Source organism: Littorina saxatilis, linkage group LG11, assembly GCF_037325665.1.
Source record: "Littorina saxatilis isolate snail1 linkage group LG11, US_GU_Lsax_2.0, whole genome shotgun sequence".
Lineage (NCBI taxonomy): Eukaryota > Metazoa > Mollusca > Gastropoda > Littorinimorpha > Littorinidae > Littorina > Littorina saxatilis.
The window spans coordinates 39,805,174-39,860,173 of record NC_090255.1 but is presented as its reverse complement, the minus strand read 5'-3'; the positions used below and the strand labels follow the sequence as shown (position 1 = coordinate 39,860,173).

At 44.3% G+C, this 55,000-nt stretch overlaps 2 protein-coding genes across 4 annotated transcripts in view; one reads left to right on the top strand and one right to left on the bottom strand.

The window, feature by feature from the left end:
• Positions 1-2,549: 2,549 nt before the first annotated feature.
• On the top strand, positions 2,550-34,874 carry LOC138980440 (phosphatidate phosphatase LPIN2-like). Its single transcript, XM_070353321.1, has 17 exons — positions 2,550-2,880; positions 11,208-11,276; positions 13,453-13,671; positions 14,556-14,657; positions 17,057-17,646; positions 18,878-19,074; positions 20,238-20,439; positions 20,801-21,091; positions 22,074-22,143; positions 22,701-22,913; positions 26,052-26,140; positions 26,474-26,999; positions 28,299-28,447; positions 29,050-29,289; positions 30,646-30,754; positions 32,783-32,886; positions 33,561-34,874. The coding sequence occupies exons 3-17, from the start codon at positions 13,486-13,488 to the stop codon at positions 33,853-33,855; spliced, it is 3,363 nt and encodes a 1,120-aa protein (XP_070209422.1). The 5' UTR covers positions 2,550-2,880; positions 11,208-11,276; positions 13,453-13,485; the 3' UTR covers positions 33,856-34,874.
• A 15,491-nt stretch (positions 34,875-50,365) lies between these two features.
• The window catches only part of LOC138980437 (ras-related GTP-binding protein C-like), a 14,775-nt gene continuing 10,140 nt past the window's right edge, over positions 50,366-55,000 (bottom strand). For 2 of the 3 annotated variants that reach the window (XM_070353317.1, XM_070353318.1), the window contains 2 exons: positions 52,299-52,438; positions 50,366-50,600 (listed from right to left, as the gene is read on the bottom strand). In XM_070353317.1, coding sequence (XP_070209418.1) covers positions 50,437-50,600; positions 52,299-52,438 — 304 coding nt within the window. In that variant the 3' untranslated portion in view covers positions 50,366-50,436. Of the gene's footprint in view, positions 50,601-51,351; positions 51,743-52,298; positions 52,439-55,000 lie in introns of those variants that run through there. The other variant, XM_070353319.1, reaches the window with a different exon arrangement.

Here is a 55,000-nt window from a genome sequence, read left to right as displayed (position 1 = left end):
TTTAGTAAATGTTCGGAGATAGGTATGATATAGTACTTTTTTTTGTTTAATTGGTTTTGACACATGGCGCCGATTTGACCGACGGGATATGAACCCTAGGTCACTAACTCGCCGCCTGTGTTTTTGCACGTGCCGCCAGCGAAACGGCCGAGCATTGTTTTTCGACATCCAACTCTCACCTTTCTCCCTCCCCCCCAACCCTCCTTTCCTGCTTGATCTGATTCTTTACTTCTATGTTGAATAATACTTGGTACACACAGACGAACACACATACATACACACACTCTCATACACACTCTCTCTCTCTCTCTCTCTCTCTTTATCTCTCTCTCTCTCTCTCTTTTCTTTTATGTAGCTTTTATATCATTCTTTCTTTTACCCATGTATTCAATATAAACATGTATTCTGTATTCATTTGTTTAGTAGAATGTAGATTTTATGTTTATCATCTACATATGAGAAGCCTGTTCAATATACACTGTGTTTGATTGTGGTTAACTTGTAACTGCATACGGTTTTTGGTGTGACATGACTATTTTGCGAGGTAATAGTCAGAGGTTTTGCACTTTGTTCACAGTGTTGATAACCAATGAATGTTTGGTATCAAATGATGCGTCGAAGAATTTCCATTTTAGTGATGTATTTCTTTATAGCGTGTTTGATGTAGTTTTCTTTGTACAGGAGTTTGTGTGTATTTTTGAGGGATTTTAACTGTAGCTTCTATGGAGGCTGACAGCAGACTCGACACTCTACCCCCCCCCCCTCCCTCCCCATTTTGTTCTATGACGTTGACACGATCGCGCCGACTAAACTGGCGGGGTTGTGAACCCTAAGTCACGCTCCTGTTACTTGCCACGAATTTGTTTTTGCACGTGGACTGACAGGGACAGTCACAAAAGGTATAAGCTGTTAGTTTTCAAGGTTCGGCGGGAGTCTTGGCAACCAACCTGGCTTAAGTGTCTAAATGGTATACCGGACTCCCCACCACCACTTAGGGTTACAGCATTGCTTCGGTGGGAATGGTTGTGGATGAGTCCAAACCTGAGTACTGAGAAGTATTTATTGTTATCTCTAAATTGTCCTCCGGAGTTTTGGCAACCAACCTGGCTTAAGTGTCTAAATGGTATACCGGACTCCGCCCTGTGGACTGAACTGACAGGGTTAAAAACAAACGTTCCGCAGTCCCAGGTTACCACACGGCGAGTAAAGTGGCGTCGCTTTACTCTTTTACTTTATTTTTACTCAGGCCCCGAACCCCTGCCCAAATTTTCGGCCATTTTAGGACATAGGATATTGCTTTCAGTAGCGTATTTTGCTGAGGGTACCTACGGGTCATGCCCAATTTTTCAGCCATTTTAGGACTTAAAATATTTTTCGAGTAGTAGGAAAATTACAGGAATAGAGTGAACCAATGTACAGATATATTTTCTGAAAAGAACTACGCCTTGTATTGAGTTGTTTTTATGATTTGTTTTGATTCAATACAATTTTGAACTTCACCTGCCTCTTCTTGAGTTTATATTCTGTGTGTCTGTTTGTCCTGTCGTGTGATTGCCATCCTGACAAATGACCTTCAAACACGTATAACATCTAAGACACAGACACAGACAGTTAGAGTTAATGTGAAGCTCGTCTCACTTTCGGCTTTACAAATGGTGTCAGAAATGTGAAGCTAAGACCGCTCGGCTTTACATTAGTGCAAATCACGCTCACATTTTTCTATGAGTGTTTGGTGTCTATGTAAACTGTGTTCACTAGACTATGCGACGAGATCAAGAGCGTTGCAACTGGGAATATTATTTTATCTATGAAAACAAAGGCAGTGTGTTTCCCCGCCCCCGCAGACTGAAAAAGAGCAGAGTAGTATCAGCCCGCTGACGTGGGGGTATCGCGTAATAACAGCGTGTGCTCGCCGCTCTAAGAATCGTTCCTGCTTTTTCCCTTACCTTTCTTTTCATATCAACTAAACATGCTTGGGATGCGAGAGAGAGAGAAAACATTCGTCTAAATCGTAGCCTAGTAGGGGTCAACTTCTCTTGTTTAGTGCACATTGCTCAGAGAAAGAGAATGAGAAAGAGAGAAAGAGAATGAGAGAGAGAGAGAGAGAATGAGATAGAGAGAGAGAATGAGAAAGAGAGAGAGAGAATGAGAGAGAGAGAGAATGAGAGAGACGGAATGAGAGATGAGAGAGAGAGAGAGAGAGAGAGAGAGAGAGAGAGAGAGAGAGAGAGAGAGAGAGAGAGAGAGAGAGAGAGAGAGAGAGAGAGAGAATGAGAGAGACGGAATGAGAGAGACAGCTCCTACGACTCAACTTTTGCATGTCCCAACACTGCTCTTTATGGCAGTCTACTACATGGGGTGTCTGGTGTCGAGTAGCGTTGAACCATTTTGCTCACCGAGTTTTCTCGGTTGTTTGCGGGCACGGCACACCCCCTAAATGCAGCTCTCCTATTGGTTCTCCTGCGTTGTCCCACTAAAGGTCCTGAGTTCAAGGACACGACCCTACCCTTGGGGTTACATATATATGTACTCAATCATACGAGGCGGCTTATGTTCCCACAATATAAAATATATAATACGATTGCGTCGTCGCGAGTGCAGAAGTTCCTATAGTGTGCGATTGTTTACTGTTGGACAACTGAGGCTACTGACAGAAAGTCTGTAACTCCGTGTTTTGAATCCACTTCGTGTCAACAGACCTACATTATTATTATTGTATTTCTGGCCTTCTAGTAGGCTGCGCTTCACACAACAGATGCAGGTTTAAAACATCAGCAATAATTCTGAGAACTGCCGTGGAAAACTTGAGGTGAAAAATTGAACACTGACATTTTGTGACTGACAGTTTTTATCATGTCTTGACCACTTCCAACCACGCATGTAAGTCAGTTTATGTTTACTACCTTGGTTTGTCTGCTTATGGTTGATTGATTGATTGGTTTATTAATTGATTGATTAATTGTTTGATTTATTCATAACTTTTTTAATTGGTTGATTGTTTGACAGATTGATTGATTGACTCGATCGGTGATTGATCTGGGAACGACTGATGTTTAGAAAATAAGAATGGCCGGTGACAGATTACAGTGTGTGTGTGTGTGTGTGTGTGTGTGTGTCTGTGTGTCTGTGTGTGTCTGTGTATGTGTGTGTGTGTTCAAGTGTGTGTGTGTGTGTGTGTGTGTGTTCATTCAACTGATGCAACTTCTGAAATGGCGATGGTGGTATTGGCAATGACCATGCTAGTGTAAACAGTCGTTTCGGTTGTAATTGTTGTGCTGGTGTTGGCGGGCGCGGGGTTAGGCTGGGGTAGAAGGAACTAACAAGTAGCGGTGATGGCCGTGCTGACAGAAGCTAGAGAGACGGTGATGCAACTTAACTTCAACTTGATTGTCATACCGAACCGGCGTCAGGTCGAGATCTGTGCCCCGAGTTTGACAATAAAGCGTGGAACTAAAAACAATAACCGCAACAATTGCCTGAACTGACTAATAACCTAAAGGCAAAGTATCATGTTTTGCAATATTAAGAAAAAAAAAAGTATTTGTATATTTTTCTTGTTACTTCGTGATGAAGTCGTCATTACCATCATCATCAGTCGGCAGCGGCGTAACGCGTTATCATCCACCACTACCACCACCACCTCCAACAACAACAACAACAACACTGAACAACAACAACACTATTGATGTAAATCAAGTTGTTCACCAAAGACAGGCTGGCAACAGCTGCAGAACGCGCGGTCGTATTACAGTCGACTCCGGATATTACGTCACCCCTCGGGGGATGTTTTTGAGCGACGTTATACGCGGTGACGCTGTATCCGGTTCATCGGTTATAACGTCACTTTTACGCGCGGGTGATGTTATATCCAGAGTCCAAGAGTTATGTCCCTTTCTAAAGTACTGACTGTTTTTAATAAAACTGTGCAGAAATGGAACGTGCAACATTAGTGTTGTTTAAAAATCACAACAACATATTGTTGTAAGTTTTAAACTAACTTATTACAATAATCTTTAATTCACTTCCTCATATATAGAATTGTGGACTATTCTCTTCTTTGAGTATTTCCAAAACCTGGCTAGATCATGAATGCAAAATTGTATACACAAAATTTTCCCCGAATTTCGGCCATCGTATCAACGTACAGTATAATGAGTATTGTAGGCTACATGCTGATTCTGAGACAGGTTGCTAGTGTTGGAGTGTCAAGCTCCGTCTGGTTCCATCGACAATCTCAGTCTTTAATTATAGTGTCCGACGTTATTAGCTTTAAGGACACACACACACACACACACACACACATGGCTGTCGTTCATTCATATTCTGCTAGATCTTAACCTATCCTTGATGTCCGAAGAAATAAAAATGACGAGAACTACATGGGTCCCTATACGTAATTACTGTCTATTTGACTTATATTATTATTATTAACGAAGAAGTTTCTCGTCAACAGCAAAGTGGCTGCCCACCTTTACGCACAATCGTTCTGGTAGTAACAACTTTGGGTTCATAGTTACCCCCTTTCCCCCATCCACCGTCTCCACCACATCTAGTGAGCGGGACGTTATGCTCGTTAGACTACTACTGTACTAATTATTATCATTATAACGTCACTTGGCTTTCCAAGAAGAGTCATAAGAGTGCAGTATCACTTTTCTCAATTTGTCGGTTCACTGCACTTAGTGTTTACCTTTACAATTTAGCCTGAGCGACCTACTCAGCCTGTCGACAACGCCCAGTTGAAAGTGAAGCTCAGCCTCCTCGTCGTGGGCAGTTGTAGTCAGTATTCTACGGACCAAAAAACAAACAAACGTCGTAGTCTGTTCTCATCCTCTCGACCTTCTCATACCGTCATTTCAATAATCGAGTTTTTTTTTATATGCGTGATTGAAGGACAGAAGTAGACAGATCCATTTGCACGCGCTCGCGCAGGAGTAACCATGTATGCTCGATATGAAACTTTAAAAAAAAAAAAAATTTCAATTAAAAACCAAGACAGGAACTCACAAAATGAATGATATGCAACATTTTTCTTTTAATTAAAAACCTAGAACACTGAGGAACCTAAGTAAGGAACTCACAAAGCGAAATGAAATGAAACATTTTTCATTACTGACTAAAAACATAGAACAGGAACTCACAAAACGAAATGAAATGAAATAAAACATTTTTCTTTTGATTAAAAACCTCGAACAGGAACTCACAAAACGCATGCAGCAAAAATAATTATGCCTTGAACCTAGTTTCCTTGGGCCTCTAACAACGGGAAAACGGAACAACTTGAATACCGTTAATACACAAAACTTGTGACACGTGTAGGGGAAATGAACATGCCTTGACAGTCGTTCACTATGCAAACTGCTGCATATGGGGATTGATATGACGTTATAACCGACATGGATGAGTGACGTTATAACTGGGTGACGTTATATCCGGTGACGTTATATCCGAGGTTAAAATAGTCTTGGAAAGAAGGAATTGAGCCGGGACCGGTGTTTGGGTGACGATATAACGGGGTGACGTTATATCCAGCGACGTTATAAACGAAGTAGACTGTACCTATCACACCTAGATAACTCCACGCACAGGCGCAGAAAAAGCTTCAGCATTGCGAGTCGCGTACACATTTGGCAGTACATGTAGCTTGTATAGAACGCGGGAAACAAAACGCACTAGTTACACCCCCGGTATAGGGGTGTGTATAGGTTTCGCTCGATGTGTTTGTGTGTTTGTGTTCGCATATAGATCTCAAGAATGAACGGACCGATCGTCACCAAACTTGGTGAACAGGTTCTATACATTCCTGAGACGGTCCTTACAAAAATTGGGACCAGTCAAACACACGGTCAGGGAGTTATTGGTGGATTAAGATTCTACAAGGACTTATAGAGGCACATATGAATGGTCAAAGGGAAATAGCCTTCTCAGTTGGTGGCAGTGAGAATGGTTATTTCCCTTTGACCAACGGGGGTCTTTTTCCTACCTCGGAGGAATTTCTTGTTTGTCATGTGCCGGTCAGTGGACGTTCTTCTTGAACTCAGACTTTTGAGGACAGTCTCTGTTGCACTAATCTCAAGATCAATGTTTTGAGTACAGTCTCTGTTGCACTAATCTCAAGATCAATGTTTTGAGTACAGTCTCTGTTGCACTAATCTCAAGATCAATGTTTTGAGTACAGTCTCTGTTGCACTAATCTCAAGATCAATGTTTTGAGTACAGTCTCTGTTGCACTAATCTCAAGATCAATGTTTTGAGTACAGTCTCTGTTGCACTAATCTCAAGATCAATGTTTTGAGTACAGTCTCTGTTGCACTAATCTCAAGATCAATGTTTTGAGATGAGTGTCATCTTGTTGCGGACAGAGCCTGCCCCCCACGCTGCGCCCCCCTCCCCCCTCCCCCCCCCCCCCCCGGCTGCGGACACATGGAATGTTAGGTTTTCCGTCAGTTGTATCCGGACCACTCACCTGTACAGCATTGTTGGTTGAAGCGTTTCAATCAGTGTCTATCTCTTGTGGCTGCGGCCACTACGGCCTCCCACCCTTCTCCCATCACCCCCATGATGTATGTCAGTGCCACCGCACTTATTTATTTGTTCTTTATTTCACCAGCTTGTTGATATCGTATAAACTCTACACTGACCACCCCCCCACCCCCTTCCCTTCCAAAGTAGTGATATTTTAACTTATAGGAATTTGCTTCATCCTAAAAACCTCATTCAAGGGACGTAACCACTTGGTGCACTGGTGAAATTCAATTTCACCACTAATTTCAGTCCTTCACTAGAAGAAACTGACATGTTTCTCCCTCAAATAAGTGTAGATCTACCTCTTTAATTTGACCGGAAAACAACACTTCAGTCTCAGGTATATATCGAATGCGAAAGCTGGTCAGGTTGAGTCGAAAACTGATAATTATGGGTTGCACCGGCCAGGGACTGCTTTGCGGACTGACACAAGCTCCTGTGGTGCCAGACCAGCACACGTAACCATAGACATGGCTATTTGGTCTATGACGTAACTAAGAAAATCAGTGGGTGCCACGGACTTTGGAACACCGAGAAATGTGGATCCAGCGATCCTGTCTGTGTAGAGTTCATGCAACACATGCCTTGGGTCAGTGCCAGACACTGACTGGAGCACGTGCCGCGCGTATCCTCTCACTCTGTCTGGGGCTTCATTCACCTCTGCTGTGTCGGAGGACACAATCATCTAGCTACAATATTCACAAGAAAATTGGTTGATTAAAATCAACATGGCCGAAGCAATGTTTTCATAAAAGAAGCGGTATTGTACGGGCACATGTTGTATTTGGGTTACATGTGTTGCAGAGTATTTGAAAATCCGTAGGCATAAAAACATGCAAAGAAGAGTGATAGGTCCCTGTTGTGAATATAATCAAGTGGATAAATTGATTACTTATCAGTGTTTCATGAGAACGGCAAACAACGACACATGTTCACCGCCCTCAGCTAATTGAAGAAAGAGGGCGGCCATCAATAAATAGTAGAGCATTGTGCAATTTCATGTTGGCATCTTCTCCACTGAAAGCTATAACCCAAAGACTGAAGACCAAATTAGTGCTTTACCCCACTTCTGACCCGAATCACCCCCCTCCTGCTAGGTACACGTGCACTCAAGTTAACCTCTGCTTTGACCTGTGTGCCAGGAGTCGGATGGGAGAGAGAGACAGAGAGCGAGAGCGAGACGGAGCGAGAGAGAGACACACACACACATAAACAGAGACAGACATAGAAAGACAGTATTGGAGAGACTAAGAGGGAGACACAGACAAAGACATACATACACTGATACAGAGAGAGAGCGGAGAGAGAGAGAGAGAGAGAGAGAGAGAGAGAGAGAGAGAGAGAGAGAGAGAGAGAGAGAGAGAGAGAGAGAGAGACCTGTAACTGATCTCGTGAGAACGGTAACAAAACGAGACATGTTAGATCTCCGAATCCATTGCAATAGATGACCGCTCCTGCGGCCATCAACAATCAACGGTTTACAGAACCGGTGAGCAAAATTTAATGTGCTTTCTGTTTTGATGTCTGTTGTTTACCCGATATAGTCACAGTGTCCACGTGCGGGTGATGAATATTACGTGCAGGGGGGGGGGGGAGGGGGGTGGGTGTCAGTGTTACAGGGTGTGACGCAATACCGGCCATGCCGTAGTGTACAGCAGAGGAAGGTACAATAAAACCCGATTAAAGACCCCCCCCCCCCGCCTCCCTCCCCCAATTAAGGCTCTTTTTATTTTTAACATACTTTGTTGTTCACAAAATCTGTCAATAACGCTGATGGGGTCTACTATGTCGATCAAAAGAGCGGGATTCCCTGTAGGTGGAGTTCCTGTAGTTGGATTCCCTGTAGGCCTATACAGGAAACACCACAGAGTGTAGCCTAGTTCCTGTAGCGTTTCGCTGATATCGCTTAAAGTCACGTGATGCTTAGCGACATCGGTAGAATTTGATGTTTTTCGATCTTTTTTGATATTTCTTAGAAATTCGAGTAAAGTTTGCAAGTTTTATTGAAAAACTCCACCCTGTGGGATTTCCCCCTACAGGAACTCCACCTACAGGGAATCCCACTCTTTTGGTCGACATAGACCCCATCAGCGTCAGTAACAGAACGGCTTGAATTTACCGTCACCCCCGTTTAAAGACTCTGTTCTTTTTTTAAGACCGATTTTCTCAAATTTCAAGGGGTGGGTCGGGAGGGGGGGAAGATATGATTCAACGGTTTTTTCAACTACAGCGCAGTACACCGTCTCTTTTCTCATCAGCCCTATGTGTATGTAACTGCGCAACATGCACGTGATAGCAAGTGAGACAGGCGGATGTGACACTATTACTTGAAAAACAACAACAACATAAAAACTAAACTGCTGACTGAATAACTCTTCTGCGCGGCAATCTGCTCCGACGTGGTTTCTGAACCCGCAACATTTCAGTCTCGGCCCGCATTTCTGCCTGCACGTAGGCGGCGTGTGTGTGGCAACTAGGTCATGCAATGCAGACAAGTAACTTTAGTAAAACATAATACGAGACTCGTGTTGCACTCATTCACACACATACATGCAGTGGAACCTCTTTTTTAAGACCCATCGATTTAAGACTCCTTCCTTTTTAAAGACCTTGCCTTTTCAGATTGTCTGTTCATCACCTGTGTAAGTTTACCTCCATTCAGGCTAAGACTCTCATAAGACCTGATTTTCTCAAATTTGTTGAGGTCCTAAAAGGGGGGTTCCACTGTATGATTTGCCTTACTGGAAAACGTGTTTGGGACTAAGATAGTCCAGCTATTAATAAGCTTATGACTGTGCAAATCAGTCACCGACTTGACATTTACCAGAAACAAGTAGAGACTATACGTATACTGTATTCGGCAGAGGTTGATAAAGATGAAAACAAGGGCGGCGATATGCTCCCCTCGGACCAACACAAAATGGTGGTCTGACAACTAGCCACCAAACATCTTATAGCCTGTCAAACAGAATTCAAACTGAAACTCCTCTTCCTCCGCACCACTCCACACAATGAGGGCTGGACAACTTTTAAAGCTTAATAAGGGTAAGAAAGCTTCTTCGTGAAACACTGTAACCAGGTTCGAGTTAATTTGTTGTTATGATGGGAATGTGTTAGGGCCGGACTCACTGGACTTTCACTCACGGACCGATACAACCGCAACAACAACAACAACAACAACAACAACATAAAAGCACCGATATACGTGAGAGAGAGAGAGAGAGAGAGAGAGAGAGAGAGAGAGAGACGATACTCGAGAGAGAAAGAGAGAGAGAGAGACTCCATACTCGAGAGAGACGCGCGTTCGTTCGCCGACGGGAGCTGTGCAACAAGTAATGAAGCTTTTGTCATCGATTTCCGTGTAGGAGGGATATATTTAGCTTGTCACGCCACTTTTACCTCTCCGCCACGCTCCATGTGACACCGCACAAAAGTCGCACCATATAACTGATTCATCTGTGTTGACAAACAGTGTCATGAAAGAGCGAATGTACTTACTTGTTGTCCTCCGACTCGTACGACGAAGCTAGCAGCCTCTGACCCTGTAAGCCGGTTCGTTCTACCAAACTGAACAGCACATACAACGTATTCTGCGAAAGCAATCAAGACGACTCTGTGACTAAATAATAACCTATCAGGTTGGAAAGTGGGGACCATATGAACGTTTGGTGTATCAAGGCTTTACAGAATGGACTCTTCAGGACAGTCTCACTGACACATCAGTCAAAGTGAATATCAGAGCTAGGCTCAGATCACAGACTAGTAGCTCTTTCTATGTCTGTGGGCTCAGATAGGCAACAGCTGGCAGTGGTTAAACTTGCATGGTGTGTCGCATGCAACTGACTAAAAGTTAACATTAAAAACTTAAATGTTTTATTTTAAGACATCCAAAAGACTTCATCATGGACAACTAGGTTTAACAAAGAAACGGGAGAAGATATTCATTCGAACAGTTTCAGTGTTTGCTAAAAAAAAAAAAAAAAAAGCCTCACAAGCTTTGAAATTCCAAATTCAAAAACAAAGAGACTGCCAACGTTCCAAAATTCAGAATAAAAAAACAAGAAAGGTAGGTTGTTGGAACGTTTGTTATTGACAAAACAATACATTCACAGATATTTCGATCCAACGGTCTTTTAAGTGAACAGACAAACAAATATTCACACAAAACTTATCTTGATAGTTCTATCAGTTTACGTCCACTCGTCTGGAAGCCGAGCGAATGAATGATAAGTTTTGTGTGAATATTTGTTTGTCAGTTCACTTAAAAGACCGTTGGGTCGAAATATCTGTGAATGTATTGTTTTGTCAATAACACACGTTCCAACAACCTACCTTTCTTGTTTTTTGATAATGAAATTCCAAGCATCAACAGTCGGTCATTTTTCAGTAATGTAAGTTTAAGATGTGGGCGGCTGGGACGCACGCACTCGTGATTTTGTGGTCTTTATCACTATACCACATCAATCCCTTTTGCTAACGGGGTCGCAAAAATAGACCGCATTATCATCACTGCCTCGCACACCCCGTTTTCAACCAATCAAAACGCGTGTTTCTGGGAACTCCGCCTTGACCTCACTCTCGGAATGATCGGACGATTGGCTGAATTTCAATGGCAGCCGACAATCGTCTGAGACCCGAGACGATGGGATTTTGAGTGATTATCTCCTTATCACATGTTACAGGCGAGCAACATCAAGCAGGAAGGATAGCTATGGTGTGCAGTAGACGGCTGCCAAAAAATTGAAGAGTAGGTAAGTGTACTTTTTGTTTTATTCGTGTGTGCGAACCTCGGTAATGAAGTGTTACAAACGTTCTCAGTTTTCGTCTGGTTACAAAGTCCAACTTTATCTCCAAAGTGATTTGAGGCAAGGAGTCTGCTTGTGGATTTCAAGTGAGCCGGTTACAATGTATTCACGAGCAGTGATTACGTGACTCGATGTCTGTATTACTTGTGCGTAAAGTTTCCTCGAAAGTAGCCAATTTTGGAGACCACAGGCGATGGAAGAAGGTTTTGGTCACTGCAGAAACAAAGAAACACGGCTGACCCACTGGTCACTGATCGAGGTAAGGGTTCTGATTTGTCACTGTCACCTGTGGTTCACTGCTGGGGCTGAGACGCTTTACGAGGCTGCTTTGATGTGGCTTTGATACTTGACGGTAGTTGACTTGAAAGTTGAGTAATATTAGTAACAAGACAGGGTTAGTCAACTGTTCCTGCATGGATGATGGACACATCATCTGCTTTGTTTACATTGACACTAGCAGTGTTTACTTACCACCATAGTATGGTACGATAATTGACTTTTTCACCAAGCTACTAAGTGGCTATAAATGCTTTATGTCTGGCTTTCTTTCTTTCTTTATTTGGTGTTTAACGTCGTTTTCAACCATTCAAGGTTATATCGCGACGGGTTTATGTCTGGCTGTGGAATATTGAAATATGAAGCGTGACATATAATGGACGCTGTTTACCCAAGAATTTGTGTGAAAGGAATCTATCTGTCTGGGATGTACAGTCTTTGACTCCAGGGCTGAGGTGCACGAGAAAGTTACCAACCGGTCGGAAGTCAGCTGCTGTGTTGGATTGGTTGAAAGTTACCAACCGGTCGGAAGTCAGCTGCTGTGTTGGATTGGTTGAAAGTTACCAACCGGTCGGAAGTCAGCTGCTGTGTTGGATTGGTTGAAAGTTACCAACCGGTCGGAAGTCAGCTGCTGTGTTGGATTGGTTGAAAGTTACCAACCGGTCGGAAGTCAGCTGCTGTGTTGGATTGGTTGAAAGTTACCAACCGGTCGGAAGTCAGCTGCTGTGTTGGATTGGTTGAAAGTTACCAACCGGTCGGAAGTCAGCTGCTGTGTTGGATTGGTTGAAAGTTACCAACCGGTCGGAAGTCAGCTGCTGTGTTGGATTGGTTGAAAGTTACCAACCGGTCGGAAGTCAGCTGCTGTGTTGGATTGGTTGAAAGTGAGATTTGTTGTGATTTCAAGGAATCGGACCCCACAGTTTAATTGTTGTCTCCTCTTTGGGTGGCACCCACTTTCTGTTTGTGGTCCTCAGTCCAGGGCTCCATGCTGTATTTTACGCTTGCACCAGCGTTACCTTCGTAGGCATGTCCACTTTTGCATTAAACACTAGAACTAGGAGGAGTTTTGTTAACCTGAGCATGTCTTATGTCCTACTCAAAGTAAAAGGCAAAAACTTCAAAAAAAATTAATTCCACGAAAACTGGTCACGTTGGTCACGGGCAACCAGTCAAACTATTAGGTGTAGTAAGGTAGCAGTGGCTGCAATTTTACATGAGAAACCGTCAAACAAACGTAATCAAAATTTGTGGGAAGAGATATTTCTGGTAATTGAGACACGGTCATGAAATGTCGGGTTAACACTAGTCCTGGTTTATCCCAGTATTTTTCATCTAACACCCAGCTAGATGCACTGTCTTGAAAGGTTTGAGCTGTGTATCAACTACAGTCGAACCTACCCTAGGGACCACCTCTTGAGAATGACCACCTGTCCAAAACGACCAGCCCTAAGGGGTCCCTGGTCGGCTTTTTCTCTATAACTGAGTGTAAGTATAATTCGCCTTTCCATAAAGACCACTATTGGTCAGTCCCTTGGTTGGTCTTTAGGCCCAAAAAAAAAAAGGTCTGTTTACGGTAACCCGACCGACCCTATTTTTTTCGCGCGACCCTAGACTTTTTTTTGGCATTTGGGGGGGGAAAAAAATCTTTTTTTTTTTTGTGTGCAAAATAACGTAAAAATATGGTTTTGGGGAGAAAAAAAAAATCCGACCTACCGACCCTATTTTTTTGGCCTATCTTACCGTAAACAGACCTCTTTTTTTTTTGGCCTTATACACAGGTTCCACTGTATCATGATCATCATGCAGCATGGCTTTCTCATCACACACGCACACCATTCTGTTGCAGGCCGAGTGTGAGAGCAACAGAAAGAGGACAACGATGAGTTTGGGGTTTGTGGGTCGCATGTACTCCAGCATCAAGGGGTTCTACAACGAGATCAACTCGGCCACGCTGACCGGTGCTATCGATGTGGTCATCGTCAAACAGGAGGATGGGTCCTACCACTCCTCGCCCTTCCACGTTCGCTTCGGGAAGCTGGGGGTGCTACGAGCCAGGGAGAAAATTGTGAGTCACGTTTCTTGTCTTGTGCTTCAATGTACCTCTTGTACGCGTGGGGTAGTTGGAGGTTTTGTTAAATTGCATTCAGTGCAAGCTGTGCCCATGCAAGCAATACTATTGAGTTGGTGATTGGCTTTTGGATTTGAAGTATTATGTTACATTGAGGTGTGTGAGTTGTTGCAACATGTTAGTTTTATTGTACAGTATGTGAAGTTGATGAACTTTTTTTAGTTTCTGAAATGTTGCATTAACAAAAAAATCGTACTCTTTGCAATGCATTAATGTCAAATCTGTGAATGGCTAAGCGCCTCCTCTCTTAATTAGATACAAATACATGTACTGATCAGTGTAGTGAGTCACTGAGTGTTCCACAAAGGCAGTAAACTTAATTAATTGTTATGCCTTGACTGAACAAGATGAGCCATCCTGTTGATTGAAGTTGTTTTCTGAAGTGGGAGATACACAACACTTCATGTTAGTGGACGATGCAGCAGTGTTGTTTTCAAGATTCAAAAGGACAGTATGTCAGCGTATTGAAACTATCTATTGGTCCAAATGTCTTTTCATTGTGTGTTTAGTAGAAAAATTAATTGTCAGAAGACCTGGTAACTGTCAAAACTATTGAACGGTTGACTGGTCAGGGGTCAGAGCAATGCATCAGATAAAAAAAAGTATGTGGCAGTGACCGAAGATCGAGGCCTGAGAACAACACATCTTCTTCTCGTTTACTTCTTCAGACGTCCACTCTCATAATATGACTGCCACCGTCTTCTTCAGGGTGGCCAAACAGCTTCTCCTACAAGGGGTTCTGTCTCATCCTGCTATGCTATGCGCCTTTCAACAACACGGATTCAGTACACATGCATCATCTTTGATTTGTGTGTCTCCAGGTGGACATTGAGATCAACGGTCAGCCTGTGGACCTGCACATGAAGCTGGGGGAGGCGGGGGAGGCCTTCTTCGTGCAGGAGGTCACCGACGCTGAGGTGGAGGTATGTACGCTGCTCATTGTAACATGTTGAGTCCACTCTGCCATGCACAGCGTGTGTGTAGCTTTGCAAGTACGGTGTATCCCCCCATTCGCGCGGCAGAAAGCAGGGTGTCTCTGAACTGTTTGCACGTATTTTCATAGTCACTCGGAGTCAAAGGCTAACTTATAACATGTTCTGTATATGGCTTTGTACATTTAGTGCACAGCTTGTGTAGCTTTGCAAGAACACAGGCAGTCTGAGTTAAAAGAAAACAGGTTTGTGCAAGAATCACTGAAGGGGGAGAGGAGTTATGCTGCAGATTGTAACATGTTTGGAAAGCACTAACATTCACAGGTAGGTACACAGTCACAGACAGTCGCTGATACTGAGTGACTTACTTTTGACTTATGGCTTCCTGACGAGTGGACGAAAACTGATTCTGTCAAGATAAGTTTTGTGTGAATATTTGTTTGCCTGTTCACTTAAAAGACCGTTGGGTCGAAACATCTGTGAATGTATTGTTTTGTCAATAACAAACGTTCCAACAACCTACCTTTCTTGTTTTTTATATTTAGTCAAGTTTTGACTAAATATTTTAACATCGAGGGGGAATCGAAACGAGGGTCGTGGTGTATGTGCGTGTGTGCGTGCGTGTGTGTGTGTGTGTGTGTAGAGCGATTCAGACTAAACTACTGGACCGATCTTTATGAAATTTGACATGAGAGTTCCTGGGTATGAAATCCCCGAACGTTTTTTTCATTTTTTGGATAAATGTCTTTGATGACGTCATATCCGGCTTTTCGTGAAAGTTGAGGCGGCACTGTCACGCCCTCATTTTTCAACCAAATTGGTTGAAATTTTGGTCAAGTAATCTTCGACGAAGCCCGGGGTTCGGTATTGCATTTGAGCTTGGTGGCTTAAAAATTAATTAATGACTTTGGTCATTAAAAATCTGAAAATTGTAAAAAAAAATAAAAATTTATAAAACGATCCAAATTTACGTTTATCTTATTCTCCATCATTTGCTAATTCCAAAAACATATAAATATGTTATATTTGGATTAAAAACAAGCTCTGAAAATTAAATATATAAAAATTATTATCAAAATTAAATTGTCCAAATCAATTTAAAAACACTTTCATCTTATTCCTTGTCGGTTCCTGATTCCAAAAACATATAGATATGATATGTTTGGATTAAAAACACGCTCAGAAAGTTAAAACAAAGAGAGGTACAGAAAAGCGTGCTATCCTTCTTAGCGCAACTACTACCCCGCTCTTCTTGTCAATTTCACTGCCTTTGCCATGAGCGGTGGACTGACGATGCTACGAGTATACGGTCTTGCTGAAAAATGGCAGCTACTTGACTAAATATTGTATTTTCGCCTTACGCGACTTGTTGATTATGTCTCTTGAGTTCCCTGGGTGACATAGGGTTGCTGATGCTGTGTGCTGCTTTTCTTGTTTTTTGATTATGTCTCTTGAGTTCCCTGGGTGACATAGGGTTGCTGATGCTGTGTGCTGCTTTTCTTGTGTTTTGATTATGTCTCTTGAGTTCCCTGGGTGACATAGGGTTGCTGATGCTGTGTGCTGCTTTTCTTGTGTTTTGATTATGTCTCTTGAGTTCCCTGGGTGACATAGGGTTGCTGATGCTGTGTGCTGCTTTTCTGGTTTAGACAATGACTTGAGTTAGTCTGACCTTGAGATAGACAACTTCAGTCAATGAACACTTTATCTCCAGGCACCTTTTTTTTAACGCTGTAATCAGCGTTTTAGTTTTGTGGGTTTTTTCCAACCAGAAGTGTGCATAGACACAAAGTGCAAGTTACACAAAGCATAAATTATACAATGAAAAGCCCCCTGTCAAGACCCCCTGTCAAGACCCCCCGTCAAGACCCCCTGTCAAGACCCCCTGTCAAGACCCCCAGTCAAGACCCCCAGTCAAGACCCAAGACCCCCTGTCAAGACCCCCTGTTTTAAGACTTACTCCTCTTTTAAGACCTTTTAGGCACCAAAAAAAAGTCTGTTTACGGTAACATAGGCAAAAAAAATAGTCGGTAGGTCGGGATTTTTTTAAATTTTTTTTTTAATTTCCCTCCCAAAAACCATATTTTTAAGTTATTTTGCAAAAAAAACCGGACTTTTTTTTAATTTTTAATTTTTTTTATTTTTATTTTTTCCCAAATGCCCCAAAAAAAGTCTAGGGTCGCGCGTAAAAATAGGGTCGGTCGGGATACCGTAAACAGACTTTTTTTTGGGGGCCTTAAGAGATTTTCTGTTCTCGACCTCTATGAATTTTCCTCCCTTTTACGACAACCATATTTATAAGACCTGATTTTTGCAGAAATTTGTTTGTACCATACAGCATTTATTTTAGCGCATTGTGCAATGTTGTTTATGCTTATCGTGTGTGTGTGCAGCATGACTTCCCCGCCTACCTGGCCACCTCCCCCATCCACTCCAGTGACGAGCTCATGTTGGAGGGGCTAGCCCAGCTGCGAGCAGAGAGCGAGCGTCAGGAACAACTGCGACAACAACAGCTACTGCCGCCACACATAGAGGAAGGGGGGTCGCTGGCCATCAATCTGGCCTCAGTGGTCACAAAGGACGGCAAGTCAGACAGCTCGCGGGAAGAGGAGAAAGTGCGTCACAAGGGCAAACCGCGGCGCAAGGTGCTCAAGAAAAAGAAACAGAAATACGGGGCAACAAGGTCGTCGCCGAGGTCACAGTCCATGCCGGAGAACTTAGCGTCGTTGGATCAGGATCACATCTTTGAGATGGAGGTGAGCGGCTCCACGTCGGAGGACGAGGAGGTAGCTGCATTCAGTCTTGGGGCCAGCCGTAGCACCTCGCTGGACATGAAGCACGCTGACCTTGACCCCAGCACCGTGGACAGGGAGCTGCTGTTGCTGAGTGAGGAGTTGGAACTGCCGCTGAGAGAACACAGGATCAACTCCTTGGAGAGCTTCCTCACGCCCCTCAGCGAGCCAGAAATGACACCGTTACAGAGGTGGGACAAGTTAGAGTGTGTGTGAGTGTGTGTGTGTGTGTGCATGCGTTGGTACCTTTGCAAACGCTATACTCTGATGTTAAATGTGCATGGGGTTGCGCTTGTGTCTCGATGCGCCCTTTGACTTGCTGCAGACAATTCTTTTGGGTCATATTCAGATTGTATGTGCCAGTGGTGCATGGCATGTTAGTAAACTGAACCCTGTAGTCCTGTACACAAAAATGAAGATAGAAATAAGTGCTTAAAGCAATTTAGCTGTAGCGCTTGTTGCTACAGGACAAGATTTTCCAGTGTAAACTTACCCAAATCCTCTGCATCCCACAGCCCGCTACCAAGTTGGCTGGTGTAAATCGAACCCTGTAATCCTGTAAAGAAAAATGATAACAGAAATAAGTGGTTAAAGCAATTTAGCTGTGGCGCTTGTTGCTAGAAGACAAGATTCTCCCAATGTAAACTTACAGTGGAGTCCGGGTACAACGAATCTCAAGGTAGATACATTTTAGTTCGTTATATCAGTAATTCGCTGTAGAGTTTTCAACCCTAAATGGCCTCAAGACAAGTTTTCCCACTCACCTTCAAATGATCGTCCCATCGATCTTTCCTTGGAGAGTACAATCTCTGCATGTTTTCAACAGCTTCATAATATAATCCATAGAGGCATAGCTCAAATGTTCACTTTACTGTCACAATTTTAGAAGTGCAGATTGTTGTAGCCTTGTGACTTTTTAGAGCACAGTCATAGCTTAGCAGCTGATTGGAATAGTGAAAACACAGCGGCGGTGGCTGTTCCGTGCACCTCCCGCTGTTTGTTCAGAGTTCGCTCATCACGCGATGTGCACTTGTGTTTGTGTATTTTTGTCTTTGGAGACAATTATTGACATCAGTTCGTTGTAGTCTTGTGACTTTTAGAGACAAAACGGCTCTGGGGCGATGAAAACTTGTTTGTTATAAGAGGGGTTCGTTATGCAAATGAGTTCAAAAGGTTCGTTGTAGCCGGAAAGTAACAAATAAGAAATAGAAGGCTGTCTGCCGGGAAATCAATGGCAGTTCGTTAAAAGTGGGATTTCGTTATACCCAGGTTCGTTATAGCTGGACTCCACTGTATCAGTTTGATGACTGCTCTCCTCTCAGTCAGACAGATTGAAGTCTTGTTGGTGTATATATATTAGATATATATAGATCAGTGCTGTCAGAGACTTTTTGTTGTACACATCCTCTCTGTGTTCCTCAGCCCGCTTCCCAGCCGACCGGAGACACCCAAGAGTGACACAGAGGTTGATCGGCAGCACACGGAGGAAGTGCAGCAGCAGCTGTTACAGGAGACCAGCGCCACCTGGGACTGGGGCGAGTTTCCCAAACAACCCGCCATGAGCACGCCTGACAGACAGCCAAGCAAGGAGCGTATCGACACCTTTCTGGAGCGGCAAGGTGAGCGCTGTTTGATGTTACGCTGCCTTTCTTTGGATTGAGTGTTGCTGGTAAGGCAAGGTGAGCGCTGTTTGATGTTACGCTGCCTTTCTTTGGATTGAGTGTTGCTGGTAAGGCAAGGTGAGCGCTGTTTGATGGTACGCTGCCTTTCTTTGGATTGAGTGTTGCTGGTAAGGCAAGGTAGGCCTAGAGATACTGTAAAAGAAAGATCACTTACTCTCTTATCTCTCTTTGACTGTACTACCTGACTGTGACATCCACCCATGGGACTGACCCAAAGTGGTCGTTATAGACATGGGGTCACCACAGAAAGGCACGGGTGGGATTCTTCCGGTATATTCCGGAAATCCGGATTCGTAATGTCTGTGGTGATGGTTTTTTGGTTGTTAATTATACAAATCCTTCAGCATCTGGGGGACCCCAGACCCCCAGACCCCCCCTTTAAATTCTTCAGGATTCATGACATATTTTAGTCCCACCCATGGAAAGGTGAATTATGTAGAAAAACAACTTGTCGGGGACCCTTTGTGATGGTTGTGATGGGCAGGTGGTGATTACGGAGAGGTTGTCGGCCGGGCAGGTTTTGACTGTATTGTGAGGGGCAGGTGGTGATTACGGAGAGGTTGTCGGCAGGGCAGGTTTTGACTGTATTGTGATGGGCAGGTGGTGGTTACGGAGAGGTTGTCGGCAGGGCAGGTTTTGACTGTATTGTGATGGGCAGGTGGTGGTTACGGAGAGGTTGTCGGCAGGGTAGGATTTGACTGTATTGTGATGGGCAGGTGGTGATTACGGAGAGGTTGTCGGCCGGGCATGTTTGACGGTATTGTGATGGGCAGGTGGTGATTACGGAGAGGTTGTCGGCCGGGCATGTTTGACGGTATTGTGATGGGCAGGTGGTGGTTACAGAGAGGTTGTCGGCCGGGCATGTTTGACGGTATTGTGCAGAAATCCATAAACAATAGACTGCCAGCGTTCTGTAATTCACAATCAAGAAACAAGAAAGGTCTGTTATCGGAACGTTGCCTTTATACCAAGACATCGTAACGTGAACTAAACGTTTTGTTTTGTTATAAATATAACGTTCCAATAACATACCTTTCTTGTTTTTTGACTGCATTTTGCAGTGTACATTTCTCAGTAAACACTTGCTGTGTGCGTTTCAGACTCAGAGAAGGTGACGTCTGGTGGTTTGCTGTCGCTGTGGAGCAAGCAGAAGAAGAAAGCCGTGAAGACGACGACCACAGCAGCACCGCCTGTGGAGAAGAAGGAGACGGTGACGGTGGCGGAGCAGAAGGGAATGTACCTGGACGACCTGGCCACACTGGAGGATCCCGAGCTTGCCAAGCTCTACCTGGGCAGTCCCAGGTGAGAACGCTCACCTGTACATCTTTCTACTTTTTTGCTTCTTCCTCCCTCACCTTTTTCTCTAGTTGGGAGGTACACAGTCACAGCGTCGGATTAGTTGAAATTGAGATGAGTTGTGCTTTCAACCAATCAGACTCTGCAGTTGGTCCCTACCCAGTATGTGGGGGGGGGGGGGGAGGGGGGACCCATTGCATCGTGGTCCTCGGCCCAGAGCCCGACTTGTTGTGAAAGCTGAAATCATATCAGATCGAGGCGATAAAAGATTTTACAATGTCATGTGTGGCAGCTTTCCCCTGCCATTTTGGCATTCATACTCTGTCATCGTGTCGAAACAGTGACTGACATCCTGAGTGTGTTACAGGTTCCAGTCTATCCGTGAGGGAGACCGAGAAGACGACAACGAGTCGGGCCGCGGAGCCTCACTCCCACAATCCCCCCATTCCGTGGATGGCGCTATCGGCGGCCCGGTCAGCTTCCTGCAGTCGGAGGTGCGTCACCTGGGCATCGTGTCGCTGTCACTGTGCGGGGGGCTGAGCGAGTGTGAGCCGCTGACGCTGGACAAGTTCATGAAGAAGGTGATCACGTACGACGACCTTGCCGAGCAGCCCTCCATCCTCCTCAACCCTGACCTGGTCATCAAGATTCGCGACGGGTCAGTTTTCTTCATTTGTCTTCACCTTCTGTTCGAGGATGAGTGGGTGTTTAGGCATGAGACGATGCGTAGACTGTTACTAGTGATAGAATGGGAAGGAGAGGGGATGTGTGGAATTGGATGATGAGCGGGCATTTAGGCATTGGATGATGTTGGTAGTAATAGGATGGGAAGCCCCCGAAGGAGAGGGGTTTTTGATTTCCGGGGACGTGATCTCTAGTTCTTCTTCAATGATTCCTTGATGATGTGCGTGCGTAGGCATGGAATGCAGGTGTTGATGGTGATTTGGGGGGGGGGGGGGGGGGCTCTTTTAATTCCTTGATGTAAATGGGTGAATGTGTACTAGTGTTGTTCCCAGACTCATAGGACAGTCGGTCATTTGGACCTGGATTGAACAACATGCTTCAAATATCCTGGCCACAACAAACTTGTTGTCAGCTGACATCTAGGAAAAAAAAGCAAGACAGACAGAGAACTGTGATGGCTGTCTGATGGCTGTCTGATGGCTGATGGCTGTCTGATGGCTGTCTGATGGCTGTCTGATGGCTGTCTGATGGCTGTCTGATGGCTGTCTGATGGCTGTCTGATGGCTGATGGCTGTCTGATGGCTGTCTGATGGCTGTCTGATGGCTGTCTGATGGCTGATGGCTGTCTGATGGCTGTCTGATGGCTGTCTGATGGCTGTCTGATGGCTGTCTGATGGCTGTCTGATGGCTGGCTGATGGCTGTCTGATGGCTGTCTGATGGCTGTCTGATGGCTGTCTGATGGCTGTCTGATGGCTGTCTGATGGCTGATGGCTGTCTGATGGCTGTCTGATGGCTGTCTGATGGCTGTCTGATGGCTGTCTGATTTACTTTGTTTACTGTTCTTATTCTTATACGTTCATGGTGTTTTTACGTGTTTGACAGTTTTTACCCTGCCATACTGTTTACTGTTCAGTTGGAATGAAGAAAGTGTGAGCATAGTGTGTGTGTGTTTCAGGTACTTTAACTGGGCCACAGCGGCCCCCATGGTGCTGTGTGAGATGGCCTTCAACAAACAGCTGCCAGACGTGAGTGTTACTCTGTCAGTAATTCCACGTCTTTTCTCTTGAGTGCATGTTCTCATCATAAAGCATGTAAACTGGCCCCAATTTGAAGAGCCTCTTTCATCTAAAACCTGATGAGTTTCAGGATTTTGCAAGATCTTTAAATGCAGGGTGTAATTGGTTGTTTGTTACATGAATTGAGATTTAAAGTTGAGAATTAAAATAAGAGTATCACATGAGGTCACCCTTTGTCGCGGTCATGTCAAATAAAACTATCACAGGAAAGATCATCCTTTGTTGCGGTCATGTCAATGAAAGTATCACAGGAAAGATCATTCTTTGTTGCGGTCATGTCAATGAAAGTATCACAGGAAAGATCATCCTTTGTTGCGGTCATGTTGTGCTGTGTTATAAAGATGTTTGGGAAAAATTCTTGTTTCTGGCCTGATCTGATATACAGTGTTGTTTGTAAAAACGATCCTGTATGTTTTTTGAAAACAGATACATTTGTGAAAACAATCCTGTGTGTTATTTAAAAACAGCCCTGTGTCATGAGTGAAAACAATCCTGTGTTTTTTCAGTCGACAATGAAGAGCCTAGTGAAGAAGAACATGCCGACGAAGAAAGTGCTGAAGAAGAAAGGGTCGTGGTGGCTGTGGAGGAGCTCGACCAATCAGAACGCAGAGGACGGCACGGAGGATGTCCAACACCCAGCGTCCACTCACATGAGTCCGGCCATCAACGTGACAGCGGTCAGCCTCAGCAGTGACAACGAGGCCGCCTCCAGCAGAGTGGTCAGTGTTTTGTCACAGTCGCTAGGTGTAGTGACCGTTATAGTGTTGTTCCCAGACAGTGACAACGAGGCCACGTCCAGCAGAGTGGTCAGTGTTTTGTCACAGTCGCTAGGTGTAGTGACCGTTATAGTGTTGTTCACAGACAGTGACAACGAGGCCACGTCCAGCAGAGTGGTCAGTGTTTTGTCACAGTCGCTAGGTGTAGTGACCGTTATAGTGTTGTTCCCAGACAGTGACAACGAGGCCACGTCCAGCAGAGTGGTCAGTGTTTTGTCACAGTCGCTAGGTGTAGTGACCGTTATAGTGTTGTTCTCAGACAGTGACAACGAGGCCACGTCCAGCAGAGTGGTCAGTGTTTTGTCACAGTCGCTAGGTGTAGTGACCGTTATAGTGTTGTTCACAGACAGTGACAACGAGGCCACGTCCAGCAGAGTGGTCAGTGTTTTGTCACAGTCGCTAGGTGTAGTGACCGTTATAGTGTTGTTCCCAGACAATGACAACGAGGCCACGTCCAGCAGAGTGGTCAGTGTTTTGTCACAGTCGCTAGGTGTAGTGACCGTTATAGTGTTGTTCCCAGACAGTGACAACGAGGCCGCCTCCAGCAGAGTGGTCAGTGTTTTGTCACAGTCGCTAGGTGTAGTGACCGTTATAGTGTTGTTCCCAGACAGTGATGAGGCCACGTCCAGCAGAGTGGTCAGTGTTTTGTCACAGTCGCTAGGTGTAGTGACCGTTATAGTGTTGTTCACAGACAGTGACAACGAGGCCACGTCCAGCAGAGTGGTCAGTGTTTTGTCACAGTCGCTAGGTGTAGTGACCGTTATAGTGTTGTTCCCAGACAATGACAACGAGGCCACGTCCAGCAGAGTGGTCAGTGTTTTGTCACAGTCGCTAGGTGTAGTGACCGTTATAGTGTTGTTCCCAGACAGTGACAACGAGGCCACGTCCAGCAGAGTGGTCAGTGTTTTGTCACAGTCGCTAGGTGTAGTGACCGTTATAGTGTTGTTCCCAGACAGTGACAACGAGGCCACGTCCAGCAGAGTGGTCAGTGTTTTGTCACAGTCGCTAGGTGTAGTGACCGTTATAGTGTTGTTCACAGACAGTGACAACGAGGCCACGTCCAGCAGAGTGGTCAGTGTTTTGTCACAGTCGCTAGGTGTAGTGACCGTTATAGTGTTGTTCCCAGACAATGACAACGAGGCCACGTCCAGCAGAGTGGTCAGTGTTTTGTCACAGTCGCTAGGTGTAGTGACCGTTATAGTGTTGTTCCCAGACAGTGACAACGAGGCCACGTCCAGCAGAGTGGTCAGTGTTTTGTCACAGTCGCTAGGTGTAGTGACCGTTATAGTGTTGTTCCCAGACAGTGACAACGAGGCCACGTCCAGCAGAGTGGTCAGTGTTTTGTCACAGTCGCTAGGTGTAGTGACCGTTATAGTGTTGTTCACAGACAGTGACAACGAGGCCACGTCCAGCAGAGTGGTCAGTGTTTTGTCACAGTCGCTAGGTGTAGTGACCGTTATAGTGTTGTTCCCAGACAATGACAACGAGGCCACGTCCAGCAGAGTGGTCAGTGTTTTGTCACAGTCGCTAGGTGTAGTGACCGTTATAGTGTTGTTCCCAGACAGTGATGAGGCCACGTCCAGCAGAGTGGTCAGTGTTTTGTCACAGTCGCTAGGTGTAGTGACCGTTATAGTGTTGTTCCCAGACAGTGATGAGGCCACGTCCAGCAGAGTGGTCAGTGTTTTGTCACAGTCGCTAGGTGTAGTGACCGTTATAGTGTTGTTCCCAGACAGTGATGAGGCCACGTCCAGCAGAGTGGTCAGTGTTTTGTCACAGTCGCTAGGTGTAGTGACCGTTATAGTGTTGTTCCCAGACAGTGACAACGAGGCCACGTCCAGCAGAGTGGTCAGTGTTTTGTCACAGTCGCTAGGTGTAGTGACCGTTATAGTGTTGTTCACAGACAGTGACAACGAGGCCACGTCCAGCAGAGTGGTCAGTGTTTTGTCACAGTCGCTAGGTGTAGTGACCGTTATAGTGTTGTTCCCAGACAATGACAACGAGGCCACGTCCAGCAGAGTGGTCAGTGTTTTGTCACAGTCGCTAGGTGTAGTGACCGTTATAGTGTTGTTCCCAGACAGTGACAACGAGGCCACGTCCAGCAGAGTGGTCAGTGTTTTGTCACAGTCGCTAGGTGTAGTGACCGTTATAGTGTTGTTCCCAGACAGTGACAACGAGGCCACGTCCAGCAGAGTGGTCAGTGTTTTGTCACAGTCGCTAGGTGTAGTGACCGTTATAGTGTTGTTCCCAGACAGTGATGAGGCCACGTCCAGCAGAGTGGTCAGTGTTTTGTCACAGTCGCTAGGTGTAGTGACCGTTATAGTGTTGTTCCCAGACAATGACAACGAGGCCGCCTCCAGCAGAGTGGTCAGTGTTTTGTCACAGTCGCTAGGTGTAGTGACCGTTATAGTGTTGTTCCCAGACAGTGACAACGAGGCCGCCTCCAGCAGAGTGGTCAGTGTTTTGTCACAGTCGCTAGGTGTAGTGACCGTTATAGTGTTGTTCCCAGACAGTGACAACGAGGCCACGTCCAGCAGAGTGGTCAGTGTTTTGTCACAGTCGCTAGGTGTAGTGACCGTTATAGTGTTGTTCACAGACAGTGACAACGAGGCCACGTCCAGCAGAGTGGTCAGTGTTTTGTCACAGTCGCTAGGTGTAGTGACCGTTATAGTGTTGTTCCCAGACAATGACAACGAGGCCACGTCCAGCAGAGTGGTCAGTGTTTTGTCACAGTCGCTAGGTGTAGTGACCGTTATAGTGTTGTTCCCAGACAGTGACAACGAGGCCACGTCCAGCAGAGTGGTCAGTGTTTTGTCACAGTCGCTAGGTGTAGTGACCGTTATAGTGTTGTTCCCAGACAATGACAACGAGGCCACGTCCAGCAGAGTGGTCAGTGTTTTGTCACAGTCGCTAGGTGTAGTGACCGTTATAGTGTTGTTCTCAGACAGTGACAACGAGGCCACGTCCAGCAGAGTGGTCAGTGTTTTGGGTGTTACGGGTTACCGTAAACAGACCTTTTTTTTTGTTTGCCTTAGAGGAGTATGAGTCATTGAGTACTACACAGAGCACTGTATGTTTCCACAGAGCGAGTCCAGTCTGAGTCCAGTGGTCAGTCCGGCCACCAGTCCACCGACCAGCGTCCACAACACACCCAGAAAGTTCCACCATGACAGGTCAGTCTCGGCCTTCACTGGCCAGTGTCAAGTGTGCTCTTAGTGTTAGCAAGGTCTTTTTCACAGGTATTTTGTGTAACAAAAACCAAAAAACAAGATTGCTTTGCTTGTCTTCCCTGCAAGCAGCTGAACATTTTGTCAGTCTCTGTGAACGTAAGGTAACGTTTTGTTTTGTCAGAAACTTTCCAACAACCCCCTTTCTTGTCTTTTGATTGTGAATGTTGGAACGTTGTCAGTCTCTTTGTTTTTAGATTGCTGCTCATTTTGTGCAAGCTATAAGGTTAATTGTCATAGACTAATCCAGGTTTTTGTGTGTGTATGTTATGTTGACAGGAACCAGGAGTCAGAACAGCAACATTTAGAGACAGACACAGACAACTCCGAGAAGGAAAATCTGGCAGCCAGAATTGCCATCCCCTCCTCCCCCTCTATCTCCCCTCCCTCCTCTCCCCCCGCCCTCTCCTCCTGTCTCCCCACCGACACTGACACCCCTCTCGCCCACCCCTCCTCTCCCCCCGCCCTCTCCTCCTGTCTCCCCACCGACACTGACACCCCTCTTGCCCACCCCTCCTCTCACCCCGACCACCCCTCCTCCCATCCCTCTGACTCAACCACACACCCCACCCACTCCCCACCGCCCCCCACCCATTCCTCCTCTTCCCCCTTCACCTCCACCCTCACTGTCAGTACTGAAGACCTCCTCAATGACCAGCCCCCCTCCCCCACCCCCTCTCTCTCCCCCTCCCACCTGCTGGATGTGGATGCGGGGCCGTCGGTCGGCAGCGAGGATGTGTGTATCGACCTCGGCAAGCCAATGGAGAAATACATCAAGGCTCTGCGCCTCACCTCAGAGCAAGTGGTTCGTGACCTTGTTTTTTTTCTTCAAAATGATTTATTCAAGCAGTTTGTTCACATTTTGTCATGCTATGCACACAACACAAGGATATACAGTGGTACCTGCGATATAAGGACACCCTTGGGAATAAGTAGAAGCGTCCCTCCATAGCAGGTGGCCTCAATCAATCAATCAATATGAGGCTTAAATCGCGCGTATTCCGTGGGTACAGTTGTAAGGGATTTTTATTTATTTTTTTAAAATTTTTATTTTATGCAATTTATATCGCGCACATATTCAAGGCGCAGGGATTTATTTATGGCGTGTGATATGGAATTTTTTTACACAATACATCACGCATTCACATCGGCCAGCAGATCGCAGCCATTTCGGCGCATATCCTACTTTTCATGGCCTATTATTCCAAGTCACACGGGTATTTTGGTGGACATTTTTATCTATGCCTATACAATTTTGCCAGGAAAGACCCTTTTGTCAATCGTGGGATCTTTAACAAGCACACCCCAATGTAGTGTACAACAAAGGGACCTCGGTTTTTTGTCTCATTCGAAAGACTAGCACTTGAACCCACCACCTAGGTTAGGAAAGGGGGGAGAAAATTGCTGACGCCCTGACCCAGGGTCGAACTCGCTTCCGAGCGCAAGTGCGTTACCACTCGGCCACCCGGGCCTGTCATGACAGGTCTACTTTGGTCAAGATAATAGATAAAGGGACTACTGAATGTGTCCTCTCAAGGGAGGTGTCCTCTCAAGGGAGGTGTCCTCTCATTGCAGGGGCCCACATCGCAGGGACCACTATAATATGTAAGATGCAAAAAAGACATGTTCAGTACGATAGGAAAGCAACTATTACAGATACTGCTTTTCACTACAATAGGCCAACAACAATAACAGATAATGCGTTTCTGTAGCTTCCTCAAGGATGTGTTAACCGATACTCTCTTGGATTTTACCAGGTCAAATATGACAATGCTACTAAACTGCGTTGTCCATCAGTCAGAACTATTGGATAGTATTTTACGTGACGGAGATATTTTCAAGCAAAAATAACGGTCTTGTTAAATAAACAGAATAGATATAACACATTTGGTAGAGTGCAGAAATGCAAAACTCTCAAAATCCAAAATGTTGGCCATGGCTCGAGTTTATTGCTGTTATCTCTGTTCGGCCACAGCGACTTTGTTATCCTTTTGTTGGAGCCGGTCACATATGTGATTCGGGTAAGTATATTAATCAAATAAAAATTTACTTTTAACATTTTCGAGTTAACCTCTTTAACACTGTGTGTGTGATCTGTGTACAGGAAAAACTGAACCTGCGTGAGGGTCAGAACGAGATCTCGTTCTCCGTGACGACGCAGTACCAGGGAACCACGCGCTGCATGTCACACATCTATCTCTGGAACTACGATGACAAGATCGTCATCTCCGACATCGATGGAACCATCACCAAGTGAGTTTTTGTTGCTATGCAGAGGGAGGGACAGAGGGAGGGTGGGCGGGCTTGTCTGTGCGTGTGTGTGAGAGAGAGACAGACAGACAGAGAGACAGTGTGTGTGTCACTGTGTGTGTTTGTGTGTGTGTGTGACAGAGAAAGAGACAAAGAGATTGACAGACATACAAGGGAAGAAAGAGAGAGTGTTTGTGTGTGTGTGTGTCACTGTGTGTGTGTGTGTCACTGTGTGTGTGTGTCACTGTGTGTGTGTCACTGTGTGTGTGTGTCACTGTGTGTATGTGTGTCACTGTGTGTGTGTGTGTCACTGTGTGTGTGTGTGTCACTGTGTGTGTGTTATTGTGTGTTTGTGTCACTGTGTGCGTGTGTGTGTGTGTCACTGTGTGTGTGTGTGTGTGTGTGTCACTGTGTGCGTGTGTGTGCCTGCGTGTGTGTCACTGTGTGTGTGTGTGTCACTGTGTGTGTGTGTGTCACTGTGTGTGTGTGTGTGACAGAGAAAGAGACAAAGAGAGTAACAGACAGAGATACAAGGGAAGACGGAGGGAGGGAGAGAGATTTGAGTTGAAAGAAGTTGAGGGAGCTAATCCTGCCTACTTGTTCAGGTCGGATGTGATGGGTCAGATACTGCCGCTGATCGGTCGCGACTGGTCGCAGTCAGGTGTGGCCCAGCTGTTCACGCGCATCAACAACAACGGCTACAAGCTGCTCTACCTGTCGGCACGGGCCATCGGACAGTCACGCATCACAAAAGATCTGCTGAGGAGTATCCGGCAAGGTGACCGTGTGCTGCCTGATGGACCTCTGCTGCTCAACCCCACATCGCTCATCAGCGCCTTCCATCGGTCAGTGGCTGTCATGTGTGTCTTCCATCGGTCAGTGGCTGTCATGTGTGTCTTCCATCGGTCAGTGGCTGTCATGTGTGCCTTCCATCGGTCAGTGGCTGTCATGTGTGCCTTCCATCGGTCAGTGGCTGTCATGTTTGTCCTTCCATCGGTCAGTGGCTGTCATGTGTGTCTTCCATCGGTCAGTGGCTGTCATGTGTGTCTTCCATCGGTCAGTGGCTGTCATGTGTGTCCTTCCATCGGTCAGTGGCTGTCATGTGTGCCTTCCATCGGTCAGTGGCTGTCATGTGTGTCTTCCATCGGTCAGTGGCTGTCATGTGTGTCTTCCATCGGTCAGTGGCTGTCATGTGTGCCTTCCATCGGTCAGTGGCTGTCATGTGTGTCTTCCATCGGTCAGTGGCTGTCATGTGTGTCTTCCATCGGTCAGTGGCTGTCATGTGTGTCCTTCCATCGGTCAGTGGCTGTCATGTGTGTCTTCCATCGGTCAGTGGCTGTCATGTGTGTCTTCCATCGGTCAGTGGCTGTCATGTGTGTCTTCCATCGGTCAGTGGCTGTCATGTGTGTCTTCCATCGGTCAGTGGCTGTCATGTGTGTCCTTCCATCGGTCAGTGGCTGTCATGTGTGTCCTTCCATCGGTCAGTGGCTGTCATGTGTGTCTTCCATCGGTCAGTGGCTGTCATGTGTGTTCCATCGGTCAGTGGCTGTCATGTGTGTCTTCCATCGGTCAGTGTCTGTCATATGTGTCCTTCCATCGGTCAGTGGCTGTCATGTGTGTCTTCCATCGGTCAGTGGCTGTCATGTGTGTCCTTCCATCGGTCAGTGGCTGTCATGTGTGTCCTTCCATCGGTCAGTGGCTGTCATGTGTGTCTTGTACCTGGCTCTTGCTATCAGTGTTTGTGTGCGCCTGTTTTCCTGTGTGTGTGTTTGTGTGCACGTGTGTGTGTTTGTGTGTGATTGAGTGTGTGCCTGTGCGTGCTTGTATGTGTGTGTGTGTATGTGTGTGAGTGTGAGCATGCATGTGAGTGTGCGTGCACATGCGTGTTTGAGTGTGGGTGTGTGTGTGGGGGTGGGTGTTTTCGTGTTCAGTGTCTGTTGCACAGGTAATTGTAAAGAAGAATTCAGGGTAGTTCATGATTCACGGTTGGAAGCAGGGCAGAAGTGCACAAGAAAGTTGCCACCCAAACGGGAGCCACTTACAGTGTCGGATTGGTTGAAACTCAGATGTGTTGTGATTTCAACGAATCAGAACCCGCAGTTGGCACCAAGTTTCCGTTGGTGCACCTCAGTCCTTGCTCCTTTGTATTTAAAAAAATAGCAATTCACGTTAACTTATTAATTTCTTTGTGTGTTTGACAGGGAGGTGGTGTTGAAGAACCCTGAGGAGTTCAAGATACACTGTCTGAAGGACATCGCCGCCCTCTTCCCAAACTCACCCTTCTACGCTGGATTCGGCAACAAGATCAACGTGAGTCGGCTTCTACTGCCCTCAGCTTCTTAATGCTTTCTCTGGGCTGGTTGCTTTCTCTGGACTGGCTGCTTTCTCTGGGCTGGTTGCTTTCTCTGGACTGGCTGGCTGCTTTCTCTGGACTGGCTGCTTTCTCTGGACTGGCTGCTTTCTCTGGACTGGCTGCTTTCTCTGGACTGGCTGCTTTCTCTGGACTGGCTGGTTGCTTTCTCTGGACTTTCTGCTTTCTCTGGACTGGCTGGCTGCTTTCTCTGGGCTGGTTGCTTTCTCTGGACTGGCTGCTTTCTCTGGGCTGTCTGCTTTCTCTGGACTATCTGCTTTCTCTGGACTGGCTGCTTTCTCTGGACTGGCTGCTTTCTCTGGACTGGCTGGGTGCTTTCTCTGGACTGGCTGCTTTCTCTGGGCTGTCTGCTTTCTCTGGACTGGCTGCTTTCTATGGACTGGCTGCTTTCTCTGGACTGGCTGCTTTCTCTGGACTAGCTGCTTTCTCTGGACTGGCTGCTTTCTCTGGACTGGCTGCTTTCTCTGGGCTGGCTGCTTTCTCTGGACTGGCTGCTTTCTCTGGACTGGTTGCTTTCTCTGGGCTGGCTGGCTGCTTTCTCTGGACTGGCTGGCTGCTTTCTCTGGGCTGGTTGCTTTCTCTGGACTGGCTGCTTTCTCTGGGCTGGCTGCTTTCTCTGGACTGGCTGCTTTCTCTGGACTGGCTGGTTGCTTTCTCTGGACTTTCTGCTTTCTCTGGACTGGCTGCTTTCTCTGGACTGGCTGCTTTCTCTGGACTGGTTGCTTTCTCTGGACTTTCTGCTTTCTCTGGACTGGCTGCTTTCTCTGGACTGGCTGCTTTCTCTGGACTGGTTGCTTTCTCTGGGCTGGCTGCTTTCTCTGGACTATCTGCTTTCTCTGGACTATCTGCTTTCTCTGGACTGGTTGCTTTCTCTGGACTGGCTGCTTTCTCTGGACTCTCTGCTTTCTCTGGACTGGCTGCTTTCTCTGGACTATCTGCTTTCTCTGGACTATCTGCTTTCTCTGGACTGGCTGCTTTCTCTGGACTATCTGCTTTCTCTGGACTGGCTGGCTGCTTTCTCTGGACTGGCTGCTTTCTCTGGACTGGCTGCTTTCTCTGGACTGGCTGCTTTCTCTGGACTGGCTGGCTGATTTCTCTGGACTATCTGCTTTCTCTGGACTATCTGCTTTCTCTGGACTGGCTGCTTTCTCTGGACTATCTGCTTTCTCTGGACTATCTGCTTTCTCTGGACTGGCTGCTTTCTCTGGACTGGCTGGCTGCTTTCTCTGGACTATCTGCTTTCTCTGGACTATCTGCTTTCTCTGGGCCGTCTGCTTTCTCTGGACTATCTGCTTTCTCTGGACTATCTGCTTTCTCTTGACTATTTGCTTTCTCCAGCAATCACCCTATGTACGAGGTGTCTGGAAACACCACCGCGCGGAGAGGTTTTGCGGCCAGCGATGCAAAGAGAAAGAGGGACATTTTTCTCGGGCTTACGAGACAGCAAGCACTATGTCTCTATACTGTAATGTCAGAAGAATTATTGCAGTGTATAACAGTCACTTAAAATTGACTCCAAAATTCAGTTAATCAGATTTAGTTTTTGTGTAGTTATTGAAAGAATAACACACAATTCTGTGACTGTTTGGATACAGTATGAAAGGAGACTGTGTTAGCTATACAGCAGAAAGTGAAAAGTGGGGGAGAGGAAAGGAGGGGGGGGGGGGGGAGGGCAGGCAGGAGGTTGCTGAATTCATGAACAGTGACAGTTTGTTACAAGGAGAGTGTTACATTTGGCTTTGACATTTTATTTTTTATTTCATGATGTGATGGAATAATCAGAGTTCAGACATGTCAGAATGTGTTTCCAGTGGTTATTGTTATCAGAAAGCATCATCATTCAAACGTGTTCAGTGCTCCTGTTTGGCTGCAGTGTATGATTGTGGATGGGTAAGGCACCATTGATTTTGCCACCTTAGTAGGATGCGTGTTGTGTGGTCTATTCAATGTGATAGTGTGGTGTGCAGGATGTGATAGCGTACCGAGCGCTGCAGATTCCCAGTTTCCGTATCTTCACCATCAACCCTCAGGGACAGCTGCGCTACGAGTTCAGTCACACCTTCCTCTCCTCGTGAGTAGCCTTGACCTTGTGCCCCGGATTGTGTTTTATTTTCTGTGATTGTGTCCTGAACAGACATACCTTTGTCCAGTTGTAAATTGTGCTTAGTTTTGTTCTCTTCGTGATGTTTTAACTGTAGAGTTGACATCTTTTACAGCCTAACTTTTATGTCTTTGTCAGTAGCTACTCATACATTCTTTAGAGCACGTCATTACGCAAGCAAGCTACCTACCGTTTATACACATGTATATCACTATATCTATGTGTGTGTGTGTATTCAAATGTATGTAAGAAGGCCACGTGGTAGTCACAAAGAAACAAAAGGCAGCCCAAACAGTTCCTGAATTGAGTGGTAAATCAGCTTAAGCACCACACGTCGAACAAAATGTTGTTGAGATTTTTTTGTGGAAAGCATTTGTAAAGCCTGTCCTTTACTGGGCGAAGTCGACTACGCAAAGTATTCTACGCGAAGCTGGTCGCACAAACGTTAATTAGCACTGCGTTTTCGTGTGAAAAGTCTTTGCAAAGTGGACTTTGGGCTCAATTAAGAACGGCAAGTTAATTGAAACAGGATGATTTAAAAATATAATCTGGTTTGTCAAGAGCTAAACTTTATCAGAGATTTTCTTGTTAGAATTGACCTTTCAGTGCACGGCTCATCCTGTATGACGTCATATATCTTACAGCTACAGCAAGATGAGCGACATCGCTGACCACTTCTTCCCCCCCATCAGCGTCGACAGCCGCAGCATGTCTAACGAGTTCAGCAGCGTCAACTACTGGCGCACCCCACCCCCCATCGTCGACCCCCTGGACCTGGTCACAGTCACCACCCTCAACGAGACAGTCACCGCCACCATGCCCATCACTGTCGCCACGATGACTGCTGCCCCCACTGCCACTGCCACCACCACCGCTACGGTGACTCTAGCGGTGAGCCCAGTGGTGGTGGAGGAGGAGAAAGAGGGGGCTGAGAGTTGACAGGAGGGGGGCACACCCACCGCTCGTCGCCATGACACCGCCACCACCACCACCATCACCCACTTCTATTCCAACGTCTATAGTGGGCGCAGGGGGGCTGGTGATACTCACACCAGAGACAGCAACAACAACCTGGATGACAACAACAACAGCAGTAACAACAACAACAACAACAGTAACAACAGTGTTGAAAGTGACGCACACAGCCATTGTGAGAAAAGTCCTTCCTTGCACGAGGAAGGCAGTGACGATTCTGTGGATTACACCTCTCTTCACCATCCCTCACGCCTTCCTTGCACGAGGAAGGCAGTGACGATTCTGTGGATTACACCTCTCTTCACCATCCCTCACGCCTTCCTTGCACGAGGAAGGCAGTGACGATTCTGTGGATTACACCTCTCTTCACCATCCCTCACGCCTTCCTTGCACGAGGAAGGCAGTGACGATTCTGTGGATTACACCTCTCTTCACCATCCCTCACGCTTTCCTTCCGCAAAGACTTCTGCGCCTGTGGCTATCCCATCATGCCCCTCTTCCTCGCTGCCGTCCGGCAGTCTTTCGTCTTTCCTTTCGTCGTCGTCATCGTCATCATTGTCTCTGAGTTATAGTGGACTTCACTCCAACTTTTGGCTTGCTGAAATTGACTGATGTGTGAAGGTCACTCGTCTGTGGCATTTTGCAATGATCGGGACGGATATCTGTTAGATGCAGACTGCCTTGGAAGCAAAATATTTCTTTTATTCAAATACAGCTATTTGTTTTCATGAAGGGAACACATTCTGTGAAACAACAAAAGGGAAATGAGAGTTGGCCTTTTACAAAAATTGTTGTCGGAAGATGATTAAAAAAAAAAGAGTAAAACATGTTGGAAAAAATGTAACAAAAAGGTTACAAAATTGTAAGAAGAAGAACAACAAACTGTACTTAAAAGAGTTAAAATGGTTTTAATTTTGTGTTATGTTATAACTTTAAGAGGAGGAAGGCTTAGAGGAAATGTTTAAATGGTAAGAAGAGAGAGAGGGGGGGGGGGGGGGGGGGGGGGGGGGACGGGGGGATGTTTGTTGTGTTGGGGATCAAATTAAGAAATTGATAATTCAATCTAGAATTCAGCCAAGCATCATGATTTGGTGTGGTGATGTTACATAGACATGAAAGATTGTTTTTTGCTGACCTGTCTGCAGCGGTCCCTGTACATGAACATGACAGTAAGGGGGGGGGGGGGGGGGGGGGGGGGGATAGGGGACCAACATTGCGTGTATGCTGGTTTCATGGTAGTATCTTGTCATTGGAGCTTCCTTTCCTTGAACCAAGATTATCATCTTTATTTTCATACTGCTTTCCTGCAGTGACAGTGTTGCCAGTAGCTTTTTTCGCATTACTATGAGCGGTTAATCCTTCAACATGTGCACACACTCAGAAATATATTCTTTATTCTAGGTCATTTATACTCGCTCATGCACTCATTCACTCGTTAACTGACACACTCACTCATCCACTTACACACCCACCAAGTAAATCACTTTACTACTTAATCACTTGCCATGTCAATCACACATGTACACATTCACTCACTCGGACACTCACTCACTCGCTTGCTCATTTGCTAGCTGACAGAGACCTACCTGCTCTCTGAGAGAGTGGAAGTGATAGCCTTTCTTTGTCTGACAAAGAACACTTAACAGTATTTCACATGATAGAACTGAAAGCTTTAATCCATGGAAACCTGTGCTGGCAACTGCTGTGATAATTTGGGTTAAGTAATAACTCTTGATGGGTTATGTCAGTTATTATTTCAAACGTTTCAAATATTTGTAAGAGTGGTATATTTTAAACCAGAATTTCAGATGTAAGGAAATTCCGTAGAAAAAAATACAGATACTTTTCTACCACAGACTTTCTCAGAATGATGGCATTCTTTTTTTAAAGTAGCTCACCATGTTACTTTGTTAGGTTAATTTGGCGATGGGAGAAAGCTGGTGTGAAGTTTGAGAGCGGTTTATCTGCTCCACGGACGTTCCCCACTGCTCATTGGTTTCATTCCTCTCATTTTTCTTCTTAAGGCAACAAATAAAAAAAAATTCTGTTTACGGTAACATAGGCCCAAAAAAAATAGGGTCGGTAGGTCAGGATTTAAAAAAAAAAACACCATATTTTTCAGTTATTTTGCCAAAAAAACAGACCTTTTTTTTCTTCTTTTTTTCCCCAAATGGCAAAAAAAAAGTCAAGGGTCGCGCGAAAAAATAGGGTCGGTCGGGATACCGTAAACAGACTATTTTTTTGTGTGCACGCCTAATCTCAATATCTGCCCTGTGTTTTCATGTGATTTCAACATTTGCATGGGTGGGATTCTTCCGGTATATATGTCTGTGGTGATGTTTTTTTGGTTGTTACTTATACAAATCCTTCAGCATCTGGGGGCCCCCTGACCCCCCCCCCCCCCCCCCCCCCCCCCTTACAATTCTTCAGGATTCGTGACATTTTTCAGTCCCACCTTTGCGTTTGTTTCTTTTTTTAATCACCCTGTGATTGTGCTTTGTGATCCGCAATGGCTACTGATGCATTTTATTGTGCTGTTACTTGCTGTTGTGACGGTAATTATGGCCGATAGGTGGGTGCGCCCATACTCTTAACAAGCAGCGGTGTTTTGAGGAGTATTTTGTGATTTGTGAACTTGTTCTGTTTGATTTGTGGAATGCAGTGGTACCCGTCTTGACCACAAAGAGTCTTAAAAAAAAAAGTGAAATTATTCTGCCTGATTTGTGAGGTAGTACATGTATCTACATGTACACTACATTGGGGTGTGCACCTTAAAGATCCCACGATTGACAAAAGGGTCTTTCCTGGCAAAATTGTATAGGCATAGATAAATATGTCCACCAAAATACCCGTGTGACTTGGAATAATAGACCGTGAAAAGTAGGATATGCGCCGAAATGGCTGCGATCTGCTGGCCGATGTGAATGCGTGATGTATTGTGTTTAAAAAATTCCATCTCACACAGCATAAATAAATCCCTGCGCCTTGAATATGTGCGCGATATAAATTGCATAAAATTAAAATTAAAAAAATAAATCCCTGCGCTTAGAACTGTACCCACGGAATACGCACGATATAAGCCTCATATTGATTGATCTATAGATTAGCTTTGTGATCAATCAATCAATCAATATGAGGCTTATATCGCGCGTATTCCGTGGGTACAGTTATTAGAGTGAAAACTACCAAGCGCTGAAAGGACATGATTTAACTGTGGCTGTAAGAATGGCTGTAAGAATGGCTGTAAGAATGGCTGTAAGAATGGCTGTAAGAATGGCTGTAAGAATGGCTGTAAGAAGTATAGAACTTGTAAACCACGAGCCATTCCCATTTGTTTTGTAGTTCGCTTTCAGGGCCAGATTTTCTCCCCAGTCGAATGGTAGATAAGGGCTCCATTGTCGATCCATATTATTTATATGTGATTTTGTTGTTTCCATGCATACCGTTATGCAGCCATATGTATATAAATGTGTGTGTGCATTTTTCTTTTTGTTGTGATTTCTTAAATTCCAGTGTGATGAACTAGTCATTGATGATAAAGAGGTCATTATATTAGTTGTTTGAAACTGTCGTTGGTAATTTTAGGTTCAGCTAGCGAGAACAAGGGTTCCATTATACATTGTGTGATCTCAACCTTGCTCTGGTTGGTTGGACACTGCTTTAGTGTGTGTGTGTGTGTGTGTGTGTGTGTGTGTGTGTGTGTGTGTGTGTGTGTGTGTGTGTGTGTGTGTGTGTGTGTGTGTGTGTGTGTTTTCTGTCCTTATTTTCCCCCACTCTTAATAAAACGTATGTCATTTTGTTTCTTCAAGTTTTGAATGCTTTGTATAATGATTTGAAGAAGTGTTGTCTATTGTTTTCTTCAGTGGTATGTAATACATGACTGGTCTTGACCCAGTGCAAAAAACTGCAATTACGTCATTGTGGTCTTTGCCAAAGTCTCCATCATTTGAAACAGGAAAGTCATAATCAGCCCATCTCCCCCCATCCCCCGTCGCGATATAACCTTCGTGGTTGAAAACGACGTTAAACACCAAATAAAGAAAGAAAGTATAATGTTTAAGTATCTAAAGAGTGTCAGTTTTACTCCTTAAACCTGATTGGTTTACAAGCAGCCTTAGAAAAGTCGAGCTGCTTTGTTTAAATAATATTTTTTGTTACTTAAATATACTTATCAATTGCTTGTCAAGTAAATATACTTATGAATTTGCTTCTGTCTCATTCACGTAGTCAGTGTACTGCTTTGAACAACATTATTTATGGCGCTTGTGAGTTTCAGAGAGAAGACAGCATTGGTAATGGGAAGTGGAATTCTGTAACGCATTTCATGTGTTGACCTCATGCCAGTATCCATCACGCAATGCACTGTCACTGTGTTCTGCAGTGTTGGAGTCTGTGGCAGTGATAGCGGTCGGAACTTATTCAGTGTACAAGTTATGAAAAGGTGGTGGAAATATTAACACAATAGGATCCATTTTGCCAAGCCACGGCTATAGTACGTGTAACTGGACCTTTTTCTGGTGGAAGATTTACACCATTGTCAATTAGCAAGAGAAAGACATTTCTTGCATTTTTGAGTCACAATTTATTGTCTGCTATATTAGTTAAAAAAATAGTAATGTGTCCTTTTTTGAAACAATTTTGTGTGAATAAAACTATGATTGCAAGGGGACGAAGAAAATAAACCTGAGTTGGTTAATTCAATGATTACTGAAAACGACGGTGAACTGGATTGCATCTTTTTGACAGTTTTTGAGGGATGCACTGTAAATATGATGTACATTTTACATGATTTCTGTTCATGCATACATTGTCGTTCCCCCCGCGGGTTAGGGGGAAGAATTTACCCGATGCTCCCCAGCATGTCGTAAGAGGCGACTAACGGATTCTGTTTCTCCTTTTACCCTTGTTAAGTGTTTCTTGTATAGAATATAGTCAATGTTTGTACAGATTTTAGTCAAGCAGTATGTAAGAAATGTTAAGTCCTTTGTACTGGAAACTTGCATTCTCCCAGTAAGGTCATATATTGTACTACATTGCAAGCCCCTGGAGCAATTTTTTGATTTGTGCTTTTGTAAACAAGAAACAATTAACAAGTGGCTCTATCCCCTCTCCCCCCCTTTCCCCGTCGCGATATAACCTTGAACGGTTGAAAACGACGTTAAACACCAAATAAAGAAAGAAAGAAAGATGTGTGTATTGTAAAAAAGAAGTAACTGTACAAAGATCTTATTTTTTTCCACGGCATTGAATGAACCATACGTTAGAATATAGTCAATTTTTGAGTCACTTGAGAAAAAGTGACTCTATGTAATCGGTCAGTGTTAGTCTGTCCGGCCGGCCGTCCGGCCGGCCGGCCGGCCGGCCGGCCGTCCGTAGACACCACCTTAACGTTGGACTTTTCTCGGAATCTATCAAAGCGATCGGGCTCATATTTTGTTTAGTCGTGACCTCCAATGACCTCTACACTTTAACGATGGTTTCGTTGACCTTTGACCTTTTTCAAGGTCACAGGTCAGCGTCAAAGGAAAAATTAGACATTTTATATCTTTGACAAAGTTCATCGGATGTGATTGAAACTTTGTAGGATTATTCTTTACATCAAAGTATTTACATCTGTAGCCTTTTACGAACGTTATCAGAAAAACAAGGGAGATAACTAGCCTTTTCTGTTCGGCAACACACAACTTAACGTTGGGCTTTTCTCGGAAACTATAAAAGTGACCGGGCTCAAATTTTATGTGAACGTGACTCATTGTGTTGTGAATAGCAATTTCTTCCTGTCCATCTGATGCCTCATATAATATTCAGAACTGCGAAAGTGACTCGATCGAGCGTTTGCTCTTCTTGTTGTAAAGATTTTAGTCAAGCAGTATGTAAGAAATGTTAAGTCCTTTGTACTGGAAACTTGCATTCTCCCAGTAAGGTAATATATTGTACTACGTTGCAAGCCCCTGGAGCAAATTTTTGATAAGTGCTTTTGTGAACAAGAAACAATTGACAAGTGGCTCTATCCCATCTCCCCCCTTCCCCCGTCGCGATATAACCTTCCTGGTAGAAAACGACGTAAAACACCAAATAAAGAAAGAATGAACCATACGTGGTGTATGGATGTAAGTAAATGTAAAACCGCAAGCAACATGCAATTTTTCACAGCAAATAGCTGGATGTTGCGTCTGTTGAAAGGGTGTGATCAGCCATGAACCTTGCAACACCTAGACAAATATCTTCTATGTAACTGTGTCAAGGTGAAAGCTGAGGTTGTGTGTGTGTGTGTGTGTGTGTGTGTGTGTGTGTGTGTGTGTGTGTGTGTATGCTTGTGTGTGTGCGAACGTGTGTGTGTGTGTGTGAGACAGGGAGGGAGAGAGAGAGAGAAAGTATCATCTGCTGTTTAATCCTTGATTTTTGTCAATTGATATTGTGATCTACTATGTAGGTCAGAATTTATGTATCACACTCTTCCTTTTAAGGAAGTGCAAGGTATCAATATGTGTTCATGTAGTTAGGGTGGGGATGGGATATTGGGGAATATATGCAACTCTGCCTCCAAAAAGTGAATTTTGCATTTGGCGTTTGACTCATCAGAGACAGAGTGAAAGGTTGATTTGCAGGCATTTCACAGAGCACATTGTGAAACACGACTGTGATGTTTCAGAAGAAGGAGGATGTTGAAGGGAGTGGAATAAAACTAATTGTCATTGTACATGCGTCTTTCTTCCTGAAAAAGCAATTGTGTGTACCACCACAAGTCAGTTTTTATTCAAAAGAAATATGTATTTTTTACAAGTAAATAAATGACTATATCTAAGAATACTCACCTCAATTTAACTGGAGTCCATCCCACCAACTCCGCTATTGACTTAATAGTTTCGAATTAAAACTGGGGATTATTGGCATTGGCGCATGCGCGGAGAAATACTACCGACAAGGGGAGACTACTTCCCTAATGGTATACTGACGGAAATCTAGAGTTAGCGACCTTGTTTACAGTCTAGTACATGTAACAAGGGACACTTCTCAGTCTAGCACACGTAAGTAACATAACTCCTATTAGTTAAACTGAGGTGAGTATTTTTAGAAATAGTCATTTTACTTGTAAAAAATACATTTTGACTTGGGATAGGATCATCCCTCCACCTGGACAGTCTGCACACCAAGACTCCACAGTCTCTTGCTTTGCATTCCTTGGTAGAGAGGAAATTAGAGTTGCTGAATTAATGTTGCATATTGGCGTACAACTACAAGTCATTTACAAAATTCATTCAGCACACAAAACAAGACTGATTGTTTTTGATATACTGTATGTATGAGTGGAAGGATGTAATGTTATCCCAAGTAAAACATGGGCGGAGCTATTGTGATTTGCAACATTTTCTGCTCAGGATGGCAGGTATCTTACCTATTTCTGGTGATCGCTGGCCCAGTATTATGCTGAGTGTCAAACTAAATGTGATGTGTGTGCACGTGTCATTCTGTGATGTCCATGCCTCGGACACAGCGCCATTATTACACGACTCTATGCTCAACATGCAGTCTGTGTTCATAGAACAAGCCTTACACGTTTATGGCAATCAGTAGAAACAGCTATCCATCCACACTCTGCTGAAAAATGTAGCGGAAATGCATGTGGGTATAATGTCCAGAGATACTGTTCAAGCGAGATCGCCCACTTCCTCTCTTTGGTCTTTGTGTGGAGTTTGAAGCCAGAAATTGTAGATCGTGCCAATTACCGTACTTTCCGGGTCATAAGGCGCGACTTTTTTCCTCGAGTTCGACCCCTGCGTCTTGTATAACGAAGCGCCTAATCCGTGTATGAAATATGAAAAAAATCAAAGAGACCGCTTGAGTACCAGTCAAACAACTTGTGATAATGCATGTTTCAGCTACTAGGTACTGCCCTGCCTTTGATCTGGCCGCACACACAGATTTCCACTCTGTTAAACTCGGTCACTGACCGGTCACTGACCCCGTGCAGGAAGTGTTTCCTCTCTCAGATATGACAGGGGAACCACCTCTCATGGCAAAAACTGGGTCATTGACCCCTGGGAAGAAGGTCGTGTCTATAAACAAGGCCACCCAGCTATCACAATGCCTTTGATCTGGCCGCACACACAGAGCACACATATTTTCACTCAGTTAAAGTCGGTCACTGACCGGTCACTGACCCCGGTGCAGGAAGTGTTTCCTCTCTCAGATATGACAGGGGAACCACCTCTCATGGCAAAAACTGGGTCATTTTGGTGCGCCCTATCGGCCCCCTGCGTCCAATGGGTGACTGGATTACAATTTTTTTTTAAAAGAAGGGGGTGCGTCTTGTATAACGAAGCGCCTTGTCACCCGGAAAGTACGGTAACCCACAGGACATAATTTTTTGGTGATTTTTTAAGACTGCAAGTATGACTGAGACGGTCAATGATGCTTTCACAATTACTTGAGTTCGGGGTTCGAGATAACTTCGCTTTTACGCTTGAATGAGCGATCTATCTTTGATAGTATCTCTCTTATGCCTGAAGCCGTTATTCCGGCAGTTTAGTAAGCATTCTGGTAGGCGGTTATTGGAAGACATCGAAAGTCTGAACCAATGAAGAGTTAAAACTCCATGATGCAGATAGCTGACAAGAGTTTTCAGGCATGTTTTTGTCTTACCCACATGCAGCCATGATGCTGTAACTGAAACATGCCAGTGATCAGTAACTGAAACATGCCAGTGATCAGTAACGTGTGATCATCCAACTCCTCATTCCTCCAGTACGCTGCCAAAAGTGAGAGATAGGGAGAGAGAGAGATCAGAGTGAGAAGTGTGTTCACTGCGCTCGTTCCAATATATTGTGATCCAAGACACAGAAGGTACACTATCCACTTTATCGTTCACTGAAGGGAAATTAGGCGCACCAACCGAATTGAGGATAGTTGCCCTGTACATGTATTTCCTTACTAACTTGAAGAAAAAGAAGAACGGGCAAAATCTGTGCAAATTGAGTGAAAGCCACACAAAAATCATGTGATTAGTAAGATGGGCTACGTGTGATAGGCTAATAACAGTGAGGAGTGCAAAGAGTGGGTAGTCCTCTGTGTGTGTGTGTGGGGGGGGGGATAAATTTACTTTTCTTCAAGACTTCTGGGAACTGTGCCGCAGGAAGCTAAAGAACAATACTGCAGTCATACTTGGGCAAACATTTTGTCAGAATTTTGTAAATATTTGTTTATATTAAAACTCCATCTGAAGGCTAGCGACTAATTTGTTAACCAAAGTTAAAAGTTGGAAAGGGGAATATAAGTAAACATTTTGTTGTTAAATTTTGACCTTTGGAATGGTGATCGATTCATTGTGTATGTATGTGTCAGGGAGAGTGCGAGAGAGCGAGAGAGAGCGCATGTGTGTGTGTGTGTGTGTGTGTGCGTGCGCAAGATATGAAGTACACATTCACAGTGCCAGTTTTTGAGAACATTTCAAATTCAGCGTAATTAATGGTCAATTAAAATGGCAGTCAAGGCTGTACAGTGATTTCTTGTTGTCAGTGTTTTAAGTCAGCAGCATTTGACTTCTCCCTAGAGTGTGGGTATGTCTCATTCTCCATTGATTTGTTTTTGCCTCTGACAAGGTGAACGGCAAGTGTATGACTTGTGTGTGAGTGATGCTGTACATGTGTTTGTGTTTGTGTGTGTGTGGAATGCTGTGTGTGTAAGTGTGACTTAAGATGATTTATTTTTAAGAGTAATGAAGAAAAGTTTAAAAAAAAAAGAGATGGAGCTTCAAATTGACAGAACAATGACGTCAATAAAATGCTTTATTACAGTCTTCAAATGTTCAATGATACAAGCACAAATATTGCACACATTCGCGCATGGTCATGTCTGTACACAATTCTGAATTTTTCACACGCAGAAAAAAAAAATTCTGACACACTGTGACACACATTCTGAACTTGTATACATAACCCCAACATCAACCGTACAGAAATTCTATTGAAAAAAGTTACAAAGCACTGATAGCATACATCCAGGACAGATAATCAAGATAAAAACACATGCAGGAATATCATATCCATAAACAACCAACGAAACTTCCATCATGTCAATGCAAGGAATTCACCGTGAAGAGGTTTTGCATATTGCTGACGGTTCACAATTCTGACTGAACATTTCATTTCATTACTTTATTGTCCCGTCGCTGGGAAATTTGGGTCGCTTCCTCCCAGTGGAAAGCTAGCAGCAACAGAGTGGCGCTACCCAGGTGTGTGCGTGTTTAGATGTAATTAGACACCTGCACTTATGGCAGAATGACGAAGGTCTTTTACGTGCCACTGTGGTGACACAGGGGTGGAACATGGATACCGTCTTTGAGACTGCATACAAAGTTGACCTGTGTCCGCCCCAGCCAAGATTCAAACCCATGACCCCCGGATCACAAGTCCAGTGCTCTTCCAACTGAGCTACCAGGGCCCCAAACGTTGGACTTCAGCTACTCATGTTTATTATACAATTTAGTTCTTAGGTGTTGCAGGTAGCTCTGTCTCCTCCTTGGGGATGAAGCTACCAGGGGGAGGGATTGTGTTGGAGGTGCGGGTAGAGGGGTAGCCCTCCCAATGCTCCCCCTTGGACCTCCCTAGTCTAGGACCCTGGGTCTTCGCGAGGTGGCCTTTGTGGCGTAATCCCTCCGGACTAGCATAACGTTTCCCTATCCCAAGACCGACCGTGCGTGGTCTATGACCACATCCTCTACGAGGTGACCCTATCAACTAGGCAGCGCAAGCCCCTAGGCGAAACACGGCGGATCTAGAGGAGAGAACCTCGATAAAAAAACCTGAGCTGCCATGAAGACGGAGCATGTTGGCTGAGGACAGCGGGCAGACCTCCTGTGCCGACACCCATCTACAGGAGAAAACCAGGCATGCACGCATCAAACCCAACATGGCCATACAAACGCCGGGAACGCAGAAGAAGAAGAAGAAGTTCTAAATAAATTGAACAAATCTTCAACAAAATAAGCTGCACTTTTTTTTTATCACGTGCAAATCTTGTTTTCACCTGCTTATTTTCACCACACGGAAATGTATTGTTTAATTGCGGGCAAAAAGACCAAATGGCACAACTTGGATCTGTCACCAGTCCTAATAAACACAATTGTATAATAAACATTCATTCAGGCAAGACATAAACACAGACATCGACTTCCTACACTCACGCAGGTAAAGAGAAACAAGTCGCGTAAGGCGAAATAACAACATTTAGTCAAGCTATCGAACTCACAGAATGAAACTAAACGCACTGCTTTTTTCACCAAGACCACATACTCGTAGTTTCGTCAGTCCACCGCTCATGGCAAAGGCAGTGAAATCGACAAACCATGCAGAATAGTGCGGTAGTGGTCGCGCTGAGCAGGATAACACGCTTTTCTGTATGTCTATTCTTTTTTGCTTACTGAGTTTGTTTTTAATCCAAACATATCATATGTATACGTTTTTGGAATCAGGGACCGACAAGGAATAAGATGAAATTATTTTTAAATCGATTTCGGAAATTTAATTTTAATCATAATTTTCATATTTTTAATTTTCCGAGCTTGTTTGTAATCCAAATATAACATATGTATATGTTTTTGGAATCAGAAAATGATGAAGAATAAGATGAAATTGTTTTTGGATCGTTTAATAAAAAATATTTTTAATTACAAGTTTCTGATTTTTAATGACCAAACTCATTCATTAGTTTTTAAGCCACCAAGCTGAAATTTTGTTTGTTTATTTGTTGCTTAACGTCCAGCCGACTACGCAGAGCCATATCAGGACGAGGAAGGGGGGGATGAAGGGGGCCACTTGTCAAGCGATTCCTGTTTACAAATGCACTAACCCATTACTTGTGTCCCAGAAGGCTTTAGTAAAACTAAATTAATACCTACTGGAAGATTACCAGTTTCCAGTATGTTAAAATAGGCTTAACCTATCTACTGCTGGACTTACATCAGAACACTAACAGATTAAACTATACATGAATCGCGAGACAAGCGGCAAGAGAAGAGATTTTTGGAAAAAATACAGGTGAATGAGCAAGAAGGCAGAAAAAAGAAAAGAATTCATGAAGAAAAAGAGAGCATGACAGGAAAGAGGAACCAAAAATCTACCTAACAGCAAACTAGAAAGCTCCTGCGGTTCCAAGCTGAAATGCAATACCAAAGTCCGGCCTTCGTCGAAGATTGCTTGGCCAAATTTTCAATCAATTTGATTGAAAAATGAGGGTGTGACAGTGCCGCCTCAACTTTTACAAAAAGCCGGATATGACGTCATCAAAGGTATTTATAAAAAAAATGAAAAAAACGTCCGGGGATATCATTCCCAGGAACTCTCATGTCAAATTTCATAAAGATCGGTTCAGTAGTTTAGTCTGAATCGCTCTACACACACACGCACAGACAGACAGACACACAGACACACATACACCACGACCCTCGTCTCGATTCCCCCTCTATGTTAAAACATTTAGTTAAAACTTGACTAAATGTAAAAACAGTGCTTGCATGCCCCTAAATTAAAATATGAAGACTTGAATCAACAATGACACAAAGTCCCAGCACCATTTACCTTCTTGTCTATTCTGTCCGTCCACTGTCAAGACCGAAAAGTGGAACTTTCGGTGAAACTGTTTTGTTTTGTCTAAAATTATGGAGTCATTCTGACCTCTTCCACTCTGGGGGGCAAACGCTTCACCAGAACATGTGACAATACAAAACTTTCTTGAACAGACAAATTCCCGAAATAACTATTGGATTTGTATGGGTCATAAAAGAGTGATCGAGTACCCTTGCTTTTGCGCAGAAAAATATTGACATGTGCTTCCTGAACATGTGTGTGTGAGACACACCCTCTTGCTAGTGACTGGCCTGTAATGTCACGTGAGAAAGTTTCCCAGCGTGGACTGGGTGGCCGAGTGGTAACGCACTTGCGCTCGGAAGCGAGAGGTTGCGAGTTCGACCCTGGGTCAGGGCGTTAGCAATTTTCTCCCCCCTTTCCTAACCTTGGTGGTGGGTTCAAGTGCTAGTCTTTCGGATGAGACGAAAAACCAAGGTCCCTTCGTTGTACACTACATTGGGGTGTGCACGTTAAAGATCCCACGATTGACAAAAGGGTCTTTCCTGGCAAAATTGTATAGGCATAGATAAAAATGTCCACCAAAATACCCGTGTGACTTGGAATAATAGGCCGTGAAAAGTAGGATATGCGCCGAAATGGCTGCGATCTGCTGGCCGATGTGAATGCGTGATGTATTGTGTAAAAAAAATTCCATCTCACACGGCCTAAATAAATCCCTGCGCCTTGAATATGTGCGCGATATAAATTGCATTAAAAAAAAAATTTAAAAAAAATTAAAAAATCCCTGCGCTTAGAACTGTACCCACGGAATACGCGCGATATAAGCCTCATATTGATTGACTGATTGATTATTTCCATTGTGACATTACAGGCCAGTCACTAGCAAGAGGGTGTGCCTCAAACATGTGTACAGGAAGCACATGTCAATATTTCTCTGAGCAAAAGCAAGGGTACTCACTCATTTACAAACCATACAAACCTAACAGTTATTCCTGAAAATCGTCTATTCAAATTCACACTTTCTTTCTTTCTTTATTTGGTGTTCAACGTCGTTTTCAACCATTCAAGGTTATATCGCGACGGGGAAAGGGGGGAGATGGGATAGAGCCACTTGTTAATTGTTTCTTGTTCACAAAAGCACTAATCAAAAAATGCATATTAACATCAAGTAACAGATTTCTTCAGTCACACATGAGGCAATGATGCTATTCAAATCCTTCGACCATACTGCACACATATACATGTACATACATGTACCAGTAACTTCAAAACTCGCATCACAAAACACATCCGTCACTTATTTGTAACGTCAGCTCGCAATGTTTCACTGCCACACATCAAGACTGAAGTTAATTTACACTTTATATTCTCACGCTCATTCATGAGTTCAATCCTGTAATTCTTTTACAGCAAGCAACAACAACAAAATACAGAAACATAATGACCTGTAAATCCGTTTCCCTTTCATTCACAGGTAAAATAACAGAAAAAAAGTGACTGTGAATCATTTCCACGCTATACCTGATGAATTCTTTTACCCAGAGACACTCGCTCTTTCTTGCTTTGTTTACGAACAAAAGAGAAAAAAATATGCAGATGAAAAAGTGAGGATTTGAAGTTCAGTCACAAGCATTGGCACAGTTCATGGAGCATGAAAACAGAAATGGATACGCTTGATCAATCACACATGTGCATGCATCCATTACAATTTCAGAAATATACAAAGTAACATGCTAAACATCATTTGTAACTTGCATGCAAGCATATCCATCATCAAAAAATGTATCATTTGTAAAAAGTATTAAATAATAATTCAATGATAATTTTCCTTCAAATCAAGTCCGTCTATGTGTAAAGTGACATGTTGTCGCATGAGTCCGACAGGCTTAGACAGCAGGTTTGTTGCATGCAAGCATATCCATAGTCAACAAATGTATCTACTGTATAGCCAAAAGTATTCAATAATAATTCACTGATAATTTTCCTTCAAATCAAGTCCTTCTTTGTGTAAAAAGACAGGTTGCTGAATCAGTCCCACAGAGCTAGGGAACACGTCTGGTCACAGTGCAAACATGGACTCAACTTGTTGCTCTGCAGTCTCGTCAGACCGTTCCTTACACTGCTACTGAGCATAGGTGTGATCATCATCTTCTTCTGCTAATTTAACCATAAGTGACAGTTTACTGACCACAGGTGAGGTGTAACCATCCTATTTTTTCAGGTAATTTAATCACACGTGATAGTGTTTAGGAGAAAGGGACAAGACTGGCACTACTCTCTGTCCAGGTAATGTGCTACAAACTGCCGGCTGGTGAAAATGTACTGATTTATTTACATTTTGAGTTTTTTGGACTGAACAGAGTTGAATCTCTCTACATGCAACACATGTAGTTTGCAAAATCAGAAAAACAATGGTGACTGCCCATGAGAGCGAGAAATTTTAGTTTGCGTCCTTAAAAAAAAATTGAGCAGGTTATTTAAAATTTGTCAAAAAATTAGATATTCCCCTTAATCTCATGCCCTGTTACATGCATGTAGTTTTACGTCCTCTTCCCCATTTCACTTCCTCCAAAGATGTGTGCACTCTGAAAGCTGATGATGGGTGTGTGGGTAACTGTATATTGTTCAGTTTCACAGAGAGAACATTAAACCCTTACGTCTGGCATTTTCGGATAAAAAAATCTAAAGCTGCAGGAAAACGAAATGTTCAACGTTCAGTCTCACTGGTTCACATTCACTTTAACAGAGATAGTGTTAAATGGTTACTCCTGGTATTCTCCAAGTCAAAATCTGAAACTACTGGAAAACACACTGTCCAATCTTCAGTTTCATCGCTTCATATTCACTTCCACAGACAGTTTGCAATAAATAAAATGCATCCACCATATTCTCCTGCTTGATTTGAATGGTCTCTGTGACTGAGAAACCGATTTAGTGGAAACCAGACTTCCTATGTGCTTGCAAATAGTTGTCTTCTTCCTCTTCTACATTCATCGGCTGTGACTCCCACATCCAATCATTATGCTTGTAGGTGTATGGCCTTTCTTCCTTGTCATTTTAGGCAGCTATGCTCCATTTTCCAGGGTTTTTGCTGCGTATTTATTTGTTTCTTCATGGATAACCCATCAAACTCTGACATGGATCACAGGATCTTTTTCTTGCTTTCTTGGTCTTGTGTTCGTGTGTATGCACAAGGTCTGCACATAAGTTGACTCAGGGAATCACTAACATTTTCATCCTTCACCCACCAGATTTAAATCCCGGACCTTCAAGCTTAAAAACTAACGTCATTACCAATACGAAGTTTACGAAAAGAAATTGTTATTTTGTTCAAACACTAGTGATGAAACTCGCCACTGTGAAGACCAGTGTTTGCCAGCACAGAGGACGCCTAGCTGAAAAACAGATTTGCATTTCTCACTGTGGAAGTCTTAGGTTGAATGTGAGAAGTCTGTAACCTCCGTGTGCCCTTGATGGCTGGAACACAGACACTCACCTCGTACACACCGACAATCACAAAGGAGGAACTGATCGGAGAGGATGTTTGCCACAAGTTGAAGAAGATAACCTTGGTCAAATAAAAGAAAAGGGGTGGGAGAGGAGAGGTACAATGTGATGTGAGGTCCTCCTAATGAGAGGACACCTCCCAAGTAAGGACATTTCTTGTTGTCCCTGTGTCTGTTATCGTGACCAAACTTTGCATGTGGCAGATCACCCACAACGTAAGGATTAGGAAACAGGGACACTTTGAAATAGTCCAAAGGGTGTCTGTCCTTTCATCGGCAGGTGCCACTGTATGGGGGGGGGGGGGGGGGTAGAAAAGCGCAGAAGGAGTGGGAGGGAAGGTATGTGGGAGATGGGGAGGCATGGGGGGTGGGGGGAGGGGGAGGGGGTAGGGGGTAGGGAGGAGAAGATGCCCAAGAAGACCAGGACGAACAACGGTGACTAAAGACTAGCAGCTTCATGAGGCGGCGCCCTCTACACTGCCGTTGTGATGGAGCAGGTTGTGAGAGGTTGCCATGGCGGCGCGACCGTCAGAATTGTTGGTAGAGGCCACCTGCTTCCGGACGTCAAACACTTGCTGTATCGCCTTCTTGAAGCACATGAAGTTATAGTCTATCAGACCTGAAAGTACACAGGGCAAAGATATAAAACACTTGCTGTATCGCTTTCTTGAAACACATGAAGTTATAGTCTATCAGACCTGAAAGTACACAGGGCAAAGATAATAAAACATTTGCTGTAAAATCTAACTCTTCTTGAAGCACGTAAAATTATTTTATCAGACCTAAAATAAAACACAGTAAAAAAGAAAAGTAAAAAAATTTAAAAATTACTTGCTGCATGGAGTATCCCTTAAATGAAATTAATAACCTGTTTTATGCACAAACAGAAATGAGGTTCTTTAAGGCTAAAAATAAAGCAAGCTGTTCCAAGCTGCATGCCTCTTTCCTCTTCCCCGTCTGCTTCTGCATTCATAAGCGACAACTCCCCCATATGCTGAAATAGCATACGAGTGGACTTTTACTTGTATGTTGGTTTTCAGTGTCGTTCATTCTATAAAAGACAGAAGAATACCTTGTCGATCAAAGCTGTTTTTTGACCTCACGCATGTAGAGTGCAGGGTTAAGGTGCACGAAGCAAAAGTGGGTGCCACCCAACCAGGAGAGAACAAACCGCGGGATTTGTTTCATTGAAATCACAACAAATCTCAATTTCAACTAATCCAAAACCACATCTCACTCCCACCCAGTTGGTAACTTTCTTATGCACCTCAGCCTTGGTCACCCAATAAACATAGACCTGTGACGTACCTTGTCGGTCACCCTATAGACATAGACCTGTGACGTACCTTGTCGGTCACCCTATAAACATAGACCCAGACCTGTTTACCCCCATAAGTGTTTTGGAGTAATGCTCAGCCCCAAAAATAGTAATCCTGGCACAAAAATAGTAATCATCCAGCATTCGTCGCCAATTACAACGCACATGACAACTGTGTCTGCGAAACACAATCATGCACATATATCCATCATTCACAAACAAAACACATCAGTCAGTTTTTGTAGTCATCATAATTTCAAAGAAGATCACATCAAAAGCACATGCATCACTGATTCTTTTTCTTTTGCTCGTAGTAGGCCTTTTTCAGTGTGTCAAGCGCTTCTCTACTGTACTTGCGCTTGCCGAATGAGTGAGGGCGAGACTTCACCACTAGAATAAGGCTCTCCAGCGTCTCATCAGACAGACATGATCTCTGGTCAGTCCTGTGCTTTTTCACCCCATTTTGCCATTGAAAAAAACAATGCCAAACATGTGAATTGATAATAAAAAAAAAAGATTAAAAAAAATTAATATTTTTTTCATTTATGAAAATCGTAGTCTTGACACGGAAAGCGGAATGGCGTATTTTTTGCAGAAAATCGTAATAAATTACGCCAAAATCGTAAGGGTAAACAGGTCTGTAGACCTGTGACGTACCTTGTCGGTCACCCTATAGACATAGACCTGTGACGTACCTTGTCGGTCACCCTACAGACATAGACCAGTGACGTACCTTGTCGTTCACCCTATAGACATAGACCTGTGACGTACCTTGTCGGTCACCCTATAGACATAGACCTGTGACGTACCTTGTCGGTCACCCAATAAACATAGACCTGTGACGTACCTTGTCGGTCACCCAATAAACACAGACCTGTGACGTACCTTGTCGGTCATCCAATAAACATAGACCTGTGACGTACCTTGTCGGTCACCCAATAAACATAGACCTGTGACGTACCTTGTCGGTCACCCAATAAACATAGACCTGTGACGTACCTTGTCGGTCAAAGCTGTCCTCGCGCAGGATACAGACGAGGGCCAGGTGTCGGTTGACCTCACGCATGTACAGCACGTTGTTGGTGTTGAGTTTGATGATGGATGACGAGTTGCCGTCAAACGCACCATCGTCTCGCGCCCTGCAACGTCAGTCATGTCATGCGGTCAGTATCGCTATCACTAGTCAATTGAAAAATAAGTTGACAAAACTGAACAAAACTGAGTGGTTCATGACACTCTTCAAAACACAAATCCACTATGAACAATATATGCATCAGTCACTTTAAAATAAGTGTACGAAGTGAGAAATAAAGTGACTTAAAAGAGCTCTAAATGCATACATTCTTTTGTTTCTCAGATCTTAAGTTTCTCAGATCTTAAAATAGTACTCTACCTAATTTTTGTGCGGTTCTTAAGTGTATGAACATATAAATTGATAAAAATTGATACCATATTTGGACATTTGACGAAACACTCCCCTTAGTTAAAAGAGGCCACACTATCTTTCTTTCTTGCACACACACACACACACACATATGCACATGTACGAACACACAAACACACACCTTCAAATAACACTGTTTGATTTCTCAGTTCGTCATCAGTGTTCCACCGAAAGCACATGATTACAATTTATCTTTATACATACCCCCCCCCCCCTCCCCAACAGCTGAGACTCAGAGTGTGCATGAACTGGAGTGTCAGTTTTGCTGTTTCTTCTTCACAGTGCTCAACTCAGCAGTAAGCATATTTATTAGCTTTGTGTAGGGGATTTGTGGAAAGAGGGGAATACATACAAGACAGCTGTAAACAAGATAGAAATGCTTTCAGATCTCTTCTCATCCTCAAAAATGCAAATTGGGCTCTGGCAAAGAGGGGGGGGGGGGGGGGGAGTTTAGGATATTCAGTGTAGAGATACACGACTGTCAGCAGTGTCTGTCAGTACAGCCAGGGACTGTGTGACGAAAGTCAGTACATAATTATGGGTTCTAGGACAATCCCCCCCCCCCCCGGACTTCACCCCCCCGGGACTTTTCCCCCCTAGGACTTCTCCCCCCTGGTCAAATTCCCCCCCCCCCCCCCGGACTTATCCCCCCCGGGTCTATTCCCCCCCCCCCCCCCGGACAATATCCCCCTGGGTATTCATTTCATACTAGTTTCTTCATGCATCATCGTTGATATCACACTAGAAGAGTAAGGCGCACGTGAGCTAACATTTTTTTGTTTCGGTCACTGTGGAAAGTTGCATTCCCCTGCGTGAAAAGTGTGCTCCTGTTCTGCTTTTTGTAGTGTTTTTTTGCTTCGTTCGCCTCTTCCATATTGTCAAAGACGCAAATCACGTCTTCTTGAGGAACAAAAGCCAGGGCAGCAATCTTGCGTACTGTCAGAGAACTTCACTGCCCTCAACTTCACAATATCACCTCTTCCTCGCTTTCCAGAATGGTTGTGGTCATTGATTTTCTTCTTCAGCTGTGTTTCTTTTACGTGAATCTTCGCCTTACATCCACGATCTCGCCTCTTGTTACACTCCCAACATTCTACACCTTTGGTTAAGTCATTTTGTTTTACGTAGACATGATTTTCAAACAAAATGCAGCGAGCACCTCTTGTTGTCAAACTAAACTCCATTGTGTACTACCCTGAAGCAAGGTCAAAGTAAAATAATCCCTTTAATATAACACCTCTGAGCTTTAAAATACTGATTTATACTCACTGATGAACAAAACCCAGCCAGGGCAGCAATCTGAGTTCTAAAATACTGATGAATGCTCACTGATGATTTCTATGATCCGCAGCAAGGGAAGAAAGTTAACGATAATAATCACTTGTGAAATTGATTGGTTTTTTTGGGGTTTTTTTTTGGGGGGGGGGAGAGGGGGGGGGGGGGGGGGGGGGGGGTTGTCCTAGGGGGGTATTGTCTAGGGGGGAAATTGACCCGGGGGGAGTTATCCTAGGGGGGAGTTGTCCAGGGGGGGGATTGTCTGGGGGGGGGGAAGTCCAGGGGGGGTATGTCCGGGGGGGAATTGTCCTGATACGATAATTATAATTATGAACTCAAGTATCAACATTAACCCTTTGTTTTTCCTTGCACCAATTTTTCACTCAGAAAACATGTTTCAACTAACCATATGACTAAAAAACACTGAGCCCACATTGTTAATACATGTATCATTTCTGTCTGAATCATCCATTACAACTCCTCTCCTGATCCGTTGGAAATGATTTAGCTGTCAGTTGCTTCAGTCACATCACTTTACTGTGATTTTGAGTGTCAATATTGTCTGTAAGGGCTTAAATCTGATTAGACGCCATTGTTTCTGCACAACAAAACAGGCCGAGTCAAACCAGGCATTCTGAACTGTTAAAGGACAAAGTGGAAATGTTTCCTTCTAATCTATGTTCGTACAACATATCCAACTTTACCAAGAATTCAACCAAAATCCATATCTTTTTGTTGCAGGTACTTTAGCCCTTTATCAACACCTCTTAAAATCACACGATGCATGTATTTAACATTATAACAATGCATTAACAAACCTTCTCCTTCACTCTTGAAATATAAAATACAGACAAGGTGAAAGAATATGGTGGGGGTCTGGTGTTTGGATATGGGGTGGGGATGGGAATGGGGTAGGGAAAATGATACAGCGGAGAGCGCTACAAAGTGCAACCACAGCTATGTATAATCTGCCGGAGAGTCA

Coding starts and splice junctions, on each gene's coding strand:
- LOC138980440 (XM_070353321.1), top strand. CDS start 13,486: ATGAGTTTGGGGTTTGTGGGTCGCATGTACTCCAGCATCAAGGGGTTC. Junction 14,658..17,056: donor TCACCGACGCTGAGGTGGAG/GTATGTACGCTG, acceptor GTGTGTGTGCAG/CATGACTTCCCCGCCTACCT. Junction 20,440..20,800: donor CTCTACCTGGGCAGTCCCAG/GTGAGAACGCTC, acceptor AGTGTGTTACAG/GTTCCAGTCTATCCGTGAGG.